Here is a 72089-nt window from a genome sequence, read left to right on the forward strand (position 1 = left end):
CAATCAGTCCTCATGGTATTCAGGATTCACATTGAAGAACTTGATGATGACGGTCATGTGGACTTCTGGCCTTTAATCCTTCAATGTAGGGACATCATGGTGCTTTGATCAGGTGGTGGTTGCACAGATCGCCACCACAGAAAACCAGAAAAAGAACAGTAGAGAAAGTACGGGTTAGTACGGATTACAATAATTCATTCATTACATTTATATAGCGCTTTTCTCAGTACTCAAAGCGCTATCCACACAGGGAGGAACCGGGAAGAGAACCCACAATCTTCTCCAGTCTCCTTACTGCAAAGCAGCAGCACTACCACTGTGCCACCTGTGAGGACATTACGGAGCCACCAGGAATGATATTGATAATTAAATGCATATAAAGAAGATCAGGATTAAACTAAAATGAAGCTATGAAAAAGCCTTGTTAAAACAATGAGTTTTTAGCAGTTTTTTTTTTTTTTAATTTTATTAATTTTATTGTAATCATTCATACAAATCGATCAATTTTTATTAAAAATAGGATTGAAAAACAAGTCGACCCCCACCCCTGAGAGACAGAGCATGGCCAACGGGGGAAAACTTAAGTTAATGAGATTAATAGGCCAATAGAGATGAATGGAGAGGAAAAAGAAATGCAGAGATAATTACTTCCTCAATGCTTTAAGAGCTTATTCTAAAATTTTATTGATTATATCCTGCCAGGTTTTAAAAAAATTCTGTACAGATCCTCTAACTGATTTTTTCCAATTTCAAATAGTATAAAACATCAGTTACCCACTGACTTAAAAGAGGAGAGTTAGGATTCTTCCAGTTTAGCAAAATAAGTCTGTGTGCCAAAAGTGTAGTGAACGCAATCACAGTTTGTTTGTCCTTCTCCAATTTAAACCCATCTGGAAGAACACCGAACACAGCTGTTAATGGGTTAGGAGGGATTGTAACACCAAGGCTGTCTGAGAGGCACTTAAAAATTTTGGTCCAAAATGATGTTAATTTGGCGCAGGCCCAAAACATGTGACCCAGTGAGGCTGGGACTTGATTGCAGCGTTCACAGGTTGGATCTTGCCCTGGAAACATTTTGGACAGTTTTAGGCGAGGCAGATGTGCTCGATATATAATTTTGAGTTGAATAATTGCATGCTTTGCGCATATGGAGCTCGAGTGAATTCTCTGTATTGCTACTTTCCACTCCCTTTCTGATATATTGATTAAGATATCTTTTTCCCATTGTCCTCTTGGATCTTTGAAAGTTTAGCTCTTGGAATAATAAGCAGACACTAATTTGAAGATCTAAGGCAGGCATGTCAAACTCACTACCATTGGTGAGCTGCTTCGACTGCCATACGTGCGTCAGCGGGCCGCACTGTAACAAATACTATTATACAAAGTTACTGTAGCTTTCTTTCCAATACTGAAAACTTTAAAAAATGTAACACTTAAAGTTTAAAGTTTAAAGAAAAGCAAATTTATTTCCATACAATCTCCATACGACAGTGTACAATTAGAGTCTTAGCCTCTTAGCTAGGTCCTTATTTTATTATATTATATTCATTATATTATATTCATTGCTTATATAGGAGTCTTATAGTGTGAGATCTATATCTTTTGTCCCGACACTTGGCATCTCTTGTTAGTAACCAGTTCATCAATATCAGGCTTGAAATCTTGTGCAGCTGCAACTTTTATGAGGGATGAAAGGTGCTCGAAGGTAAGTCTTGAGCAATGTGGGGTTTTGGTAGCTTTCATTAACAAAAACAATTGCTCATAAAGGTAAGTGCTTCTGAACATAGACAGTACTCTCGATGCCAACTTACGGATCTGCACATACAAGGGTGGCAGGTAAGCATACAAGCCTGGCACTTGAACTTCATTCAATTTAGCCTTCAGAGTAGAATCTGACTGCAGTTCAATCAATTCCATTTGGATATTCTCAGGCGCATTCTCAGCGTTGTAAGAGTATGGTGACGTAAACAGCGCAAAGTCCTGTTTGTGTGAACTGAAATTACGAAAACGCTCACTGAATTCATTGCTCAGTAATTCAAGTTGGAAAACAAATCCTCCAAAAATCTAATTTTACTTTACTAAGTTTACTTCAAAGTTTATATTGTAAAATAAGCCGATATGCAAAAAGCCCCCTGACCTACACTAATTTTACAAACTCAAAATCACAAAAATTTGTTAATAAACAACTCACCAACTTCTTGCGTACACTTCAGATCTTCAGCTGTAGTCTGCACTAACTGTTCGTTACAATATTAGCACAAATTACATAAAACTAGAGCAAAAAAATGTGAAAATATGCAAGCTATTACTACTCGTGATGGTCAGTTCTGCCCAGTGGCCAGTCTCAGCAGCCCAGCCAGTAGTGTAGCCTGCCAGGGGCGGCTCTAGGCTTGTGGCGGCCCTGTGCAGAGAAAGAATCGATGGCTCCTTCGCCGACCGATGTCAATATGGTATCTTATGCACTGCGGATGGCCACGTCTATTGCGGACACTGCATAGCCGCCTTGTGCTCATGACACGCTTCTATACGTGCATGTCCGTAACTTGAAAACCAAGTGGCGGCCCATGATTTTCTCATTACGGCAGAATGTTATAATACTACATATAGCTTACTGCTCCGACTCGAGCGACATTAGTAAATACAGTGTACTAATTAACAAGAAAGACAATGTTTTTCGGCCACATTGCCGTCAGCTGTGTCATTATTTTCTCTTTCTGTTTTATATTCAATATATATTGGCGTGGCAGCCCAGTGCAGGTGCACAGTTTGCACATGCCTAAGGCCGCCCCTGCTGCCAGGCTGCTGCAGCTTAGCACTTCAGTTGCGACGTCACGGCTCATTAACTTTGGACAAGGCTCGTTGCTATACTAGCAGATGACATTTACGGTACCGTAATGCCATGGGAAAATGCGCTTTTGTCAAAAGGCATAAGTAAGAAAAGTCAATATGTAACGCCGAAGATGCAGAATGATTCAATCACAAACAATAGTAATCATTTTGTACAAGTTTAGTGCTAACTAGGATCTGTCATGCGGGCCGCACAGATTTCTGTTGTGGGCCACATGCGGCCCGGGGGCTGCATGTTTGACATGCCTGATCTAAGGTTACGATTTGGAGTGTAAGGTAAAAGACCTTCTGAAATATAGGGTGGAGCGAGATTATTTAAGGCTTTGTAAACTATATGCAGTATTTTAAAGTCAATTCTAAATGACACAGGTAACCGATATAGTGACATCAAAACTGGAAAGATGTGCTCGGATTTTCTTTTCCTAGTTAAGAGTCTAGCAGCTGCATTCTGTACTAGTTGCAGTCGATTGATGTCTTTTTTGTGTAGTCCTGAGAGGAGTGCATTACAGTAATCTAGTCGACTGAAAACAAAAGTGTGAACTAATGTCTCAGCGTCTTGCAATGTTATAAGAGTTCTAAATTTTGCTATATTGTATATTATATAAAAAATGCTGTCCTAGTAATCTGATTAATATGTGATTTGAAAATTCAGGTCAGAGTCAATAGTTACCCCTACATTCTTTACCTCCATTTTGACTTTTAATCCTAATGCATCAAGCTTATTTCTAATAACCTCATTATATCCATTTTGCCAATCACTAAAATTTCTGTTTTCTCCTTATTTAGTTTGAGAAAAGTACTACTCATCCACTCAGAAACACAAGTAAGATATTGGGTCAGTGAACTAAGAGAGTTGGGGTCATCAGGCGCTATTGATAAATACAGCTGTGTATCATCAGCATAGCTGTGGTAGCTCACGTTGTGTGTGTGTGTGTGTTGGGGGGTAACAACAGTACCTAACAGAAAAAAACTGACACACAGGGAGAACTCCAGGCAGACAGTGTCAATGCTGGGAATTAATCATAAGCCCCCTTGAGTTGTGAGGCAGGAAGGCTAGCAACCACACCATTGTGCTGCCCCAGATAGCATTTAGAACAGTTGCATCCACAGTGTTGTATTGGATAGCACTGATACCTATTAGTATCAGGTTACTGGCCTGGCTGTTGTCTGTGTGAGTTTTAGTTTTTCCTCCTGCATCCCACATATTAGGTGCAGGTTTGGTTTATTGGGGTATCTAATTTGTGAGTGGGTATATCCTGTGATGCATTGCTGCCCCATCCGAGGTTGTTACCTGTCTTGTGTTCATTGACCTTGGCTCTCTGTGCCTCTTAAAATGGATACATGAACTTAGAACATGGATGGATGAATAGTTTGACTTGCATAGTCCTTGAATATCAAGTAATCAATGGACAGAGAAACATTTCCTTGATTCTAGTGGTAACTTGTTAGATTGATATTTTGTACAATATAATATGTAGGCACTTGAAAGCAAAAATATTAGGTTTAGGTTTAGGTTTCTTTATTTAGTCATGTTTACACAAGAAAACAAGAAATTTGCTTTCTCAGTTGCATCTAATAACAGGTAACAGACAGAATGAAATAAAACAGACAAACAGAAATAAGAAAGGTTAAGGTAAGGCAGTTAGATAAAACATATTTACAAAAAACAAAAAAAAGCTGTACAACTTTAATGTGAAGCATACTATGTCCAAAAACTGTGCTACTTCTCTCTAAAAATTTGCTTATTTGATCCAAGTTTAATAAAAGCTGGAGGCAACCTGAGATCAGTTTGCTGGATGCATGGAATTTTTCCTCATACAACTCCTGGAGGGATCTGTACAATTCATGCCCTGTATCATTATATTTTATAAGCTTTTTGTCTTGTTTCAGTATTACTGTTGCCCTGAAGTCCTTTATTTTATTAAGTAAAAGCAGCTCAGCAGAATTTTCTGTTCACGAAGATGGACTTCATGTGTGTTCTTCTTTTGCAATGCTGTCAACCCCTCAGGTAACTGTCACAGGTTCATTAATTCACAAAACCTGTGATCTGCAGCTGATTGACAGTAGACTTATGTGAGAATGGTGTTAAATAACCCTTGAATGACAAGAACTGGCTAGCTGATTATTTTGTTGCATCAACATGCTAAAATAGCAGAGCAGGAAAAATGACTATGATGTGATAAGAATGAATAGCTTGTATTTATGAAGAATTTATAGCCTTTATGTAAAACTGCGGCCCTGGGATGACTCGGCTCTATTAAAGTATACCATGAATTCAGCCTCTAGGATTCAAATCCCATGCCTGGTTATTATCCATACAGAGTATCCACATTTTCCCCTTGTGTGGGTTTTCATCCCACATCCAAAAAAGTTTTGCTGGTTAGATTGTTTGGTATTTTCCAAAATGACCCTTTGTAAGTGTAGGTACACACCCTGCCATGGACTGGTGACCTCTCCAGGGGTATTTCCTGCCTTGCACCCACTGCTACCGGACTAGGCTCTGGTCCTCCAAGAACTTGAACTGGATTAAGCAGGTCTGAGATGTTATTTTATGCTATAGAGTATGTACAATTTCCCATATAAACTATTGTATATAAAACAAGGGCTCACACTCTTTTGATGTAATGCAAAATAAGATTAAGAATCCTGCTTAATTCAATTCTGGCTCATGTAATAATAGGAAAATATTATTTTAATCTAATCCCATGAATTTTACTTTGGATGAATCCCAACAAAATATATGCTGTAACTTTGACACAGATTTAACCTTTCACACTTTCATGTTTTTTTTTTCAAAATTAGAAATACTACAAAAGTAAGCCATTTTCCTTAATATTGTATTCATAGTAATTACTTATGAAACCTTTGAAATCCATTCTTTTCTTTGATTGTTTTTTATTATTATAAAAAACACTTCTGCTGTGTGTCTGTGATCTTTCATACTGTTGGGTTGAGATTTCTTGTTATTGTTAATCTTTATTTGTAAATTTAGTTATTACATTTTTTTTCACTTGTGGAAATCCACTTTTGTTAACTGTCCAACTACACTTGCTGAACAATGCCGGCCATTGCCTAATGTTAGTGGATTATGTTTTTCTCATTTATAATATATGGATAAAAGTGTTCGCAAGGAAATAAATATAAATGTAAATATATTATTATTTTACAGGATTGTATGTGTTTTCTTTCTTGGTGGGGGAGGAGAGCTCCTTTAAGAGTTGCTTGGGATTGTAGCTCTGGCACATGGCTAATTATGCATGCAAATTAGCCATGCGGTGCTGAGCTGCCAGCAGGGGTCAGCTTTATATATCTGATGGTATTGCTCATAATATTCCAATTATAGTCAGTGAATGTACACCTCATATTAAAAAACTGCCAGTGAATACAGCATATTTGTAGCAGGGGAATTGGCTTTAGAGAATCTTTTGAAAAATGCTTTAGAGAATTTCACAGATCAGCACTAGTTATCACCAACGAGAAACCCAATGTGAAGATGTTGTGGTAACCTGCCAGAATTGTCACTTTTTGTTATTATCATGGTGCACTGTGGAGTTTCGTATTGGGATTTGATGAACAGCTGACCTAGAATAGGTGGAATTTCATGCTGTAATTTTTGGGATTTATTTATTAGTTGACAGTTCAATGTATTATATGTACCTAATTAGTATAACAATTTTAAATATATGTTTGAATACATTAATATATTAGTAATAATATCAGCTCAATCCAAGGTTTACTTGAGTCTTACTCCTTATTTGTGGGACAGCCCATCCTGAAGAACTTAAATTACATTAAGTAAGTAAGAAAACATGGGTGAATGTACACATTTCTTGTTTTTTGTTCATCTAAGTTTTTATTTTAATCTGTACTATAGGTACTGTATAATCATATGTAGCACAGTGGAATATTAAGAATAAATTGAAGTGTATTGAAATAAAACTCATTGATTTGAATTGTTCAATTTGATTATTGATGAGAAAACATACAAGCAACAATTTTGTTTTACTTACCACATGGAACAATACTAATAGTGCAACAAATAATACTGCTGTAGCATCCTGAATTAATGTTTGGGTGATGATGGATTCAGACTCAGCCTCTTTGTAACAGTGTTCTTGATAAATTGAAGAATGTGTTTTTGTTTCAGGAACAGGAAAGAATGGCTGCAAGGAAATATAAGAGGTGGAGAAAATACAGTAATGAGCATGACAATATGTGTTGGCGTATCTACATGTGGAAAATATGCACCATTTAAAACATGCACTGATCTCCTACATATTGATGTGAATGAGAGCAATAAAATAGAATTTTTACCAATGCTACACAACTGCAGTAAAAATACAGGTAAACACGAAGTGTCAACAAGACCTTAGGGAGCAATATTCCTTGTTTTCTACCCCAAAAAAACTTTACAAGCCTAAAAAGAAAAAATGTTTCTCAGTGAGTTTCATGTTTTGTGATTGTGAAATTGTATGCAAAAGTAATTTTAGTTCCAATTTTGCCAAGTGGTATGCAAAACAAAGCTTGTCTATTTCACTTTTCACTATCTGTTATGCAAATGACTTTATCCATTACAAATCAAAAGAGATGAAAGACATCATGGCAGCATCAGAGACAGGGCAGGAAAATTACAGTGTACAGGGCCAATTGATAGATGCCAACTGCAATAATAAACAATTGTTATACATCTTTATATGTTAACTTTTAATTTTCAACTTCAGTTTCACAATTGGTAATTTAAAAGTTGATGTTTACTACTGTTATATAGTATTTCATTTATGAGACACCATTTTACATTTAGTCACTTGTGAACTTTAAAAGTAGTACATTTTTTATTCAAGTAGGCCCTAGTGGTAGGATTGATTTTTGGTTTCGACTTATTTCTGGCTTTGACCTTTGCTTTCATTTCTTTGTCATTGCTCACTTGGTTCTGACCATTTGGGTTTCCGTTTTTGCCTCGTATTATGCTACCCATTTTATGTTCAGGTCACTTTGCTCGTAAATATCTACAAATGCAGCATTTGTCTTATTACGCCAATTAACTAAACAATCAATTTTAAGACTCTGGGGAGTAGGGGAAAAAAGATTAGCTGGAAAAAAATAAGTACAGTATACACTTGACCCGTGATATACGACCGGCCTGACATGCGAACAACTTGGTTTACAACCAAAATTTTTGTTTTGAATTACGACCAACATCTTGCATTACAACCCAAATGTGGTCACGCGTATTCGCTTGTGCGATTGTAAACAAACAGCCGAGATTGTTTGTAAGCGTCAGTGGGAGCCCAGATACTTGTGTTTGTGGACATAGCAGTCGGTCAGTGCAGTGATTTATATAATTTATTTCGATAATTGCTAAGGAAGGAAGAGAAGGTAACGAAGGTAAAGAAAGCTATCACAATCGAAACGAAGAAGGAAATTGTGTGGAAATATGAGAGTGGCATTCATGTGACTGATCTCGCTAATATGTACAGCATGTCGAAATCCACCATCTCGACAATTTTACAAAGAAAAGATTTGTATAAGGAAGCTCCTTCCAAACAATAACCACCTACCATTTCATTCTCCTCCTTCTTCCTTCCTGCAAGCCAAAGATGTCAACTTAAATGGTGAGTACAGTATGAAATTGTTGTTTCTGGTAGGCTAGGCACTTTTTTTAACTTTTTGGTTACTACATTAGAAAAATAATTGGTGTTTTTGGCAAATTATGCACATTATACAACCCTTTTTTATTAAAAAAAGTTAAGTAAGTGTTGCTGTGGCAGGTTCGGAACACATTAAGGGCATTTCCATTATTTCTTATGGGAAAAATAGTCTTGACTTACAACCAACTTGAGTTACAACCAGCCCTCGCGAACGAATTGAGTTCATAAGTCAAGGGTCCACTGTAAATAAGTCATATTCAAAATTAGTACACCGACAACTTGTGATTATGAAGCTGTGACGCATTAGTGCTGATCATTGTTCAACCACAGCGCCCCATCTAACATATGAATCTCTATATGACTCTTGACCACTTTTCTTAGCAGATCGAACTAATAATAATAATAATAATAATGCATTTAGCTTACAAAACCCAGGGCTTCTAGATTTTTCAAGGATACTTTTTTTAATGTTATTTAGATAAAATAGCCTCTAGCTACAGGTGCCAAAAGTGTGGAATGATCTACCTACTAATTTATGAAATGTCCTATCAGTTTTAGGTTTTGAATCCTGGCCGTAGATTTTCTACTCTAGTATTATGAACACTTCTTTGAGCTGCTGATAAGACATGTCATACCCCGGTAACATTAAGTTATTATTTTATTTAAATAAAAGTGTGGCATCTAGTGTCAAATTTAACTTTAATTTTTAACTAAAAAATGTTTGTTTTTTTTTTTGCTTTTCACATGTAACAGATGGGTCAAAAACTTTTTTCTCAGGTGGCTTCTTCAATATCAATGCCTATATTTGTATTGATAACACTGTGAGTATATATGATTCTTTTAGATACTATAGGGATTAATAATCATCAAAGAAACTTGGCCTTTTTTCAGGTTCAGTTTAATTGTTCTAATACTGTGTGCCAAAAATTCACTTCCCTTTTTTCCCCAAAAAATGTACAAGTGGCATAAGAAGTAAGGGATCTATTCAATCCAAATTTGAAGAAGACAACACTAAGAAAAGGCAGAATTCACAATGACGATTGCCCCTGAAAGGTGACTACCCTGTCCTCCTCCAGTTTACAGGGACTATAGTCTGCCTGATCTGCACATACTCACCAGTGTTAAAAAAACAAGCCTTAAACAAGTTTAAAACATTTTGTTGTGTTAAGTATACAATGCTTCGTTTTTACGGAATTATTTAATTGTAGTCTAGAAATCACTTCATCTTTGACTAGCTATACAGCAGCACACAGCTGAATGGATCTGCATTTTTTGCAAGTAAATTAGTCTCCCTGATCAGAGACAATTAAAAATGAAGACCATCTTTTCTTGTCTAGTGGGCCACATGCTCCTGCTGGTTTTCAATCTTGCATAAATTGCCATTGTGTGCCATTTCTTGGTTTTCACTCTTGAATAATCAGCCATTTCTGTTCCCTAACTGCTACACTGTGTGGGTATCAGGTATAATTTGCAGCCTGAAATTATCCAAACATGCATTATTACTGTGTCTTTTAGTAGTAATATTCTGTAAAAGATTTTTTGAGAATGTTATTCATCCAAACTTTATGTTCCTAAAAGGCTTATTAAACCAGGGTAATTGCAATGACCATGCATAGCTGTTACAAACACTTAATTATTTGCTTAGTTATTCATTATTATAAATGTATTATTTGCTTGATTATTTGAACAATTAATTATTTGCTCATTTTTGGTATATACTGACATTTGCACCCATATCAGTTCCACAAAATTTAGACAGCTCATTTGATCCAAATACATGATTTAGTTAAAAATTGTTCATATTCTAATAATCAGCTGATTAATTGAAAACTACTGCAACACCATTTTAATTTCCTGTGTCTCTCATGAATAATCTTCATAAAGTAAGTTTTTGGTTTTTCACAAAGAGACGACAAACAGAAGCACAATGTGCGTATCATATTTGTGTTGTTAAAGAGTTGGGGCAGTGCCTTGATGACCCCATATAAGGTGCAGATCACTTATTTTCAGTTGGGAGCTCAGAAGTGAACTGGAGCAAGATGGCCAGTTCTGGGTTTATATGGTAACGTGGAAGGAAGGGGCAGGTCCAGGAGGGCAGAAAACAGAAGTGATGTTAGCGGTGCTGTGCTATCAGTCTTCCATTCTGCAGAGGGAGGAAGAGTAAAGGCATTAGTCTACAGCGCCAACCCTTGGTTTGGCATGTAATTACCATCTCTGGAGCCCTTAACCTGCATCCCATTCATGTGTCTATATATATTGGTGTGCTTCTCATGAGGCGGTTAATATTTAAGAAATCATGCTAGAGGCCTTCGAATTCATGGTAAATTGGAAAGCTTTTTTTAGCATGATGTGTTGCTAGTTAAATTTAAATGTGAGTGGTATGTTAGATTAAAACTTTGTAAACTGTGTGTTTCTTCATACCATTTTGTTAAAAAAATTTTGTTGCTTGTCACCCCAAAGGACAGACCAAGGGCTGAATTTTTTTGAGGTTGGTTCCACTTAGTGCGGATGGTGAGGGTATGTTTGGTTTGCTCAATTAACATATCACATTACAATCTAAAATAATAGTTATTGTAGCCTTGATATAAAAAGACTTTTATGGCTTAGGAGATTAATAGTGTAATTATGGTATCTGCAGGAAAGCAAAACACACATTGCAGGGATGTAACACTGGAGTGCAGATGCTAGTAAACAAGAAATTAATTAAGCAAGGACTTCAGTAAAAGGCAGGAAACAACATGAAATTAGTTGCTGCCACTTTATTTATTATTTTTGACAAGAATGTTACATGCAGTATCTTCAAATCAAAAACAAGTTCAGATTTTAAAAGATATCATTTCCCAGGCTGACAAGTTCAGCATTGTTAATTAATAAATATTATTATATTCATCATTACTGTAAATGCATGGGGCGAAAAGGCTATCTCACGACTTGTAACTAGAACTGTTTTTTAAGTGTTACTGATGGAGCAAGCACAACTGTGAATTCCAGTGTTCTTGTTGCACAAGACTAAATAAACATTAAACTGAAAATCAAGATTTACATACCACAGAAATATTCATTACCTACAGCTACAAGAACTGACGGTGTAATCAGAAGCTTGGTTGGTTTTGCATTTGTTTAAAATCATTCTTAGAAACAGGATTCCATATGGATAAAGAGGTCCAAATAAGGAGAGTAATTAAGAGGGAGAGAAGATGAAATCAATAGTTAAGATTTAGTATTGCAAAGAATAGGGGTGACAACTGATATAAAGTGAATGGAAGAGAAAACAAATACAGGCAGACAAAAAGTCTGAATGCATAATCAGGTGATTGAAAATGGCTGTACACTTTGGGAAATGGTCTGTGAAAAGAAGGTAAACATGGGACTTAAAAAAGAGAGTTTATTTTAGGAATGAGGTTTAGAATGAAGAGAACCAGAAAAAGTGCAAATCCCAGAAAGAAAATGAGCAGGGAGACAGTGAGTCAATCTTTATAAATGTCTGGTTACGCTGCAGTAAACTATGGCACCTTGATTTATGTAACTTGCAACATGGAAGGTTGATTAAACAATGAGAAGAAAAAAAAATTCAACAAAACAACTGATAGCTTACTATAGTCTGTCTTCTAAAAAGCTCCTCATATGGAAAGGGCAGCATTGCAGAAGAATGAACATTGGGCAGCTCAACAAATGGCTACACAGCACATGTTGATCTGGCAATACCTTCTGAATTTGGATAAAAGACAGAAAGCAGCACATGCTTATTTGAGAATATGGACAGGAGTTTAAAAGGAAAATTATTTCATGATTTTACTGGCGGAATATAAGAAATAATTTAACGAGAAAATGGCATGTCCTAAAATAAGCAATTGAGTGACACAAATGCAAACATATTAGTAAGGAATGGATAACAAAGGAAACCCTAAATTAAAAATAAAGTAATTTTATCACAGGACAAAGAAGGATACAAAAATGGGAATCTGCAATAAATGTGTTGTGTGTGGGCAACAGAAGCACAATTATATACTCAATTTCAAGCCAAGTACCTGACATCTAAATCATTGAAATAAGAGCCCCATGAGGAAAATATGATTTTCCATGCAACAAGAGCTCTTGTACAAGCAAGGACTGAACCTCTGTATTTATTGTGCAGTAGTATGAGATTAATCAAATTAACAGTGGAAGAAATGGCCTGAAATGCCTTTCATTTTTCCACTCATGGTTTGTTAACAGATTTGCAATCTAACTGAAGCTGAAATTAATTTTTCAGTAACTATAGTGCCTTGTCTACATCTTTGTTTTTCGACACACTTCTCACTTGCCTTGCCCAGCTACAGCAATTACTCAATCATCAAGCCCTCATATATCTCCAGTTCTGGGGAAGTAATGTGGACTTCTGGATAAAGCATCCTCTTTAATAAAATCCATGTGTGCGTCCAGGTGTCCGTGTGTGTGTGTCTTCTGGTGAAGTACGCATGCGTGGGGCACGGTGCGATGCGCAATATCACTGTCAGAGAAAGTTAGAGGCGTTTTATGGAAATACAAACCAGTGTTACTGCGAGAGGAAATTAAAGGTACACAATACAGTGACACATATTACAGCCACATACAAGCCAGTATTACTGTCAGAGGAGATTAAAGGCATATTACCGACGAGCACGCCTGTATTACCGCCAGAGAAAATTAAAGGTATATTACGGATGTACAAGCCAGCGGACGTACAAGACAGTATTACTGTCACAGAAAATGAAAGACACACAATACACGGCGGCAGCCCACGAAGAACGGTCAGCTCAGCAAGTAAACATCAACAAAAGAAAGGCTGAAAGAAAGAAAAATACGACCAACAAAAAGAATGAGGTCAAAGTCCCTTGCTATTTAATATAGACTGTTCCTACTAATGTTTATGCACTACTGTTCTAGCGCTCGTTATTGTAACGGGCTTAATGACTAGTTATATAATAATAATAATTCTTTTCATTTATATAAGCATTGTGCTTTTAAATTCAAAATGTCCAGTTCCATCCTCATTCCTGACTCATCATGTGACCTTAAACAATTTATTTAACCTGCCTGTGCTTCAAAAACACTTATAAATAATAGTTCTGTATCTCTGCAGTTATACAGTATAGTGCCTTTTAATTGTAATTATTATAATTATATAATAATTATAATTAGTGTAATTATATAGGGCCTTGGAATGGTTTTCTGCCAGGTAGATGATATAAAATCATTTGTCTATAGAGTAATTATTGTAGCATTTAACCAGGCTCGTAGCTTACAAAAGTCACATAACTAAGTCATTTCAAGAAAAACTCGAAACTGAAAACTTTCCTTATATTTGGATTTTTTTGCTAATCTCTTGACAATTCTTTTTTGTGTTGCTGACTCAACCATGTTTCTTTCCCCTCCATCTTGCTGAAGGTAGCTTATATGGAAGTGGCAAATGATTTCTAGTATAGATTTCTAATCACTGGCTTAAACCCACCTGTTTTATCGTGTTTATAGATAGATCACCAAACACAAAAGGTACCCACTAATATCTTTTGTTCTTATCTTAATGAGGGACAGGAAGAAATGTCAAATCTAACTATGTACCTGTTACCTGTAATCTCTTTACCTGCATCAATGTCCATATGATGCCTTGCATATTCAAACCTATGGACCTCTATGATGGCCAGCTTGCTAACTGGAACTGCCTTCACTTCTTAATCTTTACTTCAGCCCAACTAGACAAGGAATGGACACTTCAGCTTTTTGCCTAGCCTTGCTAAAAGACAGAAAACAGCACTTGGTTAGTTAAAAATACAGATCTATAGATCTTTTGTTTTTGATAGTAGCAATCAAACAAAGGTTTTGACCTTTAAGATTTTACTTGAAAATTATATTTTATATATTTCTGTATCAAAACCATTAACTGCAAATGTATAGTGATACAAAGAATCATACAACCTGGAAGTCTTAACTCTTCATTCACATGAGTAGTAATAAACTACTGAAGACCATTCCATTCCCAGTTGTCTTCTTTTCCTGCAGATTATGTGTTCTCAACCAAAACTAAAATATAGCGAGAGAGTGAAAGAACTCTTTGACAGTTTTTAAAAGCATCTGAGATGAGGTACAGGGCTCCTTTGAACAGCAACAATATCAGCTCCCCCCTTCTCGTCCAAAAATAAGCGAACACAGACTAGTAACAGAGCATGTTGACATTATTTTTTGCAGCATTTCACAGCAAAGGAAATGTTTCAGACATTATTATCAAAAAGCTCAAGGTTATTTCTTTCAGATTCTAAGATAAGTAAGCTTAAACTATAAAAAAATATTCCTGCTCAGTGTTCCAGCTGCCTAAGCATGCACTTCAATTCTGCTTAGCTTGACAAGACTTCAGAAAAGGCCTTTTATCTGAACGCTTTAAAGTTTCTCCTATACACTGGAGTAACGAGAATGACACTTCTGCCTCCACAAGCTGTAATGACTAAATTTTGAATCAGATGTACAGCTTCTTATCATATTGACAATTGAAATTTGTTGAATGGATGAATGGGAGAACAATAAAACAAGTGAAAGGTAGTTTTCAGCCAGCAGACTACAGTACATAGAATTAAGCTAAGTACAGCACAGTGTATCACTTGAGGACTTGAGATAGAAGGTCAATGAATTTGCACACTATAGAAGTACAATGTGTTCCTCCAATAATATTGTTCAGTCTTACTCATTGAATTCATGTTATCATGGGTAGATATCTCCTGGCTAGCTGTGATTTTTGTGAAAAAGTGCTCTTTTCTAACACTGGCTATACAAAGTTCTTTGTCTGCCTCTAGTGCAGTCTTTACGCCTGTGTTGCCAGCAAAATAATATTACCTTACAGGGGTATACTGTATTTCAATCTGTTGATGCATATGCATCTTTTACATATTAATGGGTTCAAGCAGGGGTGGTCTAGGGATATTTCTCTAAACATAACTTTCCACTACATTTGGTGCCAAGAAAAATTGTCTCTGGCATAAGATGAGGTTCTGCTGCATAAAGTATAGTTAAATTTGGTTGGAAGGTGGCAGTTGGATCACTGGGGGTGATGAATACAACTTATTTCTTTAATATTGGAAAGAAAGTACTGAAGTGATGATTGGTTCTTGTTTCAAATGGTATGTAACATTTTCCTAATGGCAATAAATGAAAAGTACGGTTATTGAGCTGAAAGAGGTCTTTGCTTTTTCATTTCCTTTACTAAAGATGTAAGTGGGTGCTATACAGGGTACAGTTTCAAGCTGATAATCCTCTACACTATCATATCAATGCAAAATTTCAAGCTTAACAGTCAGCAAAGACTGATAACAGTAAATGGTGTTTAACCTAACCTAACATAACATGAGCTAACATTTACTATCCATACTAACTCATGAAAATAATAATTGTAGGAGAAAGAGAACATGGACTAGGCTTTAGTGGCACTCCAGGCCTGTTAAGGCAGCAGATTTAACAGACATCCTGCTGTGCCTTCCCCTACTTGCATTCCAAACTAAGTGACTGAACTTAAGCTTGTACTACAATCTACTTGTAGTTTATCTGATAACAAAGGTGTAAATCAGGATTGAACTGACATCTTTCCAGAGGACCCTCTGTAGATTTCTTGAGCCAGAAGATGCAAAATTAACTCAAGCAAGAATGAAGACCTGTAAATCAATGAATAACAACTCTGATGAACATAAAAACCCACCTATAAGGAGACACTGATTTTGAAACTCGAAGTGACTTTAATCCAGTCAGTAATCATATATTCCCTCAAAGCTCTCTGCAACATCAGTAATTTTTGGGCTCTCTCTGGCACTCTCGGGTGGCTCTCTAAGGGAAATTTAGAGAAAAACTCTTAGTGGATTCCCCAGGGCACTTGGTCCTGGGTCACTCCTGAGCACACTCTCCAAAATGAATGAAAAATCTCTGAAACAACCTCTGTCTCTGAAACTAAAAGCTGATGAGCCACTCTCAGTCTCTCTTTGGGGAGTTGAAGTCAATAATCTTTTTCACTTTGTGGACCAGAAAGCTGAGAGCCAGTCTGCCAAGCTAAACACTGAGCCAGTCTCAATGCTGAGAAGCAGCCAACACTTCAAGAATGGAACTGTTGTACCAAAAAGACTAATGCTTTTTCCTATGAAGATGCAGAAGACATAAGCATGGGCCTAACAGCAGAAAGTAAGCTAAGAAAGCAGCAGCACTGCACACCACAAATAAAGGATCATGCAGCAAAGAGAAATAGTGACTCCAAAACAAGAACAATCCTCCACTTGAACCTGGAGAAACAAGAAGGCAACAACTCCACACAACATTGGATCTTCATCTTTGAGGACTGGGTATCGTAAACCTACCTGTGCCAAGGTCAATAACAAGAAAACAGCCAGCCTCTCTGTGTTTTATGTTTGCCTGTCTAGTCTGCCTGAATCCTGTCTTATATGTCAATATATATATGCAGTTATCATATTTCCACAGTCCTTGTGTTTATTAATAAATGGTAGAATTCTTAAAATGAGTGTGCTTGAGTTACTTTCATATATATCTAAAGGCCGGAGACCTGCCTCCTACAACAGAGAAAAATAAGGTAAATAAAGTAATTACCATTTCTGCCAAAGGCAAAACTGATAATTAACCAAGTTAAAATGAATTTTTCCAGTTGCTACATTTCTTGGCATCCCTCTGGGTGGGAACGATTATTCACATTTTTGCCTACAAAATGAAACTTATTTTTTACTTAGATTAATAGCCAACTGATAGGTATACAGTGATCCCTCGCTATATCGCGCTTCCCCTTTCGCGGCTTCACTCTATCGCGGATTTTATATGTAAGCATATTTAAATATATATCACAGATTTTTGCTGGTTCGCGGATTTCTGCGGACAATGGGTCTTTTAATTTCTGGTACATGCTTCCTCAGTTGGTTTGCCCAGTTGATTTCATACAAGGGACGCTATTGGCAGATGGCTGAGAAGCTACCCAACGTACTTTTCTCTCTCTCTCTCTTGCGCTGACTTTTTCTGATCCTGACGTAGGGGGGTGTGAGCAGGGGGGCTGTTCGCACACCTAGACGATACGGACGCTCATCTAAAAATGCTGAAAGATTATCTTCACGTTGGCTACCTTCTGTGCAGCTGCTTCGTGAAGCGACATGCTGCACAGTGCTTCGCATACTTAAAAGCACGAAGGGCACGTATTGATTTTTTTATCTGTCTCTCTCTCTCTCTCTGCTCCTGACGGAGGGGGTGTGAGCTGCCGCCTTCAACAGCTTTGTGCCGCGGTGCTTTGCATACTTAAAAGCAAACAGCCCTATTGATTTGTTTGCTCCTTTGAAGAGGAAGATATGTTTGCATTCTTTTAATTGTGAGACTGAACTGTCATCTCTGTCTTGTCATGGAGCAGTTTAAACTTTTGAAAAAGAGACAAATGTTTGTTTGCAGTGTTTGAATAACGTTCCTGTCTCTCTACAACCTCCTGTGTTTCTGCGCAAATCTGTGACCCAAGCATGACAATATAAAAATAACCATATAAACATATGGTTTCTACTTCGCGGATTTTCTTATTTCGCGGGTGGCTCTGGAACGCAACCCCCGCAATGGAGGAGAGATTACTGTAGTGTTGTTGAGTGGTCTGTATTCCTTTGGAAATCACATGGGACCTGAATCAAGGTTTTGAGGCGTGGGACTAAATTTAAGAATTGTGAGTGGTTGTTAGACTTTAATGTGAGAAAATTACTCTTGCAAATAAACAAACTACATAGTTATCTTACTATCATAATGCATCATCAATTTTCTGATCAAAACTGTTTCACTGTAAAAGCACAAATAGATGGAAAAGAGGGAAGAAGGTAGCATGCGCAAGTCTGTGATGTGGTGTCGTCTCAATTTTTTTTTTTTTTTTTGTTGTGTTTTCAAATGAATTATTATAGGCATTGTGGTACATCTTTGGTACAGTTTGTTAAAGCAGATGTACAATAGTGATTACCAGTTCAAGTATTTTTTATTTCGCCCTTGCAGATTTTAATTTTTTAAAAACCCACTTGGGTTGTGCCTCCAATTCATGTGTTGTTTAGATGAGAAAGCAGGAACTCATTTGGAAGTAGGATGGAACTTTTGCAGTAGTGGCTAATAATAGGATGGAGCTTGACAGAAAATTCAGTACGGTGCACACCTGTAATGTAGTTCACCTCTGCATTAACAGCATTGGATTTCTATAGTGAGTCTGGTCAGTCAAAGAGTGCTGATTGATCTAGAAAATTAAAACATAAAATGTATTGGTGGGTCTCATCTATTTGTCATGCACAGACACTTTAGATACCTGCTCCTTGACAAGTCTTTTTTGCTCTCATTTTGTTTACTTCTCCAGAATATTCTGAATTTCACTGTGGTGAATATTCTTATGGTATAGAGTACAGTATGTCTTCAAAAAAGTGCCACCACAGAGACACAATCTAAGCCATGTCATGGCCTGTCATGAGTGAATGCAGAATCTTAGAAAAGACATTTAGAGTAGGCCTTGATGTGCCCAGCACTGTAGTAGCTGAAGAGAACTGACTACCACACCTTACATCCAGCCAGCTTGGCTAACAGTAAGGACTCATCACTTACCTTACACACCAAAATCCATTCATCCAACAGTTTCTTCCTCTCCAACAAGTGGCTAAGGATGCCTTGAAATTGAAGGACTGGGAGTGGATATGATGGAAACAAATTTATTTATTTGTCTCTTTTATGTCTTAGGTGTTTTTAATATGGTTAAAAATTATTCACTTTTTCCCATGACACATTCTTATTTTCCTTATGGTCACCGCCATTTTGGGATAGATTTATGTGATGCATGACATCAATGCTACAACAGTATGAAGTTCAGAGTCATGTATTTCCTGGCCATCAAAGACTGGATTCTCAAAAGCAAAACCTTTGCATTATTTCATATTGTTAGCTTTTGAATTTACTGCTTTTGTCAGTATTTTCTGCCCTCTGACTAAAAATTATGTCTCACATTATTGGTCTGTACTCTGAAAACTGTTCTTGTTGAATGTCCCGAGCTTTGTTTCCATGTGTGGAGGCTTTTATTGTATTGCTGATATGAAAAATACACTTTAATCATTGATCAGCTCTGAGCAAGATTTATTTCAGACACACATTTGAATGGTAATTGCCCAAGATGTGCACACTGAGCATTAAGCAGGTCTCTTTCTATAAGTCTTTACACCCTTTCCTAAGTCAACACTTACGTCATTTATCAAAAAGAGAAAATACTGTTCAAAACAAACAGCGAGGTTAATTATTGTTACATCCTATCTAACACTGTTATCTACTTAATTATAATAATAATAACAATAATAATAATAATAAAACATCAATTGAGCATCCCTGCACCTCTGGAACTCTCTCCCACAAGATATTAGTAATATTGACTCTCTTTCTATCTTTAAATCTCATCTTAAAACACATCTTTTTAAGCTGGCTTATTCTGTCTGATAATTTTAGCTGATGAATTTAATTCAGTTTTATTATTGTATTTATTCTGGTTTTATTGTACTGTAATATTCTATTCATTTTATATTGTGACTGTTGTTATTAATGTGTTCTGTAAGGTGTCCTTGTGTGTCTTGAAAGGGGCCTATAAATAAAATAAATTATTATTATTATTATTATTATTATTATTATTATTGTTATTATTATTATTTTATCTGATGGACAGAATCGGACTCAGGCCCAGTGTCTAGCAATCTCAGTAATGATGTGAGGGTTTGTTCCTACATTTTGGAAGACATAAAAAACCCTGAGACTGAAAACATTCACTGCTTACCTAGTAAACATATTCCTAGGGCTTTCATTGTTAATTTGAAAAGTTTCAGGACAAAAAACAATATTGCACAAGACTGAAAAAAGAATGATTTTATATTAGAATAATTAGATCTATATTTTTCTATACATTTTCTCCAATTATGGTTGAAAAGTGAGAGGTGCATACAATAATACTAAACAGCAACTGTGCATGACTGGTATTAGTTATGGTCAGCTCTTCTGATAAACTTATTTCATACTTGAGCAGATAAGGAGTGGGAAAAGTAAAGGATAGAAAAAAAAATAAGAAAATACATAAGGAGACCATGAATGGATGAGTAGAAAGAAAAGCAGGGGATGATCTAATTTAGAATTCCTGACATTTTTGACTACTAACATTTATAACAATAATAAAACATATTGCAGAAAGATTTCAGAAAAATTAACTTCCTTACAGTACTTGTTGAGTCCCACATAATACAATTAATACTATACCTCGTTATATCAACTGTAAAAACACATTTTTTGAAGATGAATTATTCTTATGCTATCATGTTATTCTGCTGTCAGATATTTACTAAGAAACACCAAACTGATAGTTTCATTTTTTTGGAGATAAAGCTAATTCACTCATTTGTGAAACGCAGAACTGACTATTGTAATTCTAATAGTCTCTACTCACTGTTAATTCAAAATGACTCAATAAGTCTTGCATAAATGAGTAGAGTGAACACGATTATTGCTCAGGTAATGAGTCTCTTGATTGACGTTGAGGATAAAACAACTAATTTAAAATCCTTCTTTTGACGTATAAAGCCATAATTGGTTAATATCCACTTTACTGTCTTTCACTTGTTAATGATTATATCTGGTTTCATATTCCATAGGTAAATGTATTATTTTTGGTGGTAAACTTTTAGATTTTGAGCTACTTAACCTTGTTGCAACTTGTAGGCCAATGCCTGAGATATATATTTTCTCTATGCATTTAAATTGCGGTCAGTGACTTGGTTTTTCTTGCATAATAAATTCATGTCAAAACTGCTCATGTTACATTACAGTTATTTTTGTTTTATATATATGTTTCTATTTTTTATATATATACGGACACATTCCAGTTATTCTTCAGTACTCATTACTGTTGGAATTTGGCACCATTCCTATTTTGAAACAGCAATTTTGCAAAAGGATTTCACAGAACTTTGGAGTAATAGCATTTTTAGCACAAGCTAGTACCTAAAGCACTGCCATTTTTCTGGACATCTTCTAGGAGCTGACAGTTGTTATTAATTACCTTAACAAATGTAGCTTCCTAAGAATGATAATCATATTGCATCAGTGGCCTGCCACATGCCCATGTTGTATTTTGTTATAATGTTTGTGATGTGAGAGCCATTTTTGAATTTGACAGCATTTGTAGTACTAGGGTGTTGTACCGTGTTAGCCATTATGAATGTAGAGAAAAGCCAAGCAAAATGACACCTTTTATTGGCTAACTAAAAAGATTACAATATGCAAGCTTTCGAGGCAACTCAGGCCCCTTCTGTTACATCTTGCCTGAAGAAGGGGCCTGAGTTGCCTCGAAAGCTTGCATATTGTAATCTTTTTAGTTAGCCAATAAAAGGTGTCATTTTGCTTGGCTTTTCTCTACAGCATTTGTAGAAATCTGAGCTAGTCTGCTATGATGCAGTGTATAAAAATAAATTGAACGGAATTATAGGATTTCATGTTGTCATCTGTCGGGACCTTGAACCAATTTTGACCCCTGGAGGGGTGCATTTTATGTGTAGCTTACATGTTCTGGGTATCACGCATGCGCATCAGAGGATCACATTCAGGACTCTTCTGATGTACGTATGTACTACTCCACAGGAATGGGTGGGTGTGCTGGCGCTATTCACATCTTCTTTTTTTCCCACTACAGTGCAGAGATGACATCCAGTAAGGACAACTGATCCTGCCCCCTCCGGTCTCCAGCCCATAATGGCGAGCCGGCTTGGAAGGAGACGTGACTTAGCTGACCAAGCAACCTACAGATCAAAAAAGGAGGGAGAGGAAAGTCTTTTTATTGCAAGCTTAAGTGAGGCTATTTTGTTAAAAATGTGGGTAGAGTGGTGGCTCTGAGGCTAGGGATCTGCACTGGCAATCGGAAGTTTGCCGGTTCAAATCCCGTAAATGCCAATAGGGACTCTGCTCTATTGGGTCCTTCAGCAAGGCCCTTAACCTGCAATTGCTAAGCACTTTGAGTAGTGAGAAAAGCACTATATAAATGCAAAGAATTATTATTATTATTACCATTGAGTGTCCTCTTTTTCTCCTTCAAAACACATTGAAGTAAATGGGAACAGCTCGGCTTGTGCCCCAACATTTATTCTTTGGAGCCATCATTCTTCGCATGACCATATACCCAGTTTGTTTTCTAATGGGATTAATTTTCATTCTAGAATCCATATATATATATTTTTAATTTGCTGACAGATTTACCACTCTCTTAGTATGTGTGAACATACATATGTATATTTTAGTGTGTGCTTTGATGGAATGGTAACTCTATGTAACTTTGTACCTGACACCATCTAGATACATTCCAGTTTTCTGTGACCATATATTGCATAAAGTGGCACTAATTTTTAATTACAGAGTGACTTGTCTTTCTTAGTAGCTTAGCAAAAAAATAAGCAGGCCAGTGGAGGAGTCGAGCCACAAAACATGAGATTAAATTTTTGCAGGGCTACCCAAAACTTGGAGAGGATGAACAGAGATAGATAGATAGATAGATAGATAGATAGATAGATAGATAGATAGATAGATAGATAGATAGATAGATAGATAGATAGATAGATAGATAGATAGATCTTATTTGATCCTTATTAGATCCTTATTTGTCCCCAAGGGAAAATTTGAATTTTTACAGAAGCTCTTTAAATAAATACATACATACATACATAAATAGATAAGTAAGTAAATAAATAAATATACACACAGACTTCGGTCTGAACACACACTGGAATGACTATAAAGCAAGAAACTTCAAAAGAAAGAAACTTTCTGACTTGGCTGTCCCAGTCACAGTGGGGCATTATGCAGACATATTGCTGTTGGTATAAGGGAGCCCCAGTAATGTTTCTTGACACAATTCTTCTGAAGAATTTGTTGGCTCTAAGTACTTAAGGCAAGTGTGTCATATGGAAGATGTGCAGCATGGTTCATTATGACACTTAGTTTTGTTTTAATTCTCTCTTTCACTACTACCTCCAGGGGGTCCAGAATGCATCATATAACTGAGTTGCCCTTTTAATTAGCTTGCAAATTCAGTGGGCCTCTCTTGAAGTGATATTACCAACCCAGCACACAGACAGCATAGAAAACTGCACTGGTCATTATAAAAATGTATTCAATATTTTTAATCAATACATGATATAATTTTACAATTTAATGCAAGTATATACTTATATGAAGTTATAACAATGAAGTATTAAACTTAAGGATAAGCATTGAATGTAACTGAAGGGTTAACTAAATGTTGTCGTAAGCTTAGGCACATGAGGCTTTTGCCTTATCTTAGAGGAGCCACCAAGACAGTTGCTGAGGGTAAAATGAATTAGGTCAGTAAAAAACACCCTTTTAAAACTAATAATGGCAACATAAACTAATGGAAAAGCCCAAACCCCCCCACAATGAAGCAGTGCTAAAATGAATAAAAGAGTCCGCAGATCACCCCTTTTACAAGGCAATATTGAGATTAATGGGAGAATCAAAAGGAGTCAGAAAATGCTGGTGGCACTCGTTGATTGGATTAAGCTCTGCATATTATCCATATTAAGAGTCATGTGGTGTGGCGTATTAGACAAGGTAATGTAACAGAAAAGCATATAGGCAGATGAATTGTTTTATTGATTGTTCGCTCCATGGACTAAGACATTTGTGCATACCTGTGTACAAATAAGGAATTGCTCTGCATTTTCATCTGGTCTCTGTGAATGACTTCTTTGAAAACAGAGGAAACATTTTCCACAACCAGTCCAACTTGTCATTAATGTGGACTCCCAAATACTTGTAGGAGTGGATCACTACATCCACTCCTTGAATAGTGACCAGACATAGAGGTTCTTTCCAATTCCTTAGTTTTGCTGATGTTAAGATGCAGAAATTCTCTAAGCTAAGTCAAAACCAGACTCTAAAGCTAACTCTATGTACTGCTTTGAGCACATGGTTCTCATTAAGTCTTCCCATTATTTTGACAGTTTGTCAAAATAATAATGTGCACAGTGAACTATTAACAACATGACTTTGACAATATCTTTACTAGCATCATGATACTCCAAAATGACACATGACCATGTAAAATATACACACAGAGAATTGTCGTACTAGTGAAAAACTAGCATTGCCACAGGTGAAAAAGGATATTGCCAATATAACAATAAAATTATAGACCAAAAATAATAATAAAAATTGTTATGTTGTTGGACAGGTGTATAGTTATCGATTCACCTTAACAGCTGAGTATGTCATCATGGGCTGAATTATATCCTGGTATGACACCTGTTGAGGGCCACAAAGCACTTCAGACTGAGCTAAAACCAGTACAGAGTATTACTGGTGTCCAGAACATATTAAGTAATGCTGGCTTAGAAAGGGAAATACAAATTATTAAAGACCTCAACCATCCTGAACAGTAACGTTTCTTTCCCTCCATTCTGGAAAAAGTAGCAGGGTCATTAGAATTCACACTATTGGATTCAAGGATAGTTTTAATTTAGAGAGCATAATGCTACAAGCTAATTAAGAAGGCAGGCTCAGGTATGGGACGCAGTGGTAGTAGTGAAGGAGAGAATGAAGACAAAATTGGTGGTCATTATAAACTTTGAGCCAACAAATTCGTCACAAGAAGTGTGTCAAGAAACACTACTGGGGCTCCTTTAAACATACAGCAGTACACCTTTAGAATTCTTCACTGAGACTGCTCTCTTATCTTTAGCAAAGTCAGATATTATTTCTGTTTTTTTACTTTTTTGTAATTTTTGTGTGTCTTTGGGATTGAGATTGATGTTATTTATCTGTTTTTCTTTTACTTCAGTAAAAGCTACATTTCCCCTTGGGAAAAATAAAATACTATCTATCTATCTACTCAACAGTCACTGATACCGACAACAGCATGAGTGTTTCTGGTATATACTGTCTGGCATATTTGTTGTTGTGTTCATTATTTGTTGTTGGTATTATATTACTGGTCACAGTCTATGGAAAACATGCAAGTAAGCTTTCCATTGTGGACATATGACAATCCGTTCAAACTTGAACTTAGTTAAGTGATGACTTAAAAACCTAAACCACTCATATAAGAATTCTGCAAGGCCATCCAAATGGAAATACACCTCTATCTTACGGTTAACTGCCTTCTCTAGTATTTATTTTGTTTAGTTTGGGTTGAGTCAGTGACATGTCTTGATATACTGTGACTGTTTTATAGCAACATGAAAAGTTTCAACATTTCTCCTGCATTAGCTGGAAAAAGATTATCATCTCATTGTGTAAAATCTGTATGGCCTATATGTTTGTATAGAGCAAACACCAAGTAATGCATGCCTTCCTCTCCTAATTAATGTTTAAATTATTGTTGTTGTTCTTTTATGCAATGATCGTGGTTCTTAATTCTTCCATTTCCCTTTTTTTATAAAAAATTTTCTTGAAAGTTACCCATGATTATGACATATCCAAATGACTTTTAGACATAGTTCACCGAATGTTAACTTTTATTGAGCCAGTCATCCTACAAAACAAATTCGGAGTGTTTTTATTTAAAAACAACAGTTTTTATCTGAGTATCCATCTTCAATAATCTGCTCTATTGTAGTAAAAAAGGCCTTTCTTTTTTATTACAGTATAAAGGGGAAAATTGACTATATAATAGTTAGACGCTGTTTACAAAGGGACCTCATTTATATTTGCATCATGTGGCAGAATTCACTCGCCTTCAGTCATCCAGCACTAATTGCACATGCAAGAGAACAGCCAACTAAGGAAATATGCCTGTGAAGACAAAACAGTTATAAAGTAAATCTTGCTAAAGGGAAAACAGCAGTAATATCCTTCTAAAATCCGTACTGGCAAAAACCAGTTGTTTTGGAAGAACAATTTTATTTTTGTGTATTCCCAAATCAAATAGATATGCAGCCAACCTAGCATAGAAAAATGCAAGCTCTATTTCTCATTGCAGGCCAATGCTACAAGAATATTTTGTCTAACAGCATACTTTTTTGAAGTACAGAATTTAGATCTTACAAGTTTTAACACAATCTGTGCAGAAGTCCCATGTGAACATATTTCCCATGGGTGAAAGATATTTTTGGTGTGCATGTCTGCAAGGGCACAATGTGGGTTAAATTTAAATAATCCGTTCTCATAAATCATTACATACATGCATGATTTACATTTGGCATGGATATTTGTCACACCTAGCAAGCATCAGATAATAACAGCTATAGACATTCTAGATCTTAGATTGGTGCATTAAAGCAGCACACCATAACCCTCTCTCCTAAACTAACTCAGTATTTTTTCTCAGATGAATACATTTCCTTATATCAAATGCTAAAACACGTCTTACTTTTAGCATAATATAGTTCATAATTATATAATTTTGTTTAATTTATTTTTGTCCAAATATGTTTATGTTATTAAAGAACAAAAGATAAAAGATTCAAGCAAAACTCTTACATATATTAAATGACAGACACTTAAAATGAAATTATTTGTTATATGTGATAAGCATGTCAGACGGATAAAACTGACATCTTGTTTCATCCTTATGTTCTGGACAATTTGCTCTGGTAAATTGTACGATGAGTTTAAAAGAAAACTGCTGTAGAGTCTATCCTGGCAGATTTAGGTACAAGAAAAGGACCAGACCTAACTTCAGTTTCCTTGGTAATGTACCCAGATCATTATGCTACAATTCAGCCACATAACAAAATAAAAAAATTTTTTAATTTGTCTGCTGAGTTGTCTAGATTTAAGCAGTGTAGATACCTAACATAACAAAGAATTGTGCTCAAAACTGAGATAGTGTCTGTAATTAATTTTAACATTTGTATTTTGTTCCAATATTTTATTCCTTTTTCTTAGTTGTTTTATCAATTTTGTTATCATTCTTGGTGGATGTCGTCATGGCAACATTTTGTGTTTGTGTTTTTTATGGCTGCTAGAATTTTCTGGGGCTTATCACTGGTATAAATGTGATGGATTGCAGGAACGATTCTCCTATAGAAGATGGTGGCATACAATGAAACTTCTGAACTTAACAGGAAAGAGTTATTGGCTTTAGTTTTGTTTTGATTTGTCATACTAATAGGGTGAAAGATAAAAGACATCTGTGCAATGGTCCTGCTAATGACTTTAACAATTTGTCTTCCTAATCCAAAAAAGAGAGACCTAATTTATCCTACTTAATACTATTACATACAAAAGCAAACTCAAATAAGAAATTGTTAATAAGAATTTGTGAAAAAAAATATTTTGCCCAAAGGGCAAGAAAAAATGAGAATGATTGGAAGATGCAGAGAAAAAAATATAAGCAAAGCAAAGGTTTTGAACCAGGAGAATAAAAAACACCAATTACCCAAAGCCAAAAGCCATGAGACAAGAACAAAGTCAAAAACAACTGTAGAGTTCAAAATCAGTAAGACTTTAAAACACTAATTAATGAAATTAAAGCACAGGAAGGGTATGGAATTCAAGTAGTCAGATAAGGAAATTAGCCTAGAATTACCCTTTTATACTGATGAGAAATGACTGACAGAATCACAACATCTGAAGCCATGGCCCTTACCAGGGCAAAACCTGGATATTTGGACAGCTGAGCAAAAAACTAAATGGCGACTCAAAATAGCCCGATTCAAAAGTTAACTTTAAAATGAAGCATTGAATCAAAAAACAAACAATTTCATCAGATCAAAATACTGTTAAGATACTTAGCAGCGCAATACGCCACTTTCACACTTCTGGGATCGCATAATCTTGGTGGAATCTGGCAGATCCAGTTATATTACAACAATGTCTAAAACTAAGTTGAAGAGTTTCTGTAGGGTTCATTTTTGATCTACTTAAAAAAAAAAACCCACCCATATCTGAGTTTTCACAACCTTCCAGTTGATAAAGGCAAAAAGAAGAAGTGGACTCACTCAATAAGACATGAAGAAGGTTCAGTGTTCCGTGTTAATTGAAATAGCTCTTTTGTATGTAGTCTACATTTTACCGAGAATAACTACCTTCTGTCTGTACACCGTAAGGATCTCAAATTTGGTGCCATTCCTTCCCACTTTAAGTGGACCAGCTGGGGAGATGGGAAGCAATGATAGCTTTCTGTGTACAAGTAAGCAAAGAGCGTCTGGGAGATGAGGTCTACAAATTTCTGACCACTCAGTGCACTGAGACTGTTATTTTGTACTCTCTTCTATCAAAACTGACATCTCAGGACTCATTGATAAACTCTTCAACAAGAATAGATGATGGAAGTTGGGAACAAAGTTCAATTTGCTCTCAAATTTCATTCCGAGCATGAAGAGTTTTGGAAACTCTGGAGGACTAATGTGTTGTGTGTTCCTTATGGTTGTAACAGGTGGGCGCTGGTATGACAGTACTGAGCCATGAAGCACTGGTCCAAACCTTGAATCATCTAACGACAGTTCTGATAGTACATCAAAAACAGTGCAGATCACAGGCTATGGAGTAATGCCTCTTAATGATTCATTAACTGCCAATTCAGGAAGGGTCCTAAAAAAACAAATTATAGTAGCCTCCAGATAAATGAGTACATGAGAATTTATGAAAAGCTTCAATTTTTAAATATAAAAAAGATGTTTTAATGTGAAATGCATGTTATGCAGTGAGGAAAATGTAAACACCACCAAAATTAACAAAGACAAATGACAATGTGATTACCCTTGTATGCTTCGTACAGTGTCAATTTACAGATACTCTTGCCAGACACTTTTGGTTTCCTGACTACCAGCTGGTTCAGAGGCTCGGCCTGAATACTGTATCATACTAATTCAATGACTGTATTAAACAAATTAGAAAATGTAAAACAAAAAGTTAAAGTAACTGAACAAACTATATATCACATAAAGATATGCAAATTACCAGAGTCCTTGGCCGATGCCAGGTCTGCAGAGAGCTAGTACATGGGACTGGTGATGGGGATGTCTGAATTTTCATCATACTAAAATGTGCACACTGGAAAAGCAAGGTGACCAAGTGATTGCACAGTGCTTTCCCTGAAGTACACAAGCATGATGTGCTGTTTAAGTGCACACACTCATCAGTCTGTAAAATGACTTATAGGTGGAGAGAGAGAGAAGTGTGTTACACTACACGGCACAGAAAGAAATGTTCGTTATAATAAATGAATGATGGTAAAGTTAATGAATGAACATGGGCCTTCTGAAGAAAGTTTTATGGAAAAACAAGAACAATATGACATTATGGAAATCAGAGATTATAGGCAGTTCTCTAGTTATATTATATTTGTATTATTAAACAAAATGAGACTACTCTTGCTGTGTAGAATGCTATCATACCTTTATATATAAATGACATCTACTGTCACTAATAACTAGAGGGCTGACAAATGTAAGCACCATTACAAAGCTTTCACGTTGTGTTTAAAGCTTTTGCAATGCCATAAACACACAAACATTGGAGCTGTGTGGAGTTGCTTTGGTGGGAAGATAACCAGCACCGAAACATTCAGCACAGAGATCTGCAACTGCAGTGAATAAATGTCAAAACACAAAAGGGTAACAGAACATGTAAGTTTAGGTTAGCAAACTGCTTGATGAAGCCTGTAAGAAATGTGGTTCCTCTGATTTTCCTCATTGATCAGCATCACTTGCATCTTACCACTAGCTCCATATTCAACACATTTGATGCTAAACACATACAAAGAAGAAAAGAAAAAGAAAATGAAAACTGCTCCATTCATAAGTTAGCATGGCATATGATGCTAGCTAGCAAAATAGCATTAACAAGAGAGCACTTACCTTCACAGTTAAAAAGTCCATTTTCATGAAAATATTTGTCTCCCTTTTCAAGTTTTTTGATGATATGTTAAGATCTACTAATTGTATAACATATGCCATGGTCAGTTTGGGAAGTTTTATGAGAGTACAGCTAAACAACAGTCCTGATTGTTCCATTGGGTTTGTCAACTATCATTCAAAAGGAAGTTGATTATCCCAACTAGAAACTGGCAGAAAGTTGTCACAGATACCTGTGAAAGTGGTTCATACTAGCAGCAGAAAAATAACCTGTCAATAATTTACAAAACGTCCCAACAACTTGATAACAAGGTGAAACACCACAATGATAAAGATTAGCTTTTAAAAGTTCTTTATGGACCTAATATTACTTTTTCAGGGTCTATCGTCAAACTTAGGTCATGTACTCTCTTCTCTTTCCTGAAGTCTGTTATTCCTAAAATATTAACTCTGTGGACACTTCATGCAGTTAACCCACTTACAGACTTACAGTAACTTACCCTCAAAAAATGTCTGCTGAAATAGATTACCATTTAACCTCTTGGCCTATTTGATTTTCTTCTGGTCATATTATAACTCTTCAAGGTTCTGCAAAATCAGGATTTCATGTCTAAAACTGACTGACATGTGAGTATATGTGTAATTGTCCATGTAATGGACAAGTGTGTAGTGCAAGGCTGGATCCCTTTGAGGTTCAAGTACTCCATGAAACCAAGTCAAAGTAAGTGATGTTTTCATATATAAAATGAAAATCAGTGATTTCTAACATCATCTACTGGTTCCTTCCAAAAAATAAATAAGGTGTGAACAGGGAAATGCTCGAAACAATAAATTCTTGATGATTTATCTGTATGAAGGTTATTGCTGGGTGCGTGCAATCAGAATATAAGTTTAATATGTCACTGTGCTCTGTGGTAATATTTTAAATCAGTTAAGAACAACTGCTAATGGGCAACGTGCACTATTTCTGTGTGTTAGAGTCAGCATGAAATTGTATCCTCTCCTTTCTTTGTTTGGAATTGTATTATTCACCTAAGTGAGGGTACTGCACATGGAGAAAGAGTATAAAGCCTTGGGACATTGCCCGGCACACCTTTGAAGCCGACGGACGGCTGGGAGATAACGTCATCCGATCCTGAAAATTCTTCCAGCGCAGTGACGAAAATGGCAGACTGTATACATCAAGCTCCAACTTCGGTAATAGTCTTGTCATGGCTTCCTCGTCTGTTATGCCACGTAAATCGTCATTAAAGAAAGCTAAGTTATTTTCTAACCACCGTATCACTAAGGGAGGGGTATCGCCTTTTTTATTATATCTATATAGTTTTCGGGTTAGTAACATCCCGCAATTACAAAAGAACTTATTCCAACCAGGGAACTATCGCCCCCTGCTGGATAGAGGTGTGCTAAATCCATGTTTTATTTTAAGAAGGCAAAACTTTCCTAGCTTATTTGAATATATGATATAAAACGTGAAATTAGATTTGGATACTTTTTAGTTCAGATGCTTGTCCTGCTTCAAACACTGCATATACTCCATGTTGCAATACTGTATATTTAAGTGATAAACAGTATAAACTGAACCTGCCAAAAAATGAGATTATTGACAAAATCTTGCAATTGAGAATATAGGGTACTATATCAATTTACTTGAAATTGCATTATCTTGAAGAAGAGGACTAAATTAAATAATTAACAGTTTCTAGTCTATAGACAACTTTTACTTGATATTTTCGAAATTATTTTTGGATGATATCAATTTAAGAAAGATAACACAATAATAGAATTCTCACTGTGATGACACAGAATAAAGGGAAAGAGAACAGAAACAAAGGAAAAACAGGGACAAAGCATGCAGCTATAGTGCTAACAAAACAAACCCACTTAATCCAGTTCCTAAGACTATGCCAAGTAGCCCTTTGTTGTCTGGTTTTCAATAAATCCATGATCTGTGGACAAATGGAATCTTTGCATCTGGAAATGGAATATATGGCAATGTGTAGTACTGCGCATGCAATGCAATTTTACCTTGAAGGATAGCTTCATTACTTGCTCTGTAAAACACTTTATGGTAATGCTTGCTGTGACAGGCTCTAAATAACAAAAACATTGACTGATTTTTGGGCTTATTTTCTACATTTTTTGAAAAAAGTCCCCCATGACGCACTCTGATGAGGAACTAATCTACTGTCTCTGTCTCAGACATTGATAATTCTTGATCATAAAGTTTTTTCCTTTGTCGGTGTAACTTTAGCCCACCCATCCTTCCTACTTAAAAGAGAGAGATGAAGTCTACTTTTTCTAGCTAAAGGCTTGTGTTGCCTGTTAATATAACATTTATGGAATTACTTGTGGCATTGAGAGATGTTATTAAACCCTCACAAATTCTAGATCACCAAAAGGCCAGATATCTATATTTTCTAGACTGCTTACTACAATTTTTGACTCACAGTATGGCACAAGGATTTTTATTTTAGATTCTTCTGGTGTAACAAAAATATAGTGAGCTACTGTTGGTAGGATAAATTACACCCAAACCTAAGCTGCTTCTTCTCTTTTGCTCAATGATACAGGTATATCCTCTCCACTATAGCACATGCAGACTATTCTACTGTATATTCATCTAATACCCTAGTGCTTGGTAGCGGTCCACTGTAAGATTGTAAAAGTCAGGGACAATTTCATTTGAGCCTAAGTGAAAGCCAAGAGCTAACCTTATTTGGGGATGCCAGTTCACTGCCAGGCACACTCACACAAATACCTATACTTACTCCTACCAGGCCAAACTGATCTAAGACACCCAAAGAAAACCTGTGCAGATATGAAAACTCCATTTGGAAAGTGACGTGACTGGAAACCGAATCTATATACCTGGAATTTTCTGACTGCTGCTACTCTAACTACTTTTAATAACTACTGTATTAATAATATTAAATATAAAAAAAACATTACAAATTAAACATCCATCCATTTTTCACCCATCAAGGTTAGGGTTGTGGAAGACTGTGCTTATCTCCGTTGCATTGCGTGCAATGCGAGAGCCAACCCTGAAATGTCACAGCAAGAATGAAGATTCACCAGACCAGGCTCATTTGTCTAGTGATGGTGATCACTATAGTCTCATTTTCCCTGTTCTTAGCTGAAAGGAGTGGAACCGAAGTATGGCCTTCTGTTGGAACAGCCTGTCTGAATTAAGGTCTTTTGCATTCAAAGATGCCCTTTCTACATCCTGTGGTTATAGAAAGAACTGTTCTTCTCAGTATTATCTGCCTTTCTTTGTAAACTCTATAAACTGTAGTATGTTAAAATGTCTCGAGAGCAGCTGTTTATGAGACATTGGAATCTCCTGTCTGGCTAGAGGAAATATATCACAGTCAATGCCACTTGTTGCCCCTTCTGAACAGTGATGAAACAATAACTAAACCACTTGATCATTGTTGCATGCTATATATATTGCAGCTTTATAATTACAATTCATTGGTGTCAGAGAAGAAGTGAATCTAATAAAGTGGTTTCTGAGAGGGGTGCAACTAGGGTGGATGCAAAGGGTAAGTTACATTGGAGCCTTTCTTGATCATGGTGGAGTTAAGTAACAGTACTCTGTCTTCAATGGGTTCCCCTTCCTACTAAAGTATATCCCTTTTTTCAAAGGGGGTTTTGCCGTAAGTTGCTCGCTGACTAAGGTACACCAGTATGGGACCAAGAAAAAATTGTTGCATATCCAGTTTAAAATAACTTGTTGCACCACTGAGTTTAAATAGAGATATATACAGAATCCACCATGTCTGATTGCTGCCAGGAATGAGGGAGTACTTTCAGACATCTGCGCATATTGAAACTTTGGTATGTATTAAACCAATAAGAACTAAATTTTATGAACCTGGGAAGTGTACACCTTAAGAAGAGCTGTGAAGTTCACTAAGAGATGCTACCAGGAAAATGCAGAATCTCACTTCCACCAGCACAACTCCTGGTGCATGCGGCAGGAACTACAGAAGATCACAGGCTTCAGAGGTAAACTCTCCACCATCTGGATGATGATCTGAAATTTGTGTATGCATATTTCAAGGCTAATCCTGATAGCATTAATGTGCTCATTAGTGCAGCTGCTACAAGTCTGAGTGTGCAATCTCCACCTCTAAGCATGTGAATGTCATAAAGGCAGCTGGTGCAGACAGTAGGTCTGGGGGGTGTGATGAGGCCCTGTGCAGGTCAGTTTTTGCTGCAGTGTTTACCTTCTTTTTTCAATGAATCATTGGCTTAGTATGTGAATCCAAAATGGTTCAAAAGATCAGTTATTGTTCCTGAACCCAAGAACAGCAAGCCTACTGCCCTGAATAACTATGGGCCGATATCCCTGACATCTTTAGTCATATTGATCTTTGAGAGACTGATTAAAGATTCTATCTACTCCTCTATTACTACACTATTGACCTACTCCGGTTTACCTACCATACAAATGGTCAACTGAGGATGTCATCTCCATTGTTCTGCATACCAATCCTTTTCATCTCTACAACAACAGGACAAACTACGTACAAATGCTATTAATTACTCACAGGCAAATTGCAGGTTGTGAAAGTGGGTGACCACATGTCCAATTCCATCACTCTCGATACAGGAGCCCCACAAGGTTGTGTACTGACTCCCATGCTGTGTACTCGCTCTACACATCTGATTGTGTGGCCAAATACAGCTTCAAAAGCCTTGGTACATTATGAATGACACAGCGGTTTTGGGTCTCATCTCTAATAATGATGAGCAGGCCTATATGGAGAAGGTAGTGAATCTAGTTTTATGGTGCCAGGCCAACCATCTCTTACTGAATTTCAGCACAACCAAAGAGTGTTTTGATTAGTGTCTTTTTGACTCTTTTCTTTTCATTCTTAGTAATTGTTTTATTTAGCATACTTATAGGAGTTAAAAGGAGTACACTCTTTTTACATTTCACTGCATGCTATACCTGTATGTTATGTATGTGACCAGGTTATGAATTTGAAATTGTATCAAAACCAGTGCTAAAATCCAAAAGCATAATGATGGTATAATTTTCTGTATCAGATGGGATTATTGCATGCAAAAGGAAAACTGAAATTCATATAAAGGCTAACTTCAAATATAAGATTCAAGTTGAATGGTCTAGAAAACTTTAGAAAGAAAATGTAAATTGAAAAGTGGTCTGTAATTTCAGATCTAAATGTGATTTCTTAAGCATGGATCTACTAATGACTATAAGGAATAAGTTACTTCTTGAAGAAATAATGGACAATGGCATTTAATAATGATTTTATTAAATATGCAACACTGGCTATGCAAATACCATAATTACATTTTTTGACACACTTGTTGGAGTTGGTTTTAAAATGCAGGTATTAGGTTTCATCTTGGAAATCAGATGCAGAAATCTCCTGTTGTGTCATCAGCCTTAATTTACCAAGGAGGTAGGTGTAAATGGTGACTTTTTGTGTTTCAGTACGAATAGAATTTGGAGGCCAAATGCTCAATATCTAATCCTGTGTTGTTTAGTTTCTTATTAAAGGAATTTACAGTTATTATATCAGTCATTTCAGATTTCTTTTTTATCAAGTTAGCTGTTGTTTTAAATAAATCTTCAGGGCTATTAATATTTTATCAGTTAATCTAGAAAAACAATCAAAGCATGCCTTGTAAAGAGCCTTTTTATATGATATAACACTTTCAGGCAAACAGATAAACTTGGAACTTTGCATATGCCCATTTAGGCTCAAAGTTAGAGCTTTCTAATTTAAAGTGATATGTGATCTCATTAAGGCAAGCAGAATGTTTTTACCCTTTAATTACCTTTATTTTGAGAGGACTAGCTTTATCCAATATCGTTTTCATTTATAAGTAGTACTTGTCTGACAGCTAATTTATGTTATTCTTTTCAAAGCTGAGATTTGATGTTTTTAAATTGACAGTATATTTGAAAATAATATTGTTTAAATGCCTTGCAGTTTTGGTTCTAACTGGTACATTTATTAACAAAGGAAAGAGTTAATCAAAGGTATTCAATTAAATGCATTAATTAACAGGATAGATAATTGCATTTTAAATGTTAATGCCATTGGAGATAAGTAAATCTAACATATTTGTATAGAGTGTGTAGGGTCTTTCACAATTTGGAAAATCAGAACAGAATCAGTCAGGGAAAGAAAACATTCGCTGAAGGTATCTATTTTCACATCGATATAAATATGGAAGTCATCCAAAAGTAGTATCATTTCATCTTACCATAGCATTACCATTAAATTACAAATCCATCCTGCACAGGTAAGGGAAGCACACTGCAGGAATAAAACCTGAAAACTGTAAATCTTTGTGACAGCTGGTCTGCTGGAGATGAATTGAGATTACAAGCCATTGCAACAGTTAGGCTGCTACTACTATTTGATTCATAAAAGTTAGTTGGCCCCCAAAGACTGTTGACTCAAAAATTTTAAAAATTAATTCTTTTTCTCATAAAACCTTGAGGACTCTAAATGAAATCAACACTTAGTTTTCATTGGAATCCCCCAAGGGACAAGCTGGTCGTGCCATTAAATTCCATAACAGCCATACCGTCTCATCCAGATCCTAATAGTGACTTCAGTGGCAGATTGTGGTAGAATGCACTGTCTTGACAGATAGATAGAAAGACATTTATTTGTCCCCAGGGGGAAATTTGGCTTTTTACAGAAACTCTTTAAATAAATAATGTACATAAATAGATAAATAAAAATATACAATATGCACATACACTATGGTTTGAGGGGTGGTACGGTGACGCAGTGGGTAGCGCTGCTGCCTCGCAGTTGGGAGACCTGGGGACCTGGGTTCGCTTCCCGGGTCCTCCCTGCGTGGAGTTTGCATGTTCTTCCCGTGTCTGCGTGAGTTTTCTCTGGGCGCTCGGGTTTCCTCCCACAGTCCAAAGACATGCAGGTTAGGTGGATTGGCGATTCTAAATTGGCCCTAGTGTGTGCTTGGTGTGTGGGTGTGTTTGTGTGTGTCCTGTGGTGGGTTGGCACCCTGCCCAAGATTGGTTCCTGCCTTGTGCCCTGTGTTGGCTGGGATTGGCTCCAGCGGACCCCTGTGACCCTGTGTTCGGATTCAGTGGGTTGGATGATGGATGGATGGATGGATGGATGGACTGTGGTTTGAACACACACCAGAATAACTAAAAAGAAATAAAATATAAAAAGAAAGACAACTTCTGACTTGGCAGTCACAGTCACAGTGGGGCATTATGCAGACATATTGCTGTTTGTATAAAGGAGCCCCAGTATTTATTTCTTGGCACACTTCTACTAAATAATTTGTTGCCTAGAAGTACTATTTGTTAGTGTGTCAGTGATGATGTGCACAATTGTTCATAATGGCGCTACATTTGTTTTAATTTTCTCCTTTGCTCCTACCTCCAGGGGGTCCAGAGTGTGTCCTATAACTGTGCCTGTCCTTTTAATTAGCTTGTTGATTTGGTGGAAATCTATTTAAATGATGTTACTAGCTCAGCACACCACAGGTAGAACATCAAACTGAGAAACAAGAGCCGGCTGTGCCCAAATTAATATAGTGCTTCTGTGTTCCAAGATCAGTCCATTCTGCCATTAATGTGGACCTCTAAATAATTGCAGGAGTGCACCACATCTACATCTACTCCCTGAATAGTGACCATGCACAGAGACTCTTCGTTTGGCAAAAGTCAATAACCAGTTCCTTGCTTTTGCTGATGTTAAGATGCAGCAGACAATTCTCTTTGCCCTTAGAAACAAAGTTCTGCACCTGACTCCTATACTTTGTCTCATCCCCTTTATTAATACACCCCATAAGTGTAGAATCGTCCAAGAGTTTCTGCAAGTGTCATGACCTGCTATTATATTTACAGTTGGATGTGTACAGAGTGAAGAGAAAAGGAGAGAGGACTGTTCCTTGTGGTACTTCAGTGTTGCTGACATCTACGTATATGAGAAACACAGTCCTTGACTCTTACAAACTGCGGTCTGGCTCACAGATAGTCCATTATCCAGGACACCATAGGTTAATCTACCTGCTTATCTCTGAGTTTAACCCTTAACAAGGATGGCTGGATGGTATTAAAGACACTGGAGATATCAAAAAACATTATCCTCACAGTCTCTCAAAGATATTCATGAAGGGAGACATACGTGTCACTGGTCTGTAGTTATTGGGTGAAAATGTCCCTGCCTTTTTTGGAACAATTCAGGATGTTTTTGTCTTTGAACTTTTTGGAGCCTTAGGGACAGACTGCACAGGTGACAGAGTTTACCACAAAGTTGGTGTGCACAGGCCTTACAAATTTGATGACTGACTCCATCTACTCCTGCAGCTTTGCCTGTGTATAGCTTTCCTCAGTTGTCTCCTTACTTGGTCTTCAGATGTAGAAAACCCATACTGATGGACTTGAAATTGTAGGAGTTGTTGATGTGGAAGGGAAGGTATGGGGAGACTGGTCAGTAGAATAAAGTGACAGTGATGGGATCTATTAAAAAATTGCTTGAGGACATTAGTTCCCTTCTAGCATCTGAGCCCTGGATTGCTTGAGTCCAGTAATTATGCCCAGTACTTTCCAGACATCTTTCATGTTATTCTAAGTGAGTTTGCTTACTATTTTATTTTTGTATAGTTAATTTTCTTCACTCAGCTTTTTCTTTAGGACTCACTGTGTGTCCTTCAGTGCCTCTTTGTCCCCGGATTTGAATGATCTCTTTCTTTCATTCAGAAGACATTTTAGCTCCTCAGTAATTCAGGGCTTGTTGTTTGGAAAGCAACACACTGTCTTTGAGGGAACCACAATGTCGACACAAAACTTAATATAGTCTGTGATGCAGTGAGAGAATTCTTCAATATCAATCAGATGTGACTCACACATCTTTTCTCAGTCTATCATTTGGAGGAAGTCATTCAGAGCCATTTCAGCCTCCAGGCTCCACTTCTTCACTATCCTGGCATTAACAGGTTGCCTTTAGAAAAGAAAACCCGGACTTGCAAATCATTATTTTGGGTGCTTTTAACCTTGACAATTTTAACCCAGTCCTTCCTAAATATCAACAGCAAATAAAATGCCTTACCAGAGATGAAAATATTCCAGATCACTGCTATACAGCTATTAAAGACGCTTATTGTACATTCTCCTATGCCCACCTTGGGAATTCTGATCATTCTATGGTTCACCTTATTCCTCCTTACAAACAAAATCTGAAAACTGTAAAGCCAGTCAAAAGAACAGTTAAGAATTGGACCAGCAATGCAATAGAGGAGCTTCAGGGCTGCTTTGCCTTTACAGACTGGAGTACCTTCAAAACTACCATCTCCAACATGCTGTAACTTCATATATTAGTATTTGTGAAGGTGTTTGCATTCCAACAGACAATCGTGTAGTTTAGCAATGATAAGCCTTGGTTCACTGCAGAGCTCAGACTACTGTGCCAGTGCAAAGAGTGAGCTTTCAGATGTGGTAATCATGAGAGGAATACAGGAAAGCCAAGTATATTTTGCAGAAAGGGATTAAAGGAGCCAAAAGAAAGTATTCAGGTAAGCTGCAAGAACAATTGTCTCCAAACGACAGCACATTAGTCTGGAGAGACCTTAAATAGGTCACTAACTACAAGTAACAAACATGAAAACACTTCAGTTAAATCAATATTATGGTCACTTTGAAAGACAATGGGACATAGATTTACCTGATGGTCTCAGTGTTACTACTCTATACTCTTCTTCTTCTGAGCTTCCCCCTCCTGTCATCATTGTCATCATTGAAAAAGACATCTGCAACTTATTCAAAAAGCAAAATATTAAAAAAGCTGCAGGCTCAGACCTTATTGCCTTATATACTCAGGCACTGTGCAGACCAGTTGTCTACAGTATTTGCAGATATTTTCAACCAATCTCTGGATCTGTGCACTATTCCTGCCTGCTTTAAGACCTCCACCATCATTCCATTAGCAAAAAAGTCAAAGGTCACAGACCTAAATGACTACAGACTAGTAGCTTTAACCTCTGTGGTAATGAAGACCTTTGAATGCCTTATTCTGAATTACCTCAAGAATGCTACGAAAGATTTCCTGGACCCATTTCAGTTTGCATAGAGAGCCAACTGCTCTGTGAATGACGCAGTGAATTTAGGTTTGAGCTTTATTTACCAACACCTTGATAAGCCAGGGGCATATGTGAGGATCTCGTTTGTGGACTTTAGCTCTGCTTTCAATACAATCACCCCAGAGCTCCTAGATAAGAAACCCAGTTCAACCTGCCAGTTCAAACTGCCATTGGATCACAGACTCTTCTTACAGACAGGAAGCAGTACATGCGGTTGGACACACACACGTCTGACCCATTAACCCTGAATAATGGTGCACCACATTGATGTGTCCTTTCTCCGCTACTCTTCCTACTATATACAAACAAATCACCTCTGGTGATTTGTCTATTAAACGTCTTAAATTTGCAGAAGACACCATACGAATAGGCCTCATTTCAAACAATGATGTGTCCATATACAGAAAAGAGGAGGAAAATCTGACATTGTGGTGCAGCCATAATAATTTGGACATTAACATTAAAAAAACTCAGGATATAGTCACAGATTTTAAGGAAATAGTCACCTGATCACCTATCAATTTAGATAGATAGATAGATAGATAGATAGATAGATAGATAGATAGATAGATAGATAGATAGATAGATAGATAGATAGATAGATAGATAGATACTTTATTAATCCCAAGGGGAAATTCATATACTCCAGCAGCACCTTACTGATACAAAAAACAATATTAAATTAAAGATTGATAATAATGCGGGTAAAAACAGACAATAACTTTGTATATTGTTAATGTTTACACCCCCGGGTGGAATTGAAGAGTCGCATAGTTTGGGGGAGGAACGATCTCCTCAGTCTGTCCGTGGAGCAGGACAGTGACAGCAGTCTGTCGCTGAAGCTGCTCCTCTGTCTGGAGATGATACTGTTTAGTGGATGCAGTGGATTCTCCATAATTGATAGGAGCCTGCTGAGCGCCCGTCGGTCTGCCACAGATGTCAAACTGTTCAGCTACATGCCAACAATAGAGCCTGCCTTCCTCACCAGTTTGTCCAGGTGTGAGGCGTCTTTCTTCTTAATGCTGCCTCCCCAGCACACCACCGCGTAGAAGAGGGCGCTCACCACAACCGTCTGATAGAACATCTGCAGCATCTTATTGCAGATGTTGAAGGACACCAGCCTTCTAAGGAAGTATAACCGGCTCTGTCCTTTCTTACACAGAGCATCAGTATTGGCAGTCCAGTCTAATTTATCATCAAGTTGCACTCCCAGGTATTTATAGGTCTGCACCATCTGCACACAGTCACCTCTGATGATCATGGGGTCCATGAGGGGTCTGGGCCTCCTAAAATCCACCTCCAGCTCCTTGGTTTTGCTGGTGTTCAGGTGTAGGTGGTTTGAGTCGCACCATTTAACAAAGTCATTGATTAGGTCTCTATACTCCTCCTCCTGCCCACTCCTGATGCAGCCCACGATAGCAGTGTCATCAGCGAACTTTTGCACGTGGCAGGACTCCGAGTTGTATTGGAAATCCGATGTATATAGGCTGAACAGGACTGGAGAAAGTGTTGAGACCACAATGTCAGACGTGCAGTTCCCAAGACGCACATACCGAGGTCTGTCTTTAAGATAGTCCAGGATCCATGCCACCAGGTATGAATCTACTCCCATCTCTGTCAGCTTGTTCCTAAGGAGCAGAGGTTGGATTGTGTTGAAGGCGCTAGAGAAGTCTAGAAACATAATTCTTACAGCACCGCTGCCGGAATACACCATTCCTAATTTTTTTTTTTTTAAATTAGATAATTTAATTTTAATAAAAGACTCAGTCATTGGGATGACAGAGTCACTTAAGTTTCTAGACACTGTGCTGTCACAAAACCTTACGTGAAACAATAACATCACACGCATTATTAAGAAAGCCTATTAGTGAATGTTCTTTTTCCCTCAACCAATACTTGTCCAGTTCTACACAGCCATCATTGAGTCCATTCTGACCTCATTTATAACTGTCTGGTTTGGTGCTGCCTCTGTTCAGGTTACTGTAGCACATCATCAGAGCCTGTGAAAAGATTATAGACTGTAACCTACATCACATTCAAGTCCTATATGAGTCCAGGGTAAGAAAGATTAATGCTGATCTGACTCATCCAGAACATCACTTATTTCAATGACTTCCTTTGGGAAACATCTTTGTGCAGTGAAAGCTAAAACAATACGTCACCTAAACAGTTTTTTCCATGTGCACTTATTCTGACTAATCAGGTCTGAGCTTCTACTCAGTATCTATGTATACCTGCACACTAGATTGTCTGAACATTTTAATCGTACGATATCTGTGTTTTTTGTATTGCCCTTGTATACTGCATCATATCTTATCATTTTATATTTTATCTTCTTATATTTATCTTTTGTATTCTTTGTTGTCCTTGTTTGTTGCACCAATACTATCAGAACAAATTCGTAGTACACGTTAGAGCACCTGGCTAATAAAGTGAGTTGTGATTCTGATTCCGACTCTAATAACAGGCTTGTAGTTGGGAAGAAGATGAATCAGGGTAGGGTCAGATCTGCCTAATGGAGTCAGTAGTTTACACTTAAAGGCAACTTTACAAACTGATAGAAATTTTTCATAGTTCTTTCTAACGTCACATGGTTGAAGTCACAGCATTTTATAACTGCAGGGTCAGAATGAGTCATTATTAAAGATTTAGAATGACAATGTATATCATGAACTGCCTTTCATGTGGCAAAGTATCTTACAAAGTCGTCCATACCATTTGCAGTTTGCAAAGCAGTTCCCCATCAATGAAGGATTATTGAATATTATTTTTTAGCAAACAATGATACCCAAAGGGGACTTACAAGTTCTAGGATATCTTACAGTTGTTAGCATATATTTTTCACAACTGTGTCAAACAGTGAGACAGAACCAGGAATTGAATTGGTTTAAAATCCAAATACCTGTCACAATACTAACCATGACTATCTCTGTCTTGACTGTCCTATCTACCATGACTGTTTAGTGCTCCCTATGAGTTGAGCCATGATGAAACAATAGCTGTGTTGCAGTGCAGGAAGTAGAAGAAAGAAAGACAAGATACAAATACATTTCCTGGTTAACATATTCTTCACTTGTTTCAATGGTGAACACCTTTGTAAAAATGTAACAATAAAAAGAATCATATCCTCACACCTGTGCATGATAATGCTGTCCCAATGTAATAGTAATTAGTATAAGTTTGCCAACATTTTATATCTCAGATTTATGAAAAGGGCAACCCGTTTCTTTCTGTTAAAAAAAAAAACAATCTGTATGCAAGGCCATTGTACACATATGGCTTTGAAAGCGCTGTTACAAAGGTGTATTTACACACTCTGGCATTCATTTGATTGGCTATAAATCAGTGGAGTACTCCAGTCATAATGAATCTTGATCTTGTTAGCTCTTTTGTGTAAGGGTGCCTGCCAAAGAAACCATTAGCTACCGCCATATTATCTCTTCAGCTTTTGTCACATCTTCATGCTAAGCATAACTGAATAATCTCCACACATCAGTATACATTTTAAAAACACATAATTTCTGTACTAAACATACAGTATTTTAATGTTCATCTATATTTCTTCTTGAATAAGTTTCATAATGCTACATTTATGTAATTTAATTTCATATTTTATTTCCAGTGAAACATTTGCCTATGACTTATCTTTTAATTAGTTGTTCATTGTTATTTTCTCTTTTAGCAGTGTCATAAGACTTAAGATACATCATTATTATTTGTTTTATGAAATGCCTTTACCTTTAAAAGACATTAGCACCAGAACAGACTGGCAGCTAGATTAATAATAGCACTGCCTGAAAAAATCTGTGAACAGGGCTGCTACATCATTGTTAGAAGAACTGTTAACAGTCAGAAGGAAGTGGAAGCGATTATCTCACTCCGGGGTGCCTTCCTCTTTAGCTATTACTAAACCGTAGTTAAAATGTATAGATGCATCCAAAGAATACAGCTCTTGCATCCAAAAGAAGTGCAATGTATCTGTGACACATACTACTGTGCAGAAATGAATTAGAAATAAGGCAGAGAATACTGGTGTCCGCAGTGACTGTTAAGTTTCTTTAACCATATCAGACTGGTATGCAAATTAGTGAACATATGACCATCATCTGCAGAAACCCATACTGCCTAATCCTCTAAAAGCATTTTAATCCTTAAAGGCCAAAAGGTTTTTTTTTTCCCAGTCTTGGATTTTTCAGAGTGATTCAACTGCCATTAATAATCACAAATATTTTGTATCCAGACAGTCACTTCAGTTTGCAAGGATAATTTTACACATTATTACTTTATCTTAAGTAAACCACACAAACTGAAATGCCATATGAACCAACATTTGCATTAAAGTAAACTAGATATCTAGTGTCTCAATTTAAGGAATAAATTATCTACTGCTTTTTTGGCCCTGAGCAGCATTTCCAGCATCAAAAATAAAATTATGGATTTCCTGTCCATAAAATTGTGTAGAATTTGATAAGCCAACATATGAAACTTTAAAATAACTATGTTGTCTACTTCAGGATCATTGTGCAAACAATTACTTCTTAAATGGGATGATCCATAAATAGAGTTATTTTTAAACCTTTACACATTTAAGATGAGGGAGAAAAAAAATAACCTGACAAGTTCAATGTTATTTTTATTTTCTCCTTCTAAGACATGCCTTTACTTAAGTTGTAGGCTCATATTTTATTATGCATGGAATATTTGTGGTGTTTTAGATTCCATGTTCTAGCTAGGGACTTGTGTTATTGCAATATCCTGTTCGGGTGAATGGTCACACCTTACCTGTCATTGTCTGGTCTAACAGAAAACAAATTAAAAGTAACAATTTTTCTTTATGGGAGTTTTATTAGGGAAAAAAAGCCAGAAAGGAAAAGTTATATTTCTATGTTCAAATAAGCATTCCTAATTACTCAAACAGAGTTTAACCCTGCTGTTCTAGATTTTAGATTTCTAGGTACTAGATTTATTTGGTGTTTATCTTCATCTATTTTTTTGGGTTCTGCTTGCTTCTCAAACCTGGGTCTCCATGTACTTAAGAGAGCACAGTGTCACGTGCTACACATATTCTTCAAAATCTACAGTGCCTTTGCGAAAGTATTCATCCCCTCGGTGTTTGTCCTTCCATTTTGCAGATGCAAATATTTTTATTGTGACAAAAACAATATTTAAAACAAATAAACAGAAATCATGAGTGTGCATTGGTATTTGCCTCCCAAGGTCAATACTTTGTAGAAATTACATTCACAAGTCCCTTGGGGAATGTCTCCATTATCTTAGCATGTCTAGCCAATGAGATTTTTGCCCATTTCTCAAAACAAAACTACTCCAACACCTTCAAGTTAGATGGGCTGCATTGGTGTACAGCAATCTCCAAGTCATGCCACAGACTCACAATTGGATTGAGGTCTGAGCTTTGACTAGACCATTCCAAGACATTTAAATGTTTCCCTTTAAACCACTCTGGTATACTTAAGCAGTATGTTTAGGGTCATTGTCCTGCTGGAAGCTGAATCTTCGTCCTAGTCTCAAATCACTGAAAGAGTGAAACAGGTTTTCCTCAAGGATTGACCTTGTATTTAGTGCAATCCATCTTTCCTTCAGTCCTTACTAGTTATCCTGGCCCTGCCAATGAAAAATATCCCCACAAAATGATGTTCCCACCACCATGCTTCACTGTGTGAATGGTGTTCTTGGGGTGATGGGGAAGTATTGGGATTGCGGCACACATGGCACTTCCCACGATGGACAAAAAGTCCAGTTTTAGTCTCATTTGACCAGAAAAAAAATTCTTCCATGTGTTTGGGCCACATGCTGTTGGATGAACTCCAAATGTGTCTTCTTATTTTTTTTTATTAAGTGGTGGCTTTTTTCTGGCCACTCTTTCATAAATCTCAGCTACGTGGAGCGTACACCTTAAAGTGTTCCTATGGACGGGTACGCCCAACTCTGTTGTGGACTGACCAATAAATCAACAATGTCATGTGAACACTTACATTTCGCTTCATCACGATAATTCAGTACAGTATCAATAAAGCTGCAAAGAGGCATACAATTGCTGCTGCAGCAATTACTTAATTAATTTCTTAAAGAAATGTGTACACTTCCCTCCCTGAAGGACAAGGTCATTTAAACCAACACGTTTCTTTCCGCAAAACCTATTCAATGAAACTTGTAAAATTAAGTGATGTGCTAGCAATGTGTAAGGGTGAAGTTTTCACATATGCATCTGAGGGCAAGGATTGTTGTATTACACCACTTAAATTTGCCAAAAGCTTACCATGTGATGTAGCACAACTGGCAACCATTTTGATGTACTGTACTTGTGGCCATACTGAACTTACAAACAATAAAATACCTTTGTTATGTGGCACAACCTGTCTGTTATGGGTGCCACACATGAGCATGTAGGTCTAATGCATTATGCATGTCATGCTTCAGGCTACCTCCTGCTACTTGGTTTAGGCTCTTATCTTAAAATTTGAATTAAAGTGATCTCAGGATAAAATGCCACTCAAAAGAAAGTAGCAAATGGCTTGGTATGCCTGCCATTGGCATCATTCGACCATACTGATAGAACTTAATTATTATGTCCTTTATTTTCAAAGCTTCTTTCAAACTGTTTAGTTCTACTTAGTTAATCCAACAACAAATCTGGAGAATAATGAATACAACTGAAGTTCATTTAAAGACAAAGTTATCCATGTTGGCTGATGACACAAGTTAAGAATGTGGTCAGAGGTATCAGTAATTGACAGTCAGAAAGCCACACTTGCTTTCATAGGTAGAGACACATTTTTTCTCTTCAAGTAGTTTTCCTTATTGTTCTTTACTTCCACAATAACAATAATAACATATTGCATATTTAACAGTCCTTCAGTTTCTGTGGTTATCTTGGTTAATTATTAAATTGCATACTAATACAGGAAAAAAACCCAAAAACAAATGAAAAACGTTTTGTGCTCCATATAATAAACTGAATTGTATGTGGATTCTGACTCTCACACCAGGGAATGATGCTAACCATATTCTTGCTGCCCTTTGTAACTTCACTGGCTTTCATCTACCTGACAGTTTTATCCAAACTCATTTTCAAACCGCAATTGTTTGCATATTTGTTCTCTGCAGATGGAGAACTTGCAGTCGAAGTGATTAGTTGTAGTGACACACGGAGTCTGTGATTGTGATTGAAATGACAGCCGTGTGAGTTACAGTCTAATGTGTCTGTCACTAGGCTAAACTGCCTGCTTAATCAGACATTTCTTCAAACTGTTTAGACTTTTTTGCAACATTCTCCTTTCTTTTGAACTATGGCAAATCATATTTAGTACAATTTAAAATTGTCCTGTTAGTAAACACTGCATACCACTCAATGTCTTTTCAATGATAGTTGTAGTAGTTTTTCAGCTGTTTACACAAAGATGGTGGTCCTGCTTTAAGTGCAAAGTAAAGTCACCTTATGCATTAGCATCTATCAGTTTTACATATAATTCATTAATTCTGACTGGAACAATGATTGAAAACTGTGTTTACAGCAGCAAAAATATTGATAACCGCAACATTACAAGTTAACAAGGCACAGAGTGTAGATGCAGGAAATCACCTACAATATGCCTCAGATCACCAGTGAGTGTCCATGTAATGTATAAAAGACAGTATCTATTGTTATCTATTCATCAGTTACAACTCAATCACTTGCCAATGTTTTGATCAGCTCTTTGATTATTTTTGTATGTGTCAGTGGTCTGAAGTAAAATCTCTTATACCAATGTCTCAGTTAATTTATACATTAAAATGATCCCTTTTGTTCTCGGCTTACTTGGTTTGTACGCTGTTTTGCAGTTATCATTTTCAAGTGTTTTTAAATATTAGTTGTTGTATTCGTCACCTTTTCTACATAATTACAATAAAGGATTTCTCTGTGTATGACATGTATCAGTATCATGTAGTTTAATCTATTACTGGACATACAGCTTGATGATTCAACTGTTCTGAACCCCAATAGGCATCTAACAGTTATTTGCTAATCGTATAACTGGTAATGTGACAATGCAGGTTGCTGAACAGTATGTTTAGAACCTGAGGAGCTAATAAATATAAATATAGTAAAAATATACTTCTTATCATAGTTTACGTTTGCCAAAAGTCTCACACTATCAGATTCACAATTGAAAAACACTGCATATTCTGTGCCTGAACATGGTGCTCACCCAATTATAGTCAATCAATCTAATATCCTGCAGTTATGGAAAAAGAAAATGTACTCATGTTTATCATTCTGAAAGCATCTCTTTGAGCTATCGTGAAAACATCATCAGTCAGACGCCAATGTAAACCATATATATATATATATTTTACACAGTGTGATTCCTCCAAACAGTTTATAGCTTTGTCCTCTTAAATTATTTCTCTCTCTCCCTCGATCTTCCTTTACCGTTTATAGCAACAAACTGACATTTGATAATGCTGAACAGGAGTGTACTCTACAGGTTTGTGAAACTTTCGCTACTCTTTTTATATTAAAATAATAGATCAATTCATCAGCCCCTGAAGTGAATGGATTTTGTTTATTTCCTTCTTAGAAAAGGTTGGCCAATTATCACTTTAATGAATTTAAATGCCAGCGCAGAGAATTGCACATTTTGTTTCCCTTTAGAAAGACATTATTCTAGTGCCTGTCTCCTGTGTTGCAAGAGGTCTCTTGAAAGCTTTTATTTCATAAGAAGGTTCCTAATATTAATTAACCTGAGATGTTTATTGTAAAATGCATATCGTGTATATAAGGTGGCAGTGAGAAAGTTCATCACTTTGAAAATTAAAAAAAGAGAGTACAGATTTATTATGCTGCAGATATATTTTTGGATGAACTTCTTTTTCTGAAGGATTGCGAACACCATAAGCTGTTTTTAACATTTTTATCATACACTGCTCATTAGTCATTCAGCCAGCATACTATATGAGTTGGCATGATAATGCCACATCTATTTCAAAGACTATACATACAGTGTAACTACTTTTTATCAGTTATTTTATTTGTAATAGAGAAGAAACTCATGGACACTGGAGGAAACATGATTAAAATCCTCTGCCATTGAATCTTAAATATTGATAGATTCTTTCTTCCTCAAATTCAGCAGTGCTTGCTGATAGCAATGTACATACATAATTTTCTTTTCTCTTTCCCTTGTGGACAAAGCTCCATTGTCAGTTTACCTTGCCCCAGGTAATTCCAGGAAAGGCTATTGGTGTTCCTACTGCAAAGACATGTGGACCTGTTTATCTCCTAATTGATTCTCAGAGGAAGCACAAGACTGACATTGTCAGTCTTGCTTTGCCAAAAGACCGTTCCCACGTAAACTATGCATCCTGCATTAATAATGCACAATCAGACCCTTACTTGATAGGCAGTTGCTTGCCTCAGAATTAAAGCTAAAGCCAGTACAAAATTTGAGAGGGAATGCTTTATCTTAATTGCAGATTCAGCAATTTTGATTGTAAATAGCTCAAGGAAAAACAGACACTTAAAAAAATTTTGCAAACCAGATATCAGTCCTGAGCAAGTGTAAGATTGTGAGGTGCACTACAGCTTCATTTGGTAAGGACTGCATCTGTGTTATTCATGCAGAGTGAAATCTGCAGCATATGCAGTACTATAGCAAGAGAGGTCATAAGCAAACATGTCTTGCACTGTCCTCAGAAAGGAAAAAAATCTCCAGTATATTGTTAAGATGCATTTCCCTGCAGCTCAAAGTGACAACATGTTAGTTTATACAAAATATGGTATGACTACATCGACTCTGTGCTTCTGATCTGCAAATAAAGAATACAAAAATTCACTAGAGTTATCAAAAAACAGTCATTTACCTATTGTAAATACATTTTAAGCTATGTTTAAAAATGAAAATACTGCTAAGCTTAGAAAACCTAGAAAGCAATGAAATAACCATAACCTGAATTGTAGTTGTATGCGAGTCCCAGTTGCTGTTTTCATAAAGTCTGTGTATATTACCTTCCAGAAAATACGAAGTTGTGACAAGCATACATAGCAGGGCTTTTACAGCCATCACATTAACCTCTAACAAATAATTCAGTCCATGGTTAGGAAAATATAGTGATAATTTATAAAGAATGGTCACACTATGGAGAGGTATTGCATACAGGTAAACTTGACTTTGGGAATCATCTTCATTTAAAATAACATAACTGCAACATTTATCACTTTTATGAAGAAAATTGAGAAATAGGACAGACATTTATTCATTCATTTTTAAATCTGCTTAATCCAGTTATGAGTTGTGAGGGTACTGAAGTAAAACAAATAAATCTTCTTATAGAAGCACTCACCAATGCAATGCAATGCTGTTGGATTTTTCATTATTACTAATCGCTAATTACATTTAGATTAGATTTAGACAAAGTTTATTAATCCCATGGGGAAATTTAAATGCATAAAACTGCAGAAATATAAAAAAACAAGAATACAGACTCACTGGACAGATAATACAACCCATCAATCAATATATAAATGAAAATAAACTTAACAAATACATCAGATGGAAGTATTGAATTGCCTGATAGCAGTGGGCAGGAAAGACCCCCAGAGGCGCTTCTTAGCACACCGTGGTGGAATGAGCATGTGGCTAAATGTGTTCTAAGAGAGCACCTCCTGGAGGGGATGGAGAGGATTTTTCATGATGGCATTCAATTTTGGCAATATCCTCTTTTCCACAACAGCTTCCAGTGTGTCCAGAGTTCGCACTGTGATGGACTAGGCTTTACCGATAGCTTTGTTTCAGGCACTGTACATCTTTTATGCTCAGATTGCGTCCCCAGGAGACTGCAGCATACTGGCTATTATGGACTGGTAGAAGTACAGACATATTATCCATTAAAGAGTTTGGTGGTTCAAGAAGCCTATAAAAAATACATACTTTCTTATATGTTTAAAGAAGTGGAGCTGTTTGCTTATTATGCACATTGCCAGGTTTGTCAAAATTCAAACTCAGAATATTTATATGTGAACTTCATATTTAGCAGCAAGCATCCGGTGGACTGATGATTTCATTTTTTTGCAGACACAGGACCCAGATGCATTGCAATCATTGAGACCAACATTTAATCCTTTTTACACTGAAGTATTGCGCAAGAAAATGTGAGGCCATCTGTCTAACTAGCGGAGTTTGGCCAGAGTCAGATCATGCAGCAGCCAACAGGTCAAAGGTTCCAAAGGACGCAGCAAATACATCAATGAATGTCTGAAAAAGAAAAGCATTAAGATTTTTCTGTGTGGAACTGATCTCAGTTCCTTCAGACGCTGTGACAGAATCTAAGGAGAGCTTGTATTAAAGAATGCCTTAAAATATCAATGAGTGGGTCAAACTTTAATATGTATTAGAAGAGACTGATAAACTAATAAAGAAAACAATTACTGGGCAGCAATTACTTTTTCAAGATACTGAATCATGAGATATGCTATTCACACATGGTATCTGCATAATGGCTTATTTTATGTGAATTATTAGTTAAAAGTAAAAACTGTTAGGTGTTTTTTGTCACTAGATGTTATGAGTATCTAAACTTAAAGTTAATTGCAGTTATTATTGCAGCTCCTGATATTATTCCAAGTGTAAACATGTACTGAATGTTATGCACACTTAAATGTAGGTTTATATCTTAATCACACATTGGAGCTGGGGCATTGCAAGGTTAACCATTCCTAGAATGTAATAGCAGTTACCATTTTACACTTTTCAGGATAACCCATTCATTTCCTTGGTTGATAACAATCACACAAGATTGACTCTATTAAACTTGTGGAAAAAGTTCAATGTACATGAACATCAAAGTTGTATTTGTCTAAAACAACATGGGCTAGAGAATAGCAGTTGAGATTCTTTTACTATTACGTTTTACGTGAAAATTTTTTTTTCTAAAATAAAGTCAAATCACACAATGACAAATTTGTGGCAGAACTGTGCATAAGAACTTCATAAACTTCTGAGGCAATACACAAAAGCGGCAAAGAAACAAAAATGTGTACTACCATTCTTTCAGTGTTCCTGAAAGATGCATAAAGCCCTGTTTGCTCCACATAAATACAGCACATTGGCTGTTTTGATGCTGCTTTAAAGCTGCCTTAGCAGATCGCTCACGTTACTGGTGAAAAATGTCAGTCAGTCAGTCATTTCCCAACCCGCTATATCCTAACACAGGGTCACGGGGGACTGCTGGAGCCAATCCCAGCCAGCACAGGGCGCAAGGCAGGAAAAAATCCCTGGGCAGGGCACCAGCCCGCTGCAGGGCATTTGCTAATGTAGAACTGTCCGTGAGACAGTCCTAATGTCTTCAAGTCCCATTACTTCCAGAAGGGATCCTACTCTGTTGGGCCCTTGAGCAAGGCCCCTAACCTGAATATTGGTCCATGGGAGCAGTACAATGGCTGACCCTGCACTCTGACACCCAAAGGTCATGCGAAAAGACAATTTCACCTCAGAAAATCAAATCAAAAAATCAAAAATAAAATGAAGACTAAACCCTAGGATTGAAGAACTTATAATCAGGAATATACCAGAAAGCTCTAAAAATATCACGTAATTTAAAGGTAGTAACTTTAGAAAATCTACTACATACCTTTATTACTGGTTATACAGTATATGCCATTTTTTGTTATTTTATTTTAAAAACTTGGCATGCATCTTGAACTCTACATGGTTGCCACCCTGAAACAACCATATATGATTTATACTAATCAACCTCAAACATATGCCAATTACGATGCTACAGACCTTCATTGGCTGGTAGAGCAGCCTCCCACCTAATGCAGCCAGACACATGGTCCAGCATTTGAGGAGTCCTATGTTGCACTCTACGCACCATTGTAAAGCTTCTCCTCTGCACTCTGGAGGTCACTGCCAGCAACTGAGCAGGTAGCCACCATCACCTGGCACATGTAATGACATGATTAATATTACAACGAATAGTATAGGCCATATGAAACATGGAGGGTTCAGCCTATTACCTTACAAACAAGCCAGGCATCATGCACAGCACCTTCAGTGAGTCATTTGCCAACCCCAGTTTGCCTCAAAATAAATGAATCATGGGTTCACCCAGGTCTCTGAGTCACAACATGCGTCTGCCTCATCTTGGCGAATCAGATGCTTTAACATTAATGGCATGTCATGGCCTACAGTTAACAAAGCAGCTTCATTTTCACTAGGTGTGATATGAGTGTACTCAATTCCTCCAATTACGTTACAAAAACTGGACACTGCTGCAAATTGTCTTTTATGTTGGCCTATATGCAAATAATATTAAAATTAAATGTAGCACCTCATGAGTCGGTTTATGGCTTCCACCATAGCACAAAGATAGAATAAGCAGAAACCTAAGCAATTATTATATGTACGACAAAATAAATCAATCAATAGAACAAATTATCAAAATATATACAGTAATTTTACTCTTTACATATTATTTATAATAAAGTAAAAAATTACATACGGCAGAGAACACATCTCAAAACCAAAACTAAAATTGGCAACTCACATAGAGTTACAATGAAAAGCATATAAGTAAAATAAATTCACAATCTATATATTTAAATATAGAATGTTCCCATTAACAAATTTAGGACCCACTTTAATTATCCCATGTGTCTTAACAACAAAGTAGGAAGAGTGGTGGCTCTGAGACTAGGGATCTGCACCGGTAATTGGAAGGCTGCCATTTTGAATCCTGTAAATGCCAGAAGTGACGCTACTCCATTGGGCCCTTGAGCAAGTCCCTTAACCTGCAATTGCTTTGTCCTGGGCATGACGTTAATCTGCATCCAACTCTTTCAGGGAAAACTTGGGAGTTGGTGACAGTGTGGTGTTGAGGTGTCACATGCTGCACTCGGGTCCCAATCCAGGTGGTTTGGCATGTGATGGGTGCAACAACGCACTATCAACACATGCTCCCAACAACAAAATGTTACAAACCCAACAAAGAAGCAATAAAGTTTAACAAGTGCCAAAAAAGCAGAACCAAAAGTTACAGAGTAAAATATCTATGAAACATGTATAAAATGAACAAATGAACAACTAGAAAATAGATACAAATTGACAATCGAAAAAAAGCAGTGTGAGCCCACTAAATGAACCAATCAGTTCTAGAATTGTACAGCAATCATTTGTAGAGAATATGTCATAAAGTCTAAAGAAGCATAGCATCAGGAGGAACTGAGCGAATTGTCCTAACCGTTTCAAGTGATGTGAAGTGTAGGTCTGGCTGACGCTTTCCGTGGAAGAATGTCTTCTTCAGGGCACAGCAAACCAATATTGAACTTAAAAATATAATAAAACACTAAACAAGTGAAGAAAATACATTATATACATTAAACAACATAAACCAAAGACATTGTATAAGGACAGGGTCTCACAATAGTAGATCCATCATCAATCAATTGACCAAAAAGAGTAACAGGGTAAAAGGGATTGTGGAAGAGAGGTGAAAAAGAGAGTGCAGGCAGGGTGGAATGGGTAGAGAAGAGTGGCAGGAGTGATTTGTGACAGACAGGTATCAGCAAGTGTGAAAGGGAAGGTCTGCAGGACGGTAGTGAGACCAGCTGTGTTATATGGATTGAAGACGGTGGCACTGACCAGAAATAAGGAGACAGAGCTGGAGGTGGCAGAGTTAAAAGATGTTAAGATTTGCAATGAGTGTGACGAGGATGGACAGGATTAGAAATGAGTACATTAGAGGGTGAAGTTGGACAGTTGGGAGACAAAGTCAGAGAGGCGAGATTGTGTTGGTTTGGACATGTGCAGAGGAGAGATGCTGAGTATATTGGGAGAAGGATGTTAAAGATAGAGCTGCCAGGCAAGAGGAAAAGAGGAAGGCCTAAGCGAAGGTTTATAGTTGTGGTGAGGGAGGACATGCAGGTGATGGATGTAACAGAGCAAGATGCAGAGGACAGAAAGATATGGAAGAAGATGATCCGCTGTGGCAACCCCTAATGGGAGCAGCCGAAAGAAGAAGAAGAAGAAGTATAAATTACCGCAAGTAAATGAAAACATTTTTGTTACTTCAAATGTATCTGTTTAAAGTGTAATTGAATTTGTAAGTGTTTTAACTTGTGTAAATGTCATTTATTGTGTAAAGTATAGACTTAATTAATAATGGAAGACAATAAAGACAGAAAGTGTAAATGTATGTTAATGTTAAGAGACCTGAATGACTATTTTATGACATTACAGTATTATTTTTAATATTGAATATGTTATGTGTGTGTATATTATTTGATTCCTGATAAAGCTTCTGTGAAAAGAGCCATGAGTCAGGGTTTTCTGTTATTATTCTTCCTTTTCCTGACTCAGAAGGGTGTAACATATGAAAGTTTTATAAATATGACCGTATATCATTTGTCATTTGTATCACATTCGGCTTCTTCTCCTCACCCCTGTGGTAGCTTACAAACTAATAAAAAAATTATTCCTCTATGGGAAAATACAAATTTCTCTGAAGCATACTTTTGTGGCCAAAGTTTTTGTTAGCCTTATTTACTTTACACCATGTACAAATATGAGTTACAGTAAAAAAAAGAAATGTTAGCATGCATCTGCAAAAGGAACAAAATGATTCCCCCATTAAAAATAAAGAAAATTGTTAGTCTTCTTCAGGTGCAGCTTGAAGTGAAAATAAAGTGAACAGACAAATATGAGCAAGGGGTAGTAAATAAAGCCATAGAAAACTGAACAATCTGAAAGCAAGACTGTGTATGAAACGTAGCCAGTAAAGGTGAGCCCAAAAGGTCTAATTACCTTATAAAGGTGCCAAAGTGTTTCCTCCAAAGGATGCCATAGGGGAACCAATTTTGTTTCCCAAAAGAACCATCAACATAAAGGTTCCAGAAAGACCCTGTATTTATTTAGATCTGTAACAGTTACCACAAATAGCTGTAAACAGATGACAACAGGTTTATGAAATACCAATGGCTTCCTGATATTAAAAGGGCCCTTGGTGCATACATTCACACAGGCTAAGTTCAGTTTTTTTTATCTGTTAGTATCCTATTAGGTAGCCTATTAGACTTTAAAGATTTCTGTTTTGTACACATAGAAGGAACCTTTTCAAAAACCAAAAAAATCAATTTCAAATGCAACAAATCCTTCCTAGAATGAAATGGTTGTGTGAAGCAATAGTTTTTGATCCTGAAACTCTGACTTCAAGGACAGTATGGTAATACAGCGGTTTGTGCTGCTGCCCCACAGCTCAAACGTCCTGGCTTCAGATGCTTGGAGCTGACATTATGTGTGTGGGGTTTACATGTTCCCTCACTTTCTATATGGGTTGCTCCACTGGTACTTCAATATTTGTATTTTTAATTTTTTTTTCTCAAAATGGGGTCCAGTATCAGTAAGTGTGAATGTGCTTTCCAATGGACAGGTTTTCTGCCCAGAGCTGTTTCTAGCCATGTGCCTGTTGTAACTATGATTGGCTCTGGTTGTCCTTGACCTTGTATAGGAGTAAACAAATTTGAATAAAGAAGGAATTCATTCAAGTTTTGGTTTCTTTCCACAGTCATTTCAATTAATCTAATAAAATTGCTTGTCTGGCTGTATTTGTAATGCTCCCTGAAATAGACTTGTGTCCAGTCCAGAATGGCTTCTGCCAGGCTCTGAATCCAAGTGACTCTGAACAGTAAAAACAGCTAATGAAACCTGATGAATATAGTGGAGAGATGTTCTCATATGTTATGCTTACAAACAGATGCTACTGTAGCAAGTGAACTGACTTTAAGGAATTTTAAGCAGAAATTGCCTCCAATCTGACACTTTAAGCTTTTCTATGAGTCCATCTCCTGAGCTGCATATACTTTCAGTAAAGGAATACACTCCTCTAAATATACAAACTATAGAATTACAACAATTAGGACTTGTAATGCTTTTTACTTTCTATGATAAGTAGCCTCTTTCTTGGTTACAGCTGCACTTCCATGTAATTGACTACTCAGCTAGTGGCATCACTGACATACAGTATATGAGGAAATTGTGTGAGTGCGTATAATTCAGAGGTAGATGTGGCATGGAAGACCATGTCAGAATTGCCAGCTTCAGTATCAAAAACAACTATCCTGATAAGTGTCTCATGTACAGCTCTGTCATGGTTATACTGATAATGGGTCAGTATTAATAAGCATTCCGTCTACAGTGGTCTTGTGGTCATAATAAACTTACTGTTCTAAGAGTAACTGCTGTAGAGTAACATGCAATATATGTTCAGCAAGCTAGAAGCTCAGAACAACACTAAAGCTAAAAGAAGCTTATAGCATACAAATAAAATATACAAAATATGACATACTGTATTTTACCAGATAGAGTAAAGCAGCTGCCATACTCAACAGAGCTACCCTCCTATTACCATAAAACAAGAAGGTGCTATTCCAAGGGGACAAGAAATACACCAATATTGTCAATCTGGAAAAGTGTGACCTGGTGTGAATAATTTCATTTCCTGCTGACTCACCCTGATGGCAGGACCAAGATATGGTGAAAAACCAATGAGCTTGTGGATCTCTCCTGCCTGTTGTCAACCATGCAGCCTGGCATTGGTGGTATAATTGTGTGGGATGTGTTTTAATACACATGTGTGCACACATCAGTTCTCTTGTTATGAGTACAGCAGCATTTAACTTACATAGTATATCAGAACATTATTGCTGATTCTTTCATTATTAGCAGTGTTTCCATTTAGCAAATGATCGTTTTCAGCAAGATAATGCTCAAGGCTACACGGCTTGGAAAGAAAATGAATTGTGCCAAGAACATGACAATGAATTCAGTTTAATTCTGTGGCCTCTCTAAACACTAGGTCTCAATTCAATTAAGCATCTGTGCAATGAGATGGAATAGAGTAAGGATCCAAAAACATCTAATTTGAAACAAGTATGGGACACATTGGAGTTGACATACTGTAGGTAAGCATCCCAGATGTCACACATTTGACAGATTATGAATTCAAGCTATTATAGGACAAAAGGGAGACTGTCTGCATTTAGGAAGGTGTACAAAATGAAATGTCAATGTTCTGTACACTTACAAAAAGTATAAAATCCTATAACAGGAAATTGTACTAAACTTACAATACCATGAAAAAAAAACACTACAAATATCTCATATACACCAGATTGTGAAATCTGTTTTGTTTTCTTCCATAAAAGAATATTCTGAAACTTTGTAGGTGGCATTTAACTTACTCAGCTTGTTTCATTTAGACCTTTTCAGATCTGACATGTTTTATTTCTTTGCTCACTTACATCTTATGTTCCAGACTCTTAGCTTCACCTTTTGTGACAATTTTGCCAAACTACTTGTTGTTCTCACTTATGCACCAGCAGCTATTGTGATGATCAACTGACAGTTTAATCGATTAAACTGAAGACCTCCAGAATCTGATGCTAGGCAGCATTCACTTTAATGGTGGCAGTTGGGGATGCAGAATTTGTCAGTACTGCCTATGTCAAAAATCAAAATACACTTCTACCTAATGTATTGCCAAAATACAATGGTAACCTACAGTATACCTGAAGTGATTATACCTTTGAAATATGAACAGAAGCTAAAATCAGCCTAATTGAAGGTCACCCATTTGAAAATGATTTTTGAACTGAAATAGTTTTTTTTATAGAATTAGCATGCTGTATGTCTGTAGTGATAATAATTAATTATAATAGCAACTCTTCCTTAGTGCCATGTTTTACCTGTTATATTTAATCTAAGTCAAATAGTGTACATTTTTTAATTGCAGAAAGCCATGAAAGGAAGAAGCAGCACAGTCCTTAGCTGCATCTGCAGCCCAGTGGTTTCCTGTCCCAGGAAGGAAAATAAGTAGGCCTGAAAGAACGTTGTCAGTCTGTAAATTAGTCCCTCGTATTTAACCTGAGTCAGTGGTTCTAACATCTGGTTGGTTCCCATGAGACAGTTATGGGAATAGTAGAAATAATAAAAATCCCCTAAGGGATGGAATATTGTAGTGCCCCTGGTTCCGGACCTAAGAGAAACACATTCCACAGGTGATGGAGACCTGTTCAAGGAAACAAGAATACACTCGGCAGATAGGAGCCAGCTATAAAAAAGCAGCTATTTAAACAGTGTAAGGTGGGGCGGTGCAAACACAGCACTTAGAGAGGATTTTGATCACGTCTCTCATGTTTGACCACCAGCAAGCCTCGGAAATGGAACCTAACCTTGGGTCAGGTCATGGAGCTTTGGGATAATGTGACATAAGGGCTGTCTCTGACTCCAGGTGAGTGGAGTGAGGTGGACCAGGGCAACATGTATCAGCGGACAAAGCAGCAGGGAGTGCATGGAGCTGAAGAGCACACAAATGGAATGATGGAAGCAGCTGCTAAAGAAGCCAAATGGTCCATTTTAGCACTATTCACCAGCAATCAATGTGAAGAGGTTAATTCCATTCCTCCTGGGTCATTACACTATATAAACACAAACTATGTTAAAGAACAAATGATGCAAAAGACACTTTGGATGCCTGGCCACTAAAAAGAAATCCAGGTGTATTTTTCCTATGGCTGTTTTGGAGTGACGTTTGTTCTCACGTGTCCCCTTATAATGTAATATTAATTCTGGGAATAGAGGAGTTCAACAATTATTTAAAAAGAAGGCTAAAAAGGCAGTGAAGAAAATGCAAGCTAAGGTAAGAGAATAATCTGAATGGAAACCAAACTTGTTGCCTCTTGTAATAATCATGAAATGTGGTATATTTTTTAGGGAAACAGATTTTATACAAGGGTAAATAAAACAGTAAAAGGTAATTTGAAGATTATGCAGTAACCTCAATGGATAGAGGCTGGCACAATACAACACAGTCAAGATGACTTATGGTTAGTTTGAACACGTACAGCGTAGCACTCTACTGTTAGTCTAGTTGAAGCCAAAGTCAAATGAACATGGACATTCTGCTACAGGCTTGCACCATTGTTGAACAATGCATCGTAGTGAGATTTCTTTGGACAGAGGGAGTGAAACCTGCCGAAATTCACCAGAGGATGTTAGCTTGTGTAGATCAGGAAGCTGTTTGGGTATCCATCTTACGCAAACTTTACGATACCCCAAGTGGTCATACACTGTAGCAGGTGCAGACCCATAGCTGATATCCAAATGAGAAGCAACATCAGACAGAGCAACCCATCAGTCTTCTATGACGAAATCATTCACCATGTTGATGTAGGCTTGTTTGCGCAATGTTGATGGTGAACCAGATTGAGCTTCATCGGTTATAGTTATTCTTATAGCTTTAAATCTTTCTACCCATCATAAACATTTGTACTGGACCAACATCCTCAACAATGGTGCAATCCTGCAGCAGAGCATCCATGTTCATTTGACCTTGGCTTCAATTAGACTAACAGCAGAGTGATGTACTGTGTGTGCTCAAACTACTCATAAGCCATCGCAAACATGTTGTATTGTGTTATCTTTTATCCAATGTGGTTACCACATAATTTTCAAATTGCCTTTACTTTTTGATTTACTCTCATATATGTTACAGCATGTTACCAGTTCTCACTTGAGTTTTTACAATAAAGCAGATAAGACAGGATAACTGTTGGGTAAGCAGTCTTCCTTGGTGGTATAAATAAGCCAGACAGGGGCTCATACCCTCCGAGTAAAGCAGAGGGGTTTATTTTTCTTAGTTCTGTTTTCTGTACTTTCTATTTTTCCATGTGTATGTTTCTAATATGTGTTTTATAAAATAAAAATGACTTTTTTGATACTCTCTGTTATACTCCCTGTCATCATTTACTGTGGGGAAAGAAACCACAATTGCACCATCTCCTGCTACAATTAATATTTCACTTTTAAAACTGTCTGCTTGTGATGCCATGTCTGACTACACACAATTACAACCCTAAAGAATAATACACACATTTGTGGTTGTTTCTCAGCTTTCAAATCTCAGTACTCTTTAAAATGTACCACTTAGCAAAATATTGCTAGTAGCTGGTGTCACACATATGTGCTTAGGAAAGAGCTTCAAGGCTGGTCAACTTGTAATTCCATCCCAAGCCAAGGGTTGGCGCTGTCTTATAATACTCCTTCCCTCTGCAGAAACCAACATATCACTGGCTCATGACATTACCTCCGGTTCCGAGTCCCCTGGACTTGCTCCATCCACATAACCGACTTCATAACTGGAAATGTGCATAGAAAGACGTTTTGTAAATGACATGTTAATTCGTGTTTATTATTGTTGACACCATAATATACAGGATTTGCCCAAGGGTGCCCCAACCCTTTATCTGTGTCTCTCTGTTTTGTTTACATTGGTCCATCTTGCTGCAGCACCCCATGGTGGCGCCTGCGGAACCCCACAGAGCTGCACAGTACTCCAACCCCCATGAAGCCCTAGGGGAGTCCGAGGCACCACTGCAACCCAGGGAGGCTGCCATTTAGCATTCACGGGGAGATACTGGGGTTCCCACCCTTGTCCCCCTGGCAGATGTGGTGAAGGGGTGTCCCGGCCAGGCATGGACCCCGGCCATCTGTCATAGTATTCTCTGTTATTAATTTAAGTCTCTGAATTTTTTGAAGAAATACTGTGAGAAGCATGACTGGTGCACAATCTGCGGGAGATAGAATTCACATAGTGAATATAATTATGTCCAGCTTTGGGTCCACTGCTGCAGGACAGGACTTGGATTTTAAGGGCAGTCTGGTGGTGTAGTGGTTGATGCTACTGCCACACAGCTCAAAAGTCCTGGTTTCAGACCTTGGAGTCGACATTACATGTCTGGAGTTGACCTGTCCTTTCTAGGGGATTTCCCCTGGTACTCCCGTAATTGTTGTTTTTTACTTTATCATATCAAAACTGATCAAAACTGGTCTAGTATCAGTAAGTGTGAGTGTGCTCTTGCAATGGACCGTTTTTTTTGCCCAGATCTGGTTCCACACATATTCCTGTTGTACATATAATATTAAGAAGACAAGAGCCTATTCTATCATTTCAATTAATCTCACAAAATTGTTCACCTAGATATGTTTACAATGCTCCATGAAATACAGTCCAGAATACTTCACTCCTGTAGAATAGGAGGCAGCTCCTGCTTTAGATAAATGAACAGATGCTGTTGCTAGGCCTGTTATGCCATGTTGTGCATATTTACAGTACTGAACATTCACTAAATGTAAGATAACTTTCACCACTTCTTAAATACAGTAGCATGCTACTCTAATTTGAAGTGATTTCTGAGAATTAGATTAAACAAACTGTCTTCCAGGCACTTCTTAAATGAAGTTATCACACCAGATTTATGCTTATGCCATTTGCAATTACTGAGCCTTGGTGTGTCTTCACTTGCACTGCTAGCCACTAGTATATCAAGTACTCCAACTCATGACATTTCCTTGCTTCTTTTATTTCCTTGTATCTTACTACATTATCTGGGGAAAAAAAAAAAACTATTTATCATTATCTTTCTGCCGATGGCTCAAGCCAATCTGATATTTTGCTGCAGAAGGCAGTTTTCGTACACCCTGTCTTTTAAAAGCATAACGCAGCTCAGCAGAGTCTATTTTCCCTTTAGTATATAAAGAGTTTAGCCACAAGGTTTTTGGGGCATTAGTGTTGCTGTCTGTTCAGCTTGTTCTTATATACCTCTCTTGCTGCTATGTTTGGATGAGTGCCCTTCACATTCTCCCTTAAAAAGCATTCAGCTAAATTCTGCTGAAATATTTCAAAATGTTGCTCCCTTGAGTCAGAGAGAGAACAAAAAAAGTGTTCTTACATATCCTCATAGAATATTCAAATAAGTTCACTAACCCACTTCCAATCTTACCGCTGGAGAATTGTTCTGAGTTCTAACAAAACACCAGAGAACAATTAAAATGTATGTCAATTGAAAGAAGTATCACTGCAATAAAGGGAAACACCTGGTGTGCAGCAGTGCCCTCAATATGAAATTGGCCCATAAGTCACTGGGACATGTCCATTAGTTATGAGCTCAAAGGGTACACTGTGCCACTTAACAGCATCATTTTAATCTGTTCTGCATTGAAAACTGCCTGCCACTCAAAGCTTTTAAAAATCTGTTTTATTTGCAACTTTTACCAACCATTTCATGGGTACATGATTCACTGATGGGGCGATTGACATTTTGCAGACCTGTCTTCCCAATGCAGTGGAACTTTGCTGTCATATTACTTTGATGCCACACACTTTAGTCTTTAGCTTTCAGAAACACATATTAAATATTAAATGTGCGTTTATTTCCTGCTCCAAGCAAAAGATGCTTTTAAAAAGCTACAGTGTGTTTCCCCTAAAATGGCTCTTCTCAGTTAGGAGTAACAGGTAAGTAGAAACTATAACCCTTCCAGTGCAGTGCCATCTGAAAAACATGGACCATAAATGGTCCTTAATTCATTTTGTGCCTATTTTATCAAATGGACAGAGAGAAATAGAGGGAGAAAGAGGGAGAGAGAAAGTCACAATGCTGTTATTCTAAGCCCGCACAGTTGTTTTGAGATTTTACTGGTTGCATCACAGGTGGCTAGGATGGATAGTGGAAAAAGTGGAACTTTTAATAAAGCAAAATAAAATAAAAGGAAATTTATTTTCTATCTAGAAAAAATAACTCTAAAACATAAAAATTGAATATTATTGATTATCCACAACATTTTATAAATTGTAATGTTAAAGGTTCCAATCATGAACTAAAAGAGAAAAAGGGCTATCATATTTCAAATCCTTGAGATCAGAAGTAGTATTTTTGCCAGCGTCTCTTTTAAATAGTAAGGATTAATCATGGATGAAAATAGATTGGGTAAAAAGACCACAGGAGCAGGAATTTTGATTTACAATGCAATCCTCGTTGTAGTTATTAGGAAGGACACTGTATTATTATTTTGGTAAGGAACCTATATCAAACTAAATCAACATATATATCCCTTGAATTTGAATGGCAAAGATCACCATTAACTGCACTGTAGAATCTAAAACCTCTACCATAATTTCTAATTCTGTCATGATCACAGCCTCTGGGACCCACTCATATTTGAGACAATATTACTTTTATCGCCAGTAAATCACAGTTAATCACAAGTTGACCATTTTCCTCTGATTTTGGAACTCGGATCATTATACTGCATTAATTCAACTCATAATTGGCCACTCAACCAATGAACACTAGTGGATGAAGTTTTAATTAAATTCATTTGTACACAAATTGGTATTTTCATAGAGATCGACATACCTCCAGAGAAATCTATGGGAGCACTCTGAGAAACACTTAAAACATATCTGAGGAGAATAAATCATTTCATGTGTTTTGCATAAAAATAATCTGCAGACTGGAATGGCATCAGAACTAATTACTGAGTTTTGTAAGATTGCTAATATGCTGCATTGCCTAATTGTGTGCTCTGCTAAAAGACTGTTGAATCTGGCCACAAGAGGAACAAGAAAGAGTCGTGCCATCCTTATTATGACTATGGAGACAAGCCTAAGATTTTTAGTATAGCAAATACTCAAAAAGGAAATTTAGAGTGGAACCCTATAAAGAGCTAAAACCCAAATACAGATTCTGCTTATGAAACTATTTTAAATACAATGTATATATTCTAAACCTAAATGAAGAAAGAAGTTGAAGTTCAAGGTATATTATATAGAATGTTGCAAATTCGGGTTAAATACAGGAAGCAGAGTGTTACAGTGCAAGTTACTTCTTTGGAATTATGTAATGTAAAAAGTGGTGTAGCTAAGGGGTCAATATTAGGGGCTTCTGGCCTTTTTAATATATGCAAATGATCTTGATAAGAATATAAATAACAAGCTGGTTACATCTGCAGACAGTTCTAACCACAATGGCAGATAATCTAGAATCAGTCAAATCATTACAGATTGACCAGGACAGAATTCAGGTAAATGTGTGGCAAGTAAAATGTAAAGTATTTCAGGTAGGAATTAATAAGGTGAGATTTGAATATGCAATATTGTGTGAATTTGAAAGATGTGACACTTGAAAGTACTTCTTATGAGAAGGACCTGAGAGTCGTATTAGTCTCTTCATTCTCTGCATCGTGGTAGTGTACAGCAGTAATTGAGATCCCTAACAAGATGTTAGGTTATACAGGGGAGACAGAAAACTGTTCTCACTATAATTGAAAAACCATTGAAATTATTTTTAATGTATGGTGATGATGTATAGCGAGGATGTATGATAACAGATTATACAAGTGATTAAGAATAAAGATACTATGAGACAAAATGCAGCTTGTTAATGGTTTTGTTCAGATTTCAACATTTTATTATTTTGAATCAGAAATTAACCCCTGTCAAAATACATAAACTTAGACAAATCCACATTATTTTATTACATTGAGCAAGAAATGTTCAAAGAAGTGAGTTTACTTTAATATTCTGTTAGACAGGAATTGCTATTTGTGCATCAAATTGTAGCTTTCTGGCTTAGGATAACTGGACTGGTTCATGCCTTGTGCTCGACGCTGCCATGATAGACTATTCAATGTGGTGCAATAAACTGATCAATAAGTGAATGGATGGGTTTGGATACTTATAATTATTTTCTGCATAAATTGGAAATAATCACTTTAAACATTTAAGTATGATTAAAAAAGATTTATGGAAGGTCCTGCAATAGACTGGTACTCTGTATATACAGTATATATAGTACTATCTAATAATAACCTGGATGAAAGTATTGCTTGGCGCAGGGCACTTTGATTGCTGTATGTGGGTGTTTTGTCTTGGTAGATTAATATGTAGCCTTAGAATGCCTAATCTCACAGATTTACCACTGTTTATAAGGTACTATTGTATATAACTTATCCCCACCTTCCCTTCTATATCTATAACCTCAGGCAATTAGATGTAGTAAAAAGGCAAGCAGAAGTTAAGTTACAGTTTAAACAATATATTATTGATAATATTCATAAATAATAACAAAATGCAAAGTACATTTGAATATTGGCAATCATACAACCTGATTAAATGATGATATGTAGTTCAGGTGGCACACAGTCTTCTGGTTACTTAAATGTCTCTAGTTAAGGCATCATTGATGCTCAGCTTTCAGCCACATGTCTGTTCAAAATGGCTGCTGAGCTGTGCTGTTCATTGTGTTCTCTTCATCATCACAGGTTAGCAAGAGAGATGCTTCTTCATCATATGTTGGTTGGTAAGGGAGAGAGTGTGAGGTTAAACACATACATTTATAGATGTTCTGTCCAACCCCTCAAGCCAATAGGACATCATGGAACTTAAAGGCCTCTGAGACAAGCCAATTCCAAACAGCCATACTTCACACCAATGGGGGAAATAGAACATCTTAACACCTGCCCCCAAACCATATGTTAAAGTACACCTTAGCCCATATGTGGGGGTAGAAATGAGTTTAGCAAAGAAACACTTGCCAAACTGGTTTAAAACACACATCCCCCATTTCCTGTCATAAAATTCAAACAGACCCATTCCTAAAGGGGGGGGGGGGGGGTAAACACTAAATTACATTGCTTTGTCTAAATTACAAATAAAGATATACAGTACAAAATATTCATCAAGTTATATGTATAATCTCACATCACAACAGTGGGTCATCAATTAACTCAAAAGGTAAAAATGGGTGCCTGAAGCCACAAAGGTTGAGAAACACTTTCAGATTTCCATCCTGCATGTGTTTAAAAAAATAAACAAAAAAACTTGCAGTATTACGAGTAATGCCACCAGATATATAATATGGATCCTTGTGCTCTGGTGCAGTACTGCATGGCTAATTATGCATATAAATTATATGCTCAGCAAGATCAAGTCTTAAAGAACATAAATCAGGAAACACAATAAAAACAAATGATTTATTACTATTTACAAGGAGTTTCTTTCTTCTTAATGGAAGAAGAAAGTGCAAAGCATCTACACAGAAACATGGCAAACAAAAAACACAATCCCGCTGTGCCTGGAGCAATCCCGCTGTGCCAGTCCCATACTGCTACTTCATTGCATGGCCAATGTGTGTATCAAGACTGGAGCTCTGTAAACATAATGATGTATATTTTCGTTATGTGTACTTATTGCTAGTTTCTGCCTGTTTGTACCATTTTTTTTGTGGTATTTGTTCCATTTGCATCTTTTGTTGATGGAGGCACGGTGGCACAGTGGTGGTACCCTAGTGACTTCTAATGGCAAGTTACTTGATAACTGGGGCTGTTTTTTACTTTCACTCTTTTACTTCCACCCAGTTTACCACGTCTTTACACAAAAGGGTCTTCTTGTCCCTTTAAGGGACCACAGGTGAACAAAGACCTTTACTTATTTGGCTGATGCCTTTATCCAAGGCGACTTACAACATTTATGATACAATTGGTTGCATTTCTTTTTTGTTTTTTTCCAACTGGAGCATAGGCAGGTAAAGTGACTTTCTCATGGTTACACAGTACCAGTTGCAGGATTTCAACCCACAACCTCAGGGTTTGAAGTCTAAAGCCTTAACCATTACACCACACTAAATAATCAAACTTTTCAGCTCACTAGTAACAATCAGAAAAAGACATTGGTATAATCTTTCACGTAAAAACTGCATTTATTTGTATCAAAACCAAAAGTAACCAATATAAGCAATTTCATAAATTACATCACTTGGGTGGGCTCATGCAGTCTTTAATTGGTTCTAGGTGATAATTTCTAGATGGCTTCTTTTCCTTATTGCCAATTATATACTTAATCAAAAAATGAAAATAACCTATTCTGTAGAAAAGAAGCAATTGAACTAAGGGAACTTTTCATAAAAATTCTAAAAAAATTCTTCCCCTCCTTTCTCACAAATACAAAACACCTGGCTTTCATTTCTATTAACAATGTACAACAATATTTTTACAATTTTTCATAATACACAAAAAATGTTACAGAATCATTATCACTAAGATCAAAGTTATTTTACCATGTAAATCCAAAATTGCAATCTTCTTCTCCTTTCCCAGAATACACTCATGTTCAGCTTGTCAAAACTTTTAGGCTTAAGGTCTATTACTTGTAATCTGTCAACTGATAAGGTTAAATTATAACCCATACAGCACCCAACTGGATCAAGCCAGCTTGAAAATATATGTGTGTTCTGTCAAGCTTGGGTCATAGAATTGCACAGGAACAGACATAAAAGTTTATTCAACAGGAGTTTATCTTCAGCACACGAGCACGCAGGTAGCAACTGTCTTCTTCATCGAGCAGTGTCTTGGAATCAGAGGCTGAGGCAGACATGGTCTGGGGAAGAAAGGACAGAAAATTGAGCAATTGGGCTGACCAGGGCATGGTTTTTAAATGTTCTAAGCTTCGAGTGAGAAGCATGCTAAATGGTAAGTAAGCAAACTCTCAGCTGAACCTGCAAAAGGACCAGTTAAGAGTGTGTTTGTTTTCCATTCAAATACTGTTTAGGTGGGTTTTTTTTAAAAGGGCAGCTGTGTGTTCTTTGCTCACTGTTCGTAACTTAAAGAGTTGAGATTAGCCCTTTGCTGACATACTGTATAACTATGTTATGGTTTATTTAAAATAGTGCCATTTCTAAACAACCTTCATCAACTGTATTCATTTCATAATCCACTTTATGCAATAGAGGGTCACAAAGGTCTGGAGTCTATCCTGGTAGCATTGGGACATAAGCCAAGAAAGAAAAGTGGATGGGGTACCAATTAGACAGAGGGCAGGCTCAGAAAGCCACACCTTATTTAACTGAAATAATTTATAGTTTCCAATTAATATACACCATAAGAGAAAAACGCACAGGATCATTGGACAATCTGCACCCAGATTATGATATGAATTTTAAGACAACACTTCAAACTGCTGTAACATCATCTAATAAATATGTAATAATTATTTTCTTAAAATCAGTTAAGTAAGCATAAAAATTTAGGATTAATTTCATTTGCAGATTAGAGTATTATTACATTTTTAGCCAATGATTCTGGTTTCACATATTCCAGATATGGAGACTGAGCAGTGAAAAGTTTGTGCATCTGTTCCATTTCCTGTCCCTCAATGATGCCAAACCATTTATTCAGACAAAATATGGGTATAATTGGTCTCTGTTTAACAGATGGTCTGACAGGGAAATGCGCCAAAATATATATTTTTGTAAGATTTTGGACTATTATTGTCACACTTGAATATATCCACAGTACAACTGAATAGTTATTCAAATAATGGGCAATTAAATTTTCATTTACATTGATAATGTATATTTTAATATATTCCTTAGAGCATCCAGCATATTTATAGTCTACTTACCAAGATTAAAGTTAAAAATATATCTTATTTAATGAAACCAAGAAGAATGGAGAAATTAGATTTTCTAGATCTGCCTTAAGAAAGATAAGCAACAATAAAAAATGAGGAAAATTCATCTGTAATGCATTTTCTAAAAAATGTGTACAGTTACAGCTATATCAAAATTAAGTGAAACTAGGACGACAGTAATATCTCTTTTATATTGGATTAGTAAAATCATTTTTTATGAATATTGTAAAACATCCAAACTCTATAAGAAAAACCATTCTGTTCTTTTCAACTTTTGCTTACTTTTCAAATTTATGCATGGATCTTTTCTTAGATGTAGTTCACCATCTGCTAGCTCAAAACTAACACCAAAAGAACTATTACTTGAGAATGATGTATGCTGTATTCTTCTGCCGGCTGCCTTTCTAATAGGTTGTTAATGTAGATTGAGAATGAAGTATGAAATATATATAAGATTAGATGATTTAATAAAATATGTTTTATTATTAACTAACAGCTATACAAACTAGCATGGTATGTAAAGCAACTTAAATATATACAAGTAAATAAGCATAGTCATGAGAGGCAGCAGATGTTGCTTATCTAAAGGATTTCTGAAGGTGGGCGGTATTTTGAATCAGGTAGGACACTAGGTGGTGGGCTAATCTTTAATGGCAGTTCTAGGGAGGCTACAACGGCAATCAGCAGGAAGGGTGGCTAAAATACAAGAAGCAATTACAGAAGGTGGCAATAGGCAGTCAACTAAATTCAGTTACAGAGATCATGAGGGCAGGGTAACCTTTGTATAGCTTAAGAGCCAAATGGAACAAGTGCTGAACATTTACTCTAACTCTACTCATTCCCAGCCTGTATCTAATTAAAAGTAAACACACAAGTTGTAAGTTAAGAGAGTTTAGGTGGGATTGAAAGAAATAAAGCTTAAAGACCAATTCAGACCACTTTTAGATATTCAACAAGGGAGACATGAAACAGACAGGATGACACAGCTACAGAGCTATCAACAGGACTATCAAGTGAAATGCAGTCATTGACAAATCATTGTCAGTAAATGAAGCAAAAAACAACCAGGGAGATGGTTATTTAGGCATAAAGGAAACAGTCACAAGTGTAATAAATGGTGTTACTAACTGACAAACTTTAACATTTTTTTTTCATCTTTTGAACTTTAGGTAATCTAAATTACCATTTCTTTGGAATATTTTGCCTAAACAAAGTAATTTTTTATTAACATTAGAACACTCAAGGCGAGAACAGGCCATTCAGCCCAACAAAGCTCGCCAGTTCTATCCACTTATTTCTTCCAAAAAAACATCAAGTCGAGTTTTGAAAGTCCCTAAAGTCTTACTGTCTACCACACTACTTGGTAGCTTATTCCAAGTGTCTATCATTCTTTGTGTAAAGAAAAACTTCGTAATGTTTGTGCAAAATTTACCCTTAACAAGTTTCCAACTGTGTCCCCGTGTTCTTAATGAACACATTTTAAAATAACACACTTGATCCACTGTACTAATTCCCTTCATAATTTTAAACACTTCTATCATGTCACCTCTTAATCTTCTTTTGCTTAAACTGTATAGGCTCAGCTCTTTTAATCTTTCCTCATAATTCAACCCCTGTAGCCCTGGAATCAGCCTAGTCGCTCTTCTCTGGACCTTTTCTAGCGCTGCTATGTCCTTTTTGTAGCTTGGAAACCAAAACTGCACACAGTACTCCAGATGGGGCCTCACCAGTGCATTATAAAGGTTGAGCAGAACCTCCTTGGACTTGTACTCCACACATCATGTTATATAACCTAACATTCTGTTAGCCTTCTTAATGTTTTCTGAACACCGTCGGGAAGTCGACAGCTTAGAGTCCACTATGACTCCTAACTCCTTCTCATAAGGTGTACTCTCGATTTTCTGAACGCTCATTGTGTATTCCAACCTAACATTTTTACTTCCTACGTGTAATACTTTACATTTACTAACATTAAATTTCATCTGCCACAAATCTGAGCAAGCCTGTATGCTATCCAAGTTCTTCTGTAATGATATAACGGATTCCAAATTATCTGCTAATCCACCTATCTTTGTATCATCTGCAAACTTAACCAGCGATATCATCTGCAAACTTAACCAGCTTGTTACTTATATTTCTGTCTAAATCATTTATATGCAGTATATTAATAATAGCAGCGGCCCTAGCACTGACCCCCTGTGGAACACCACTCTTAACATCGGCCAATTCTGATGAGGTTCCTCACACCATCAACCTCTTGCTTCCTGTGTCTGAGCCAATTCTGCACCCATCTAAAAACATCACCCTGAACTCCCACTTCTTTTAATTTGATGCCCAAACTCTCATGTGGCACCTTATCAAA

This window comes from Erpetoichthys calabaricus, chromosome 10 (assembly GCF_900747795.2).
Source record: "Erpetoichthys calabaricus chromosome 10, fErpCal1.3, whole genome shotgun sequence".
NCBI lineage: Eukaryota > Metazoa > Chordata > Cladistia > Polypteriformes > Polypteridae > Erpetoichthys > Erpetoichthys calabaricus.